Here is a 70887-nt window from a genome sequence, read left to right on the forward strand (position 1 = left end):
TTCATATTCATCAAAGGAAAAATCCACCAAGATGAACTCTCAATCCTAAATATCTATGCCCCAAATACAAGGGCACCTACATACGTAAAAGAAACCTTACTAAAGCTCAAAACACACATTGCACCTCACACAATAATAGTGGGAGATTTCAACACCCCACTCTCATCAATGGACAGATCATGGAAACAGAAATTAAACAGAGATGTAGACAGACTAAGAGAAGTCATGAGCCAAATGGACTTAACGGATATTTATAGAACATTCTATCCTAAAGCAAAAGGATATACCTTCTTCTCAGCTCCTCATGGTACTTTCTCCAAAATTGACCATATAATTGGTCAAAAAACGGGCCTCAACAGGTACAGAAAGATAGACATAATCCCATGCGTGCTATCGGACCACCACGGCCTAAAACTGGTCTTCAATAACAATAAGGGAAGAATGCCCACATATACTTGGAAATTGAACAATGCTCTACTCAATGATAACCTGGTCAAGGAAGAAATAAAGAAAGAAATTAAAAACTTTTTAGAATTTAATGAAAATGAAGGTACAACATACCCAAACTTATGGGACACAATGAAAGCTGTGCTAAGAGGAAAACTCATAGCGCTGAGTGCCTGCAGAAAGAAACAGGAAAGAGCATATGTCAGCAGCTTGACAGCACACCTAAAAGCTCTAGAACAAAAAGAAGCAAATACACCCAGGAGGAGTAGAAGGCAGGAAATAATCAAACTCAGAGCTGAAATCAACCAAGTAGAAACAAAAAGGACCATAGAAAGAATCAACAGAACCAAAAGTTGGTTCTTTGAGAAAATCAACAAGATAGATAAACCCTTAGCCAGACTAACGAGAGGACACAGAGAGTGCGTCCAAATTAACAAAATCAGAAATGAAAAGGGAGACATAACAACAGATTCAGAGGAAATTCAAAAAATCATCAGATCTTACTATAAAAGCCTATATTCAACAAAACTTGAAAATCTTCAGGAAATGGACAATTTCCTAGACAGATACCAGGTACCGAAGTTAAATCAGGAACAGATAAACCAGTTAAACAACCCCATAACTCCTAAGGAAATAGAAGCAGTCATTAAAGGTCTCCCAACCAAAAGGAGCCCAGGTCCAGACGGGTTTAGTGCAGAATTCTATCAAACCTTCATAGAAGACCTCATACCAATATTATCCAAACTATTCCACAAAATTGAAACAGATGGATCACTACCGAATACCTTCTACGAAGCCACAATTACTCTTATACCTAAACCACACAAAGACACAACAAAGAAAGAGAACTTCAGACCAATTTCCCTTATGAATATGGACGCAAAAATACTCAACAAAATTCTGGCAAACCGAATCTAAGAGCACATCAGAACAATCATCCACCATGACCAAGTAGGCTTCATCCCAGGCATGCAGGGATGGTTTAATATACGGAAAACCATCAACGTGATCCATTATATAAACAAACTGAGAGAACAAAACCACATGATCATTTCATTAGACGCTGAGAAAGCATTTGACAAAATTCAACACCCCTTCATGATAAAAGTCCTGGAAAGAATAGGAATTCAAGGCCCATACCTGAACATAGTAAAAGCCATATACAGCAAACCAGTTGCTAACATTAAACTAAATGGAGAGAAACTTGAAGCAATCCCACTAAAATCAGGGACTAGACAAGGCTGCCCACTCTCTCCCTACTTATTCAATATAGTTCTTGAAGTTCTAGCCAGAGCAATCAGACAACAAAAGGAGGTCAAGGGGATACAGATCGGAAAAGAAGAGGTCAAAATATCACTATTTGCAGATGATATGATAGTATATTTAAGTGATCCCAAAAGTTCCACCAGAGAACTACTAAAGCTGATAAACAACTTCAGCAAAGTGGCTGGGTATAAAATTAACTCAAATAAATCAGTTGCCTTCCTCTATACAAAAGAGAAACAAGCCGAGAAAGAAATTAGGGAAACGACACCCTTCATAATAGACCCAAATAATATAAAGTACCTCGGTGTGACTTTAACAAAGCAAGTAAAAGATCTGTACAATAAGAACTTCAAGACACTCAAGAAGGAAATTGAAGAAGACCTCAGAAGATGGAAAGATCTCCCATGCTCATGGATTGGCAGGATTAATATAGTAAAAATGGCCATTTTACCAAAAGCAATCTACAGATTCAATGCAATCCCCATCAGAATACCAATCCAATTCTTCAAAGAGTTAGACAGAACAATTTGCAAATTCATCTGGAATAACAAAAAACCCAGGATAGCTAAAGCTATCCTCAACGATAAAAGGACTTCAGGGGGAATCACTGTCCCTGAACTCAAGCAGTATTACAGAGCAATAGTGATAAAAACTGCATGGTATTGGTACAGAGACAGACAGATAGACCAATGGAATAGAATTGAAGACCCAGAAATGAACCCACACACCTATGGTCACTTGATTTTTGACAAAGGAGCCAAAACCATCCAATGGAAAAAAGATAGCATTTTCAGCAAATGGTGCTGGTTCAACTGGAGGTCAACATGTAGAAGAATGCAGATCGATCCATGCTTATCACCCTGTACAAAGCTTAAGTCCAAGTGGATCAAGGACCTCCACATCAAACCAGACACACTCAAACTAATAGAAGAAAAACTAGGGAAGCATCTGGAACACATGGGCACTGGAAAAAATTTCCTAAACAAAACACCAATGGCTTACGCTCTAAGATCAAGAATCGACAAATGGGATCTCATAAAACTTCAAAGCTTCTGTAAGGCAAAGGACACTGTGGTTAGGACAAAACGGCAACCAACAGATTGGGAAAAGATCTTTACCAATCCTACAACAGATAGAGGCCTTATATCCAAAATATACAAAGAACTCAAGAAGTTAGACCGCAGGGAAACAAATAACCCTATTAAAAAATGGGGTTCAGAGCTAAACAAAGAATTCACAGCTGAGGAATGCCGAATGGCTGAGAAACACCTAAAGAAATGTTCAACATCTTTAGTCATAAGGGAAATGCAAATCAAAACAACCCTGAGATTTCACCTCACACCAGTGAGAATGGCTAAGATCAAAAACTCAGGGGACAACAGATGCTGGCAAGGATGTGGAGAAAGAGGAACATTCCTCCATTGTTGGTGGGATTGCAGACTGGTACAACCATTCTGGAAATCAGTCTGGAGGATCCTCAGAAAATTGGACATTGAACTGCCTGAGGATCCAGCTATACCTCTCTTGGGCATATACCCAAAAGATGCCCCAACATATAAAAAAGACACGTGCTCCACTATGTTCATTGCAGCCTTATTTATAATAGCCAGAAGCTGGAAAGAACCCAGATGCCCTTCAACAGAGGAATGGATACAGAAAATGTGGTACATCTACACAATGGAATATTACTCAGCTATCAAAAACAACGACTTTATGAAATTCGTAGGCAAATGGTTGGAACTGGAAAAATCATCCTGAGTGAGCTAACCCAATCACAGAAAGACATACATGGTATGCACTCATTGATAAGTGGCTATTAGCCCAAATGCTTGAACTACCCTAGATGCCTAGAACAAATGAAACTCAAGACGGATGATCAAAATGTGAATGCTTCACTCCTTCTTTAAAAGGGGAACAAGAATACCCTTGGCAGGGAAGAGAGAGGCAAAGATTAAAACAGAGACTGAAGGAACACCCATTCAGAGCCTGTCCCACATGTGGCCCATACATATACAGCCACCCAATTAGACAAGATGGATGAAGCAAAGAAGTGCAGACCGACAGGAGCCGGATGTAGATCGCTCCTGAGAGACACAGCCAGAATACAGCAAATACAGAGGCGAATGCCAGCAGCAAACCACTGAACTGAGAATAGGACCCCCGTTGAAGGAATCAGAGAAAGAACTGGAAGAGCTTGAAGGGGCCGAGACCCCATTTGTACAACAATGCCAAGCAACCAGAGCTTCCAGGGACTAAGCCACTACCTAAAGACTGACCTGGACTCTGACCTCATAGGTAGCAATGAATATCCTAGTAAGAGCACCAGTGGAAGGGGAAGCCCTGGGTCCTGCTAAGACTGAACCCCCAGTGAACTAGACTGGTGGGGGGAGGGTGGCAATGGGGGGAGGGTTGGGAGGGGAACACCCATAAGGAAGGGGAGGGGGGAGGGGGATGTTTGCCCGGATACCGGGAAAGGGAATAACACTGGAAATGTATATAATAAATACTCAAGTTAATAAAAAAATAATAATAATAAAAAATAAATATTAACATTACTATCTTGTCTATGTGTCTGTATCTATATCTTGAAAAAAAATTGTTCCTGGATATCTACTTTGGCAAAGAGGCAACTCCAGGCTAGTGAAGCTAGAAAAGGAAACCATTTAGGACCAGGCCAACTCCAATTTTAGCTTTGAAAGAAAAATGAGATGCTTACCCCACAATAAAGGAACTTTACAAAGGTATCGATAAATTACATGAATCTGCAAAGTGGCATTCATCTGGACAGTTGGGAACTTGCTCTAGTCACTATCCTGAGGGGTGAATTTAAATGGAGAGGGGCAGGCCTCTGGGAAAGCTGTCTCCTCTGAAGTTCCCACCAAGCCTGTTAAGCAAGCAATTGTGAAATTCTCAGCTTTCCCCACATACATGGCTGTCGTCTGCTCATGTCTGACTTCTGCATCCGCCTGAGCCTGAAAATTGTGGTCTGGCCATAGAGGCAAAGGCGGTTTGACCCTCAGCGGTCTCCACTCACATCTTTGAGGCTGCTTCTCCCTAGATTTCACAATGTGCTCAATCCCAAAGAGGGTCCAGCATGAAGCAGCCATACATCTTCATCTCCTGTGGGTTGATGAACCCCATCTACCCCCAAATTCCTCTGAGGTGGCATCATGGAAAATTACAAGTAGGCAGCTGACTGACTCCAGGAATATAAAAATCACGAGGCAGACTGGAGAGACAGCCCAGTAGTTACCAGCACTGGCTGCTCCCAGCACTCAGGAGGCAGAAGTATCTCTGAGTCTGAGGCCAGCCTGGTCTACAGAATGAGTTCCAGAAAAGCCAGGGATAGATAAACCTTTTCTCAAAAACCAACCACCCACCCAACCAACCAACCAACCAACTAAACAAACAAACCAAAAAAAAAAAAAAAATCAAACCAACCAACCAAAAAGAAAAAACAAATCCACTGGCTGCTCCTCCAGAGAACCTAGGTTTAATTTCTATATATTTTGGTAGCTCATAACCAATTCCAGTTCTGGAAGATCCAAAATCCTCGAACCTTCATAGGAACCAGGCACGCATGTGGTAACAGACTTAATGCAAGCGAAACACCCATACACATAAAATAAACATATACCATAAATCATAAGGCATCAAGCTAATACATTGCCAAAATAGGTGTTTGTCAGGTTAGAGACCTCGTTGCCAGACCCTGCAGGTGAGCCTACATGGGCAGCAGGGGGCAACACTGGGCTTGACATTGAACATGGACAGGAGGCTTGAGCCCTTAGTGGAAGGCTGCTCTGGTTTCTAAAGCCCCTGCAAAGTCAGGCGTGTTTAACAGTCCAAGTCAGGCAGGCAACAGCCAAGCTGGGGACAGTTTCTTTGTAAGGACCATGGGATGACGTGTGGTAATGCCAGAGTCCTTCTCCACCAGCTGCAGTGACCAGCAGACATCCACTATGATGTCAACTGTCAGAATGACAGCAGCAACCTGGCTTCCTTCTCCCTGTTCCATCTCCTCTGGGCCCTGTGGTAGGTGTTTCACTTGTTGGGTTCCCTGGCAGATAGCATAGTTAAATTTGTCACATCAAACACAGTGAAATGGGCAGTTGATAGGATGAGACCACACATCACCAAACACTGTAGTACCTGGACATTTTTTGAGACTCCCCTAGGGCTGCTTTGCCTAAGTCCATCACATGTGGACAACGGGGTCCATTTCTGCTCCTGGGGCCCTGAGAGAGAGTTGTCTCAGGATGACCTTAGCAGTCACGGGGTTTTTTGTCCCTCAGTAGGTGTGTAGTCTGGAGCAGTCTCCACTTTACCCTTTGCTTTGCAGAAAGTCTAAGGATTCTCCCAGCTCAAGAGTGCCTTCAAAACCAATGAAAGTAGCCACCAAAGGGGCTGTAAGTCTAGCATGAGGTAAGAACTTAGTACATTCATTCCAACCCCAAAGTGATCTTTCTGTCTAAACTGCCCAGCTGAGGGAGGTGAGGTCCAGGAGTTACTGCTAAGGGACCAAGCCAGTACACAGAACCACCCCACTCATCCCCACACAGTAGCATGTCCCTAACCACAAGGCCAGCAGCTAAGTGGAGGACACTTGTTTTGGTCTCCATCTTACTTTTACCCCAAGATGAGTGAATGATGACACTGGCCAAGGGATAATTCTTGCTAAAGGTAAGGGATTTGTGGGCAAAATGTCAGCTGTCAGTAGGAGGTGGCACAGGGTGTCAGTCGGGGTGACGTGCAGATCAGATTCCTTGTGCTTCCAGCCACCCTTCCCGACGTCAGCCTGACACCTGGCTGCATCTGCTAACCTGTCACAGTGATGCCTCCTCTACAGACTGTCACCCCTGCCTAAACTGGGATCACTGCAGGTAAAATCCCCGTCACCACCACTCAGTCTGCACCGAAGCTTCTGGCAAAGTGTCTGGCTGGAGGCAAACAGGTGGATGTGCCTAAGCCAACACCCTCACCTCATCAAACGGGGAAATTCACTTTCATTTGTCATTACAATACAGTCTAAAGCTTCCTTCGGTGTTTTCGGCGTTTTCTTAACGTACAAGAATTTGTTACACTAGATGCAGACATTTGACAAGGATATATTTTATTTTTTCATAAAAGTTTTAACAAAAATATATTTTTTCCTTAACTTAAAAAGTTTCAGGAAGCAATCTTCCGGCTGTTAGAATTCATTACACATTTTACAAAGAGAGGAAAGTAGCCAATAGGATGGTAGAGTGTGACGCAACAGAGCCCTCACTTCAGAAGCTTAACTTTGTCCTTCAGCACCTTAAAGGTGGGGTTCCTGCTGATCTTCTTGTTGAAGATGGCCAGGAGCTCCTCCTCCGATGTGTGATGGTCACTCATCACCGCATGGTACTGAGCTATAACCTTTACAACAAGAACAGACGTCAGGTGGGGAGCACATGTACCTGTCAGGGGATGAAGTGCACGGAAAAGGCCCAGATGCGGACCAACATTACAGAATAAAAGACATCCGGATGTTGGCCACACAGTGAGCTGCTCATGAAGATAAGCAGCTGCCTCAGCGTACACAACTGCAGGTCACGCAGAGCTACAGCATCAGCACCAAAAAGGGAAGGGCTCACAAGATGGCTCAGCTGTGAAGGGCCTTGCAAACTGAACACTCAAGTTCATTCCCTAGGGCCCCGAGGGCCCACAAAATAAAAGGAAAGAACAGACTCATCAAGCTGTTCTCTGACCTCCACGTGTACACGTGTGTACAGAAATGTATACACACGCACGCACGCACGCACGCACGCACGCACGCACGCACACAGAGTAAATAAATGCAATAAACCCTTTCTGGAAAAAGCATCAGTAGCCATTTACGTCAGCAAAGGAGAACCAAGTGCCTGGAAAGAGTACCCTCCGACCATTTCCAGTACAGCCAAGTGTAGGGAACAGTCTTTCGTCAGGTCCAGGGTAGGAAAGCCACCCTGGCTTGGCAGCAGGATGGGCTGGTTCCAGCTGCACACCCCTAAGGGGCCATGTGAGCAGCTCTGGGAATGTCTGTCTCTCTCAGTGTGGCAGGTTAAACAACACATACATATAAATCACCCCTCCTCAGCTGCTCCATGCCTGATTTGGCTGCAGGATATACCTTTTTCTTTAACTTCTTGACTGATATCTCGTTGTCTGGAGCCTGTTTCAGAACAGCTTTAATGGTCCCCTTCCAGTTGAATTTACCTACAGTAAGAAGAAAGATGGATGCATAAGGCCAAGTTTCATTTGTCTTGTCATCCCAAAGGCAAAGAAAACTGTCTGCCTAGTGTTCTGCTTCCTAGGAAATGACACAACTTTCCCATGAACAAGATCCTAAGTCCTTCACTAGCTCAGTAACTCACTAGCCCAATAATGGGAGCTTCCACGCACCAAAGTCTATGTTCAAGAGGAGAGAAGGCTTTCATAAGCATCACAGTTGGGACAGCCTCAGGGAAGAAGGTGCAACAGACATACTGACTGGGCATGCAGAGATCGTGGGGCATAGAAGGTGCACCTGAGCAGCTAAGCCTGTCCCTGGTTTTCCTGCAAGGCCCAACTCTAAACTCACCAGGCTCCCCAAACCCAGGACAATGTGGGAAGGTGGTGAGAGACAGATGGGCAGTGCCACAGGACTTTCCATGGGACAGGCTCTTCATTTCATAGTCTAGATTTAGAGCAGAGAAAGCCAGTGACCTGGAAGGCCAACAGGTACACACTTGCATTCAGCAAAGGAGCTAAGAAAGGGGATGTCTAGCCAGTCACCAACACTGACAGCACAACCATTACCTCCAGGCTAGTGCCACAGCCTGTGTTAACCATGGACCATTGCTGGCTAAGGTCGAATGCCTTCCAAAGGCTGCGGCAGGGACTGTGGGTAATGAGTAAGAAGCTGTCCTGCTGTGGTGACAGCAGTCCACAAGGAGACTTGCCTTGTCACTCAGCCTGGCAGTGACAAGGAGCAGGGAACTTGGACTTCCTTCACATTTGCCTGGCAGCAGGAATACCTACTACCTTAAGGTCTGGAGGGAAAATCAGGTAAGCAGGAAGTAGGCTGTGAGCACAGGCCTGTAGTCCCAACTACCCGGATGCTAGGTAGGAGGATCAAGGCTAGTCTGGGGTATAAAATAAGGTCAAGGCTAGCCCAGACAACCTTAGTGATGTTTCTGTTCCAAGATAATAAAAAAGGTTATGGATGAAGCTCAGTAACAGACTGTTTGTTTAGCACGGGCGAGACCCAGGTCAAGCCTTAGTGGGAGCAAGTGGCCGGGTGCGGTGGTGCACATCTTTAATCCTAGAACTAAGGAGGCAGAGTGCAAAGTCAGTCTGGTCTACAGAGCCCGGGGCAGCCAGGGATACAGAGAAACCCCTGTCTTGAAAACAAAACAAAAATGTATGTATAACACACAAATATGATACATAAACAAGTCTTAAATCACAATAGTGAGAAGGAAAAAAAAAAAAAACCCAGATCCAACCAGAAAAGGGACAAAAGGCCAAGAAAAGAAACAACAATCCTTTGAACTACAAAGTTGGAGAGAGGCTTCAAGAGATCTGACTGAACCTGGACAGTCACTGAGCCTTCATCTATGGCTGTAACTCCCATCTTGGCTCCCTACTGTCGCTTGACAACAAACAGAACTCGCAGTATCACGATGCAGGGACTCTGTGTGAGAGGCGGTATTTAAGAGAAGGTCTTGGATTCTGACAGCATATACACGGAAGGTTACAGATTGGGAGGTGGCTATGGAGCTTCCTGTAAGGAGATCCTAGGAACAGACCCAGAGACAGAGGAGGGGACATTGACAACTGCCTGGACCTCAGGACATGTCTACAGGATAAGAATCGGACAAGTCAGATGGGAAAGGGAAGAAGCTTGGAAAACCTCACTGAATTCACTGCCAATTCCAAGGGCAATATACTGCTATGGTCTGGATCTGGGTGCCCCTCAAGGCTGAGACCCAGCTCGGTGGCAGAGAAGTACAGAAGAACCTCGTAAAGACAGCACTAGCAGATGTCATCTTTAAGAGGATGTGGGACCTGAGCCTCTTCTCTTTCCCTTCCTGGCCTTTTGAGTAATAGGACTCTACCACAGACCCCAAATCAACAGGGCCTAGTGACCGTGAGCCAAAACTGATTTTATAGTTTGATCATCTCAGATATTTGTCACAGTAGCGAAATGCTAGCCAGCATCTATGTATTTTTAATCAAGATCCCCCCCCCTTCCTAAGAGAGGATTGAGGCACCAACATACAGGCCTGGAATATTGGATTAACTTCAATATTCTTAGCTGGGCCTCTGATGGGCATGACCCTGCAAGGAAGTGCCTGACCCACCTCTGGCAAGGAGCATCCCTTCCCTACCCACTCGGAGCAAACACAGGCAGTGGTACCTTTTGATGGAGCCTCATGGTCCTCAGGCTCTCCCTCTTCAGGCTGCCCTGGCAACTTCATCTTTTTTTTCTTGTTATCAGACTCAACTGTCACAGAAGCAAAGAGGGTTAGATGCTAGCACTCATAAAGTCTAACTTGGCATCAGCAGCAGCTCCTCCTGCACCTCACTCTGCAGATTCTGGTACCATGCTTCCTAACTGAAGGCTGAGAGGTGAGGCCGGCTGGGTCCCCAGAGCTTCTGCTCTTCTTACTTGGTCCATAAGGGAGGCCTAACACTCCCCCCGACAGCCCCGCTGCAAACCCAATGCACAGGCCGACACACACCTTCTGAGTGCTTTTGCCGCTTCCGTTTTCCTGCTGCTGTCTTGGTCGGCCCCTCATCAGCATCCTCCGCGGGGCCCCCATTTCTGTCTGCTCCCTCTTCAGAAGCCTGTGCATCCCGGGCTCTCTTCTTCTCTGGGGCGCCGTTGGCCTCCGCGGCATCCTCCCCACCAGCCTCATGTCCGGCCTCCTGGCCCTTTTTGCGCTTCTTTGGCTTCTGGCCCTTCAGATTTTCCTGGTGGTTTTCTAACTTCAGCTCTTTCTTCTCTTTCTTCCTGCTCTTCTGTCGTTCTTCCTTCCTTTCTCTTTTATTCTTCTTTGCCTCTGTTTGCTCCTCTGTGGTGCCATTTGTTTTTGTGGATGGAACCTTAGTGGGGACCTCTGTATTTGGCTTTGCCATGTGGCTGGGTGGCTGCTGATCTTGCTCCTTATGAAGTAAAACAGGAATCATCTAAGGACCCAGTCTGGCCAGGTCTACTGTTCACACCATACTGTTTATAATACCCAGCAGACAAAATTTAGCAATACAAATACAAATTGAACAAAAAATACCCCTTCCCTCTCTCAGATCCCATTCTGGAACGTGTTTCATGGTACAAAAGGGTGAAATGAAGCCACTCTGTGACTTGGCTCACTGTCACTCTTTATCTGGATAAGGAAGAGCAGTCAGGTATGGGCTAAGTCAGGGAGCTGTGTGTCTGCAGAGTTGGGCTAGAAGGAACTTGGGGGCTACTGCTCCAGCTATAGGACAGCATGTGTGACTACTGTGTGTGGATGAGTCACCTGCCAGGACACAGCATGTGCAACCTCCATGCACAGCTGACACATGGCTAACAAATGAGACACAAAGAGAACAAGGTAGGGGCTGAGATCTCAGCACCCCCTAAAGTCATGTCCTCAATGTCCTAACTTCATCCGACCAGGGCCCACTTGCAAAACCCTCTACACCTCCCAACAGTGCCAGAGCTAATGATGAGCCTTCAACACATGGGTCTTTGGAGATGTTCAGTGCCCCAACAGTAGTGCACGAGCACTGAGTGCCAGAGCCTTCAACTCCCCTTCTACTAAGCTCACACCCAGTCTCCAACTGGTGTCCAGGCAGCTCATGGCTGCAGGAGGAAGGCACACAGCAACTCCATTCCCTGCTCCTGAGTGATGCTTGATAAACCATTCCCCAGAGGAACACCACACCCCTTTCCTCTCTGCCCACCGCCTCTGCTCTTCTTAGACCTGCTGTGTGTAGCCCCTCATCCGCTGTTGTCTCTTTCCACCACTCAGCTGCACCAGGGCAGCATGTACCCTGATGATGGCTGCATCCATGGCCCCTGCTAACTCTGACACGGAGAGAAGCTGGACATCAGAAGAAAGAACCCTGACCTTGCCACATTTGCACTTACAGGAGGATTTGCCCACCCAAGGCTAAACTGAGCCCAAGGCCCATGTGCTCTGTAGATGGTCCCTGGGCAGAGGCACAGGGCCTGCTGCTATCCACTCTTTATTTATGCCTTACTCACTGCAGCTAGGTTTTAGCTGTCAGAGCATGGCAGAAGCCGACTGATTATTTTCCTATTTTTTTAATGAGTTCATAAATTCAAAAGAACTAGAAGAAAAAAAATCAAAACCCTGCAGTTGAACTAAGCAATTTCAAATCTTTGACTATTTTTGTGAAAATACAAATAGCCTTTTAAAATTATATATAATTTCAATAGTTATTTATATATGTGTGTATATATGTATATATACACACATATATAAATATACATGTCAATTAAATGATAAACAAATGACCTAGAAGCCAAAGGTCTATACCAGGTGTGTCTTTTTAGTCACTTTCCACCTTATTTTTTGTCACATAACCTCGAGCTTTTTATTTAGGCTCTCCCAGCTGGCTAACAAGTCCTTGGGATCCACCCCCTCTGCTCCTCATTGCTGGGTTACAGACAAGCACCACCACGCCAAGCTTGTATGAGAACACTGGGAACCCAAACTCAGGCCCCTCATGCTCAGACGGCAAGGCTACTCAGAGTATCTTCCTTCCTTCTCAAATGGCTGAACCAAGTTCCCAAACAGGATATAAGTGAACAGCTGTAAACTAACACCAAGTCCCGCTCCTGTAGTCTTCTCTGGCTCTCTAACTGCTTTCACCACAGAAGATTAATAGTTCAAATGTTCTTAGAAGCAGACTCAGACTGACTAACCACAACACTCCAATATGCAGGGAGTCTGGGGTCAACACTAGGCTGAAAGACCACTCAGATATGATGCCTTCAGTCTGTTTAAATTCCTTTCATGACGTCAAGCCACTGCTGATACTTAAGGTCTGCAATAAGTAAGGAATAAATAAGTGTATAGTAGCCTGGATGTTTTAGATTGGGAAGCTGAGGCTCAGAGGCTAAATAATGTGACCATGATCAAGCACACACAAAGCACCACAGGGGCCAGAAACAGGTCAGACAGACATCGAGTCCTGGACCATCCCCTGTACTTAGCCTGACTGCTGTGCCGGTCATTTCACAAACAGGTCCCACTGTCAAGCACGTGGGGTGAATGGCTGTCTCTGCACACCGGGCGCTCCCAGCTCATTCCTGCCCATCAAGGAGAGAGCACAGAGCCTCTCTGAAAATGTCATGACCTCACACATGCACCCCGTTTCGGTATTCCCAGTCGTCTGCCATAGTGCAATGGCAACGTGGGGTGGACTCACGCTGCTGGCTGCTTCGGAGAAGATGTTCCACACCTGCTCCAGAACAGAGTCGCTGTGCACTTTCAGGCTGTTCCTCATCCAGTTCTGTGGACACAAGAGAAAGAGCCACTGTCCCTCTGCAGGTCACAGATGGTCACACCATGATTTAGAAAGTTATTTAAATACATACCTGAAACTTCGCCTTTTTTCTGGGAACATTGTCAAAAGCACTAATTTGCTGCAAAAGTTCTCGCACCTTGGGGCTGACGTTGGGTTTCTTTATTAACTCATTAATTTTCTATTTAAGACAGAAGAAAACAAACAAATGGCAAAATTATATGAAGCCAAACTCAAGTGGTTGGCATGGCAAAGGGCTCTCACGCTTTAAACTAAGATTCTGTGTGTACATCTATGCACAATGACAAACTTTCTCCTATTCAACACAGCACTGGAGTCCAGGCCAAGGAGGTTAAGCAAGAAAAGGCAGCCAAAGCCTCCCTAACAGAAGGAACAAAATCAGTACATGCATGTACAGGCAGTGTTTGAGGGAATATGGTCTTGCATGTAGACAGCACTACATGGGACAGCCAGTTAGAATGAACAACTCATTCAGCAGAGCTGCAGAATGCACAACCTGCGCACACACACACGCACACACGCACACACGCACGCACGCACGCACGCACGCCAAGAAAAATAAAAAAATAAATAAATAAAAAACATTCAGACGGGAGCATTAGGAGAATTCTATCTGTAACCCAATATAAAGAACCATAACCAAAGTGGTGAAGGGACTGTGCACTGAACAGCTCCAAGAATGAAACAGGGCATTAACCTCATGGACTGAGACGATGTTTACATGTCAGCCTGAAAGCCCTGGTGAAGTCCAGCATATGTGTGCTTTAATTCATAGAACCCTGAGGGACTCCAAACGACAAAAACAATCTTGAAAAATAATAGGTTTGGTTTTTTTAAATTTCAAAACTTACTACAAAGCTCTGGAAAAGAACAGAAAATGCAGGGATAAGACAGGATGTCAAGAATAGTCCATGGAAGAATAGACCCACTTTTCAACAAATGATGCCAGGAATAGTGGATCCTCACAGGAAAATCGGATGCTTACCGTACCGTATGTTATAAAAAACACCTCAAAATGAATCAAGGATCTACATTTAAAGATGTAAAACTATTAAAACCTTGGAGAAGGAAGAACCTTATAGTTTGGTAATGGTTTCTTACACACGACAGATAGACAATATTAAGTAAAGGTCAACAAGATGGCTCCGTGGGGAAGGGGGCGGGGTATTTGTGTGGAGGTCAGAGCACCTGCATCCTAGCTGAGCCACCTTGCCAGTATTGCAGACATATTACAGACAGAGGTTTCAGCAGCTTCTCAAGTGGTACTCAACCAGGCAGCTACTGCAAGTCCCTCATGAGGGTCATGCCAGTAGCAGGTACCTTCAGGGAGAGCCACCACCCCAACTTCACACTCGCGCTGTGCCATTCTGTGGGGGAACTACTAATCTATTCTCAGGAGAACGCAGTCTGCACAAAGGTGACATCTGTCCACCCATCTTTCCTTGTTGCAAACCAGAGTTTGCTGCTTTTGTACATAATTTCACTAGAAAAGTTCTTCAGTTTGTGGAAATGTTCCTTTTGTTCAGCTGTGACAGACTGGCATGGCTTAAGCTGTAAGAGCTCTACCACTGGTGTAACCTGTACACACTCTGAACCCTTGAATATTTTGAGAGCGATCTGTGAGAGCATGAGCCAGATATAAATGCACAATTTTATCTTTCTCAAGGTGTTCCGACACTTCTGCTGCACCCTAAGATGTGTGCCTCTGGGACTTGTCTGCACAGGTGACGCACTTATCGCTGAACCCCCAGAAGGAAGTGGGTGTGGGACGAGCAATGGGATGGGAGAGCCTCACCTGAATCCATGCCTGCTGTTTCACATCACCTTTGTGTGTTTTGGCTTCATAGCCTTTGCCTCCGTATTTCTGATCTTCACTGATGCATTTCACATGGTTTTTGTAGTCGTCACCCCTGCAGAGGGACCCAAGCCTGGTCACTAGGCTGACAGCATGCTAACAGCTCTCAAAGACTTTCCATTTGACCAACTGCACAAGCCACCTAATTCTTAACCATTTCCCCCCTACTTAAGCTCACCCTCCCCTATCCTGAGCGCTTACTTCCTCACACTGGATAACAGTGGAAGTACATGCTCAATGGCCACATTTTCTCTAAAAACATTGTTTTATTAAGGGTGCTAGGAATGAACCTAGGGCCCCATGCTCACCAGGCAAGAGCTCTGCCACCGAACCGTACGCCCTTCAACTATACGCCCCTCAAAAGTGTGTGTGCTCAGTGCCACAGAGCACACATGGAGGTCAATCTGGGGAGTCGGCTCTCGTCCACCCCGAGTCCTGGGGGTGGAACTTAGGTAGTCAAGCTAGTAGGGCAAGTGCTTTAAAACCCACCTTGCCACTTTGCAAGCCCCAAATTGTCTAACCAACAGGATATGGTCCCTTTGGTCTTCTCTTGAACAAGTTCTTAAAATTAAAGGCACTTCCTGAAGTTTTGTCAACAGACCATGAGGTTTTTCAATGACAGACACAGAATAGTTTGAATGGGTTAAATATGTTACGAGCTAGTCAGGGAATGAGTCAAAGCTTATGGCCTAGGCATGTAATAATAAATTATTAGTCTCAGTCACAAATCTGGGAGCCAGGGCTGGGAAAGGAAAAGAAGACTTAAATTATTTTATCAGTTTCCTTCTTAGTGTCTGCTTTCACTCTGCTCCAGTATTCCCCCCAAGCTTTGTGGGGTCTATACCTGGATCTTTAGTAATTATCAGAACTTACCAGAAATCTTTCCCACAGTCAATGCAAGAAAGACATTCACAGTTTCTGCAAATAGACACGTGCTTTTCCACCTGTATTTTCTTCACGGATTCACCACATGCATTGCATGTAAAAAATACCATTTTTGGTTAAATGATTAAATATTTTCTGATACAGGTTTGAACTCTTGCCCTAGAAAACAAGATAAAGATGATTATAATACGCTGAAACTCCTCCCAATAAGTGAATTCCACAATAAGAGAGCAAGCTCAAAGCTTATCAGTAATTTCTGAGAAGTAGCATACTATACCAACGGCAGAAAACCCAGCAGAGTTCTCAGCACAAGACAGCAATGTGCTCTGGTGCTAACCAACGAAGCCCTCACAACAAGCTTACTCGGGAAGGACATGGCTCAACATTTCTATGAGGCCACAGAGGCACAGAGATAAAGAACCTGCCCAGGAGAGTGTAGAAGAGGATTTAAACCTCGAAGACTGGCAACACCAATAAAGCTTTCCCCAGTGCCCCCAAGCACTCCTCCTCCTGCTAAAATGTATGAAATCAATCCAAGCGGTAGCCAGTCCCACCGTGCAGGTGTGCTCTACAGATTGTCACTGAGCACAGCAACAAACCAAGGGACAAGCAGCAGAGCTTAGCAAGAAAAAGCTAAAGAACAGTTTCAATTGAGAATAAACATGATTCCTACAAGCACAATGGAGTCGCAGGTATTAAAATGAACACATCCCCTTGGCCTCAGTGGACAAGGACCAACAAACATGTTTCATTAGGGCTTTACCTATCACAGGAGCTGCCAAACCCAGGTGTGCCAGCCTCCCCAAGCGTGCGTGCATACACACACACACACACACGCACATGCACACACCCTGTTGCATGCATGCTACTATACTCTGCTAACAGATGCCTAAAGTGTTACAAATACCATGGTAACTTTCCATGCTTACATAGCCTTTTAGTCATCAGACTCTAAGAGGCAGTCATGTTCTTATAAAATAGGGTTCATTCAACCCAAATACTAACAGCTGCTTAGCCCACAACCCTTTTTCTCAGAATGGAATGAAGGTTAAGAGTTAAGTAAGCACATAGGACTTGCTTCTCTACTTCATGTAGGAACTCAGCACTAACGGGCTGTGCTTAGTTTCCAGTGAATTCAAGCATAAATCATCATTCCCCCTCTGACACACGACAGTGAGGCCATAACAAACCAAAGCAAGATCGGGGTGGTTTTCTTCCATTGAGTCCTCGATGGAAATGTCCACCCTTGTGTACATTTAAGGCACTGTTGGACAGTGGTTCACCTTAGATACAAGCCACAGGTCCTCTACATCAATGTCCCGTGCTGCCCTCTGCAGCTTGTGAACAGAGCTGACGAGCAAGGGCAGGATGTGGGCAGTTACCGTTTGGCACCAAAGGCAGACTGGGGTAGACAGGGCCACTCTAGGCTGGACAAACGTTGCTGTCTACCCTGTTTTTTTAAAGACATGGGTCACACTTCAGGGAGCTGGGACCATGCTTAATGTTCACCACAGCCTGGCTTCTGAGACACTGATTGTCATTTTGCACAAGGCAGATGGAGGTAAATAAATGTCGGGCAGCAAGGTCAGCAGTTCTGCTGCACAGCGAGAACAAGAGCCTACTGCCACCAGTCTGGACATCCTGACACATCGATGTAAGAACAAGAGGAAAGACAACTAATTGGATACCAAGAAATGGCCTACTGTGGTAGCATAGGCAACAGCTGTTATGACTAGCTAAAGGGTCCACTGAAAAACCAGGAAGCGCTTCTGCAATAAGGACAATGGAGAAAACACCCTGCTAACTTAGAGATAGTTTGGAGCTTTTCAACCTCTGTTACTGAGGACTGCTGTTTCTGGTCAAGCTCGAGAGGAGAGGGTGGGCTTGGATAAACCTTGGGATCCACGGGTGTGTCGCTGGGAAAGATCAGAATTAAAGTCCAAGAAGGACACTGGAAACAAGATACAGCAAGTGACAGAAGTGATATGGCAAAAAAATAAATAAATAAATAAATAAAAAATAAAATTAAAAAAATGCTGGCAGCATCTATGAAAAACAGGTCCCCATGGTCATGGCACAGTGTGAACAGCAACTCAGGAGAAGGTTGGAATCAAGACTGGAGCCATGCTCAACTGGTTTTCTACCTATTTATTGGGTATGAGAAGGGAATCAGTGTGCCCACCTGCTGGCTAATGAGATAAGATTTGTAAGGAGATTATTCAGATGAAGGGAGGGAGGGAGCCCAGAGTCACCTTAGCAGCATATCCACCTGGAGAAAACACCTTCCATTCGTGAGAAGTACGCAGTGCAGACTACAAAGAACAGAAAGCCAGCTCAACTGACCACCCAGCAGGGTCCAAGTCTTAGTCCAGGCTTAGGAGAATCAGAAGTGTGAAGGCCACATGCTATGAAACAGAATCCTGGGCTAAGCGAAGACAGCAACATCCTGTTAGCTTCACATTACTGTGATAAACACTAAAACCAAGAGCAATCTGGGGAGGCCAGAGGTCAAAATCAGGAGTCGCCCCGCCCACCTTCTTCTCTTTTCTAAAGATTTATTTTATTATGTTTATAAGCACCTTGCCTCTAGGTATGTGCCCAGTACTCATACAGGTCAGAAAGCAGCGTCAGATCTTGTGATGACTATTCCTGGTTATCAACTTGACTATATCTGGAATGAATTACAATCCAGAAATGGAGGGCACACCTATGATGCAGATCTTGAAGCTGAAAGATACAGGTTTCTAACCTGGATCTTAACATGGATATATTGAGGCATAGTGGCCACGGAAAGCTCAGGCCCAGGCAAGGTAGTACACGCCTTTAAACCCAGGAGACCGAGGCAAGCAGAACTTGAGTTCAAGTCCAGACTGGGACAGAGCAAGTTCCAAATCCAGGTGTGATGGTTCACACCTTTCATCTGGGCCACACCAGCTGGAGGCTCACATAAGAACATTGGAAGAAGGAAGGCTCACTCTTTTCCGCCTGCTTGTACTTACTTGCCAGCACATATGTTGAAACCTACTTCTTCAGGATTCCGGCTTACAGAAGAACAGCTGAAACACATAGCTGTGTGGGACTGAGAAACTACTAGACTCTTGGACTTCCCATTCACAGTTAGTTGTGCACTGTTGGGTTAGATGGACTATAAACTGTAAGTCATTACAATAAGTTCCCTTAATATATAGATGTTCCATAAGTTCTGTGACTCTAGAGAACCCTAATACAGATCTCTTAGATTTTGGGTGCTGGGAATTGAACTCAGGTCTCCTGGAAGAGCAGCAAATACTTTAATCACCAAGCCATGTCTGCAGTCCCCTACCTTGTCTCTCTCTCACTGGGAGTTGGGAGGCTTGCTGATTAGACCAGGCGAGCTGACTAGTGAGCCACAGGGATCCGTCGCCACACCTTGCTCTTTAACCTGGGTTCTGAGCATGAAAATTCAGGTCCTCATGCTTGTCTGTCAAGCACTTTACAGACTGGACTATCCCTTTTTCAACTCATGCACACATGATGACTACATTTGCCCCCCAAACAGCATATCTTAAAGGCCAGACTGGTAAATGCTCCCTTTAAACTTCAAGTCCTCCCCATCTCTGAAATAGGGAGTCCACCCACTATACCTAGACACAAGCCCCTTCCAGAATTAGTAGAAATCACAGGTGCACTGAAAGAGGAAAGCCACGCACATATCTCCACCCTCTTAGGACCCGGGGTAAGACCATGAGTGGGACATATGTTTCTACTGAAGCTCAAATAATCCAAGCCATTCCCCTGCCTTGAGGAAGGCAGTTCAAGTCTCCTCACCACAGCCTCACCTGAATAACTTGCAGCTGTTAGGTACTATGAAGACATTAGACGCTTGCCACCATTTGAGCAAGCCCCATATCCCTAGGCCTCAATGGCCAGAAGCTAGGCTCACAGGCTCACAGACCCCTATCATCTCTCTTACTTCTTTCTCCTGGGAGGTAGGTGCTGCAGGAAAATACATTTGCCGAGCAACTACTTCCCGTCAAGGTCTTTACCCTTGTAGAATTCACACACACCCCAAGTTAGGTCCTCTAGTATCCCTTTTGGACAGGAGTGGAGGTACCACTGGGCTAAATAGCTTGTATCTAGATCACTATTTGGGGATTCGCAGGCACTTAGTTAGGTCTTTGGTCCTCTAAGCTCAAGGAGCCCTCAGACCCTTTCTCCGGACCTAGTTCTCGAGATTCAGAGAAAAGCCCTCTCCCCATCAGCCAGCAAGTCTAAAGCCCTGTGAGGTGAGGACTAACCATGCCATCGGGCCGGACTAAAAACCGGGATGCAACGTCTCCAGCTCAGAACTCCAGATTTTGCCCGCGAGCGAGTCCTCAAGGAAGGCGGCCATGCCGCCATCGCCCTCCCTCCAGGCCCCGGGCTCCAAGCAACTCTCACCTCTCAGCCGACCCCGCCAACGGTCCCAACCGGCCGCCAGGAGCACGTGGAGCTGCAGCCGCCCAGCGAAGCACCGCCACCGGCTCGCCCAGCTTCCCCGCGCAGAACTCAATCCCGGCTAGCACGAGTCAATGCGCATGCGCATAGAGGCCAAGCCTCAAACGGAAGTGACGGCGCCGGAAGTTGCCGACGAGCTGCCGAGGGGGCGTTGTCGGAATGGTTCCGAGGCGGTTGGAGTCCTGCAGTTGACACCAGTTTGACGAGAACGAGTGTCAAGGAGGCGGCCGGGCGAGAGCGGCCTCCGTGGGTAAGGCGTCCTGGGACACTCGACTCGCGTGGGCTCCGGGTCAGCGCGGCTAGAGTGCGCGAGGCCCACTGACAGCGCGGTGTGATGGGGCCTGGCGGAGCACAAAGCTAAGATCCGTGCACTGGAGCGGGGCCTCCTCTTTCCTGCAGTCACCCTTGCTGCTGCGGTCTGCGCGCTCTTGGTGCCTGCGTCACCCCTAGATAGGAGAGGGGCCAGACCCCTTAGTCACGCCCTGCCTCATTCAGCGCATGGCCTTACGTACCTTGGTGTCCCATCGGTAGAATGCTATTATTGCAGCGCCTACTCCTCGGGACCTTGTAGGACTAAAAGATTTGTTTCATGTCAGGTGCTGGGTGGTCTTCTGCGGTTTAGTGGGTGCTCACTAGACGTTAGCTGTTCTCAACCTGAAAGACAGCATCTGGTATCCATTAGTTGTCATTATTGCTTAAAAGGTTGAATGAACGTCAAACAGGCAATGAACAGTATTGTGAGAAACATCGACCCAGGCATGGGCATTTGTTGGTGACTGGGAGGTTTCCTTCTGCTTGTTGTGACTCCTAACGCAAGGTACAACAGATGTGGTAGTTCAGATGAGAGAGATTTACTTTCTCACACTTCTAGAGGATGGATGGTCAGGAATGGGGTGTGTTCAAATTTGTTTGCTTTAGAGAACCGTCCTGGCTTACCAGTGGTCATTCTTGTTGTATCCCCGCACAATCTTCCCTCTGTGCCACTGCAGCACTGACATTTCTGCTGCAGAGCCCAACCGAATAGGCTGTTTTGAAAAAGCACAGTTCCCTTCCTAAAGGTCTAATTGCTACAGGTAAACCAAATTGTGAGGTTCTGGAGAATGCAACGGAATGCATAAAGAACCCATTTGAGTGGCATGGCCTTGTAACGTCAGAACTAGGGAGGTGAAGATAGGTGGATTCCTGGAGTTAGTGAGCCTCACATGTAAGTAAGAGACCCTTTCTCAAACAACAACAACAGCAAACCAAGGTGACCAGATAGCTCCTGAGGAACAATGCCTGGGGTTGGCTTCCACACATGTGCACCCATGTAGACACAAAACATGCACATAGGTCTGCACGTACACTCAGAAAAAGTCATAAAGATGGGCACAGTAGTTAACAGCTCCTGAGGACCCCTCTAAAGCTTGATATAAACAGTTCCATGGCAAACCTCCCACAGGTCATCCACCGGTGTTAACTACTTGGCAGTTACCCCACCAAACAGAAGGGACTTTGCTGTGGGAGCCCCTTGGGTTCAAATTCTTCGAGGCTCCTCTTTCCTTGAGAAGCTCTCCTTCATTCACACCATCCAAGCTGTTTTGTTCCCTGCTTCTCCTTGCCTTTCTCACTCTGGTATTTGCATTGTTTGATGTCTTTCACACTGATCTTCCTACTATCATATTCTTAGTTTCAATTTTAGCTTGCCGAACTAGAAGGAAGCCTACAGTTCTCTAGTCTAATGGAGTCACTCCATTCTCAAACTACACACTGGGTACCTGTGAGGCCCCAGACACTTGCAGGTGTCAGAGCTACAGCAATCAGCCAAGGAGAGGCGAGCCATGTCTTTACCACATAAAGACTGTTGCTTTTGCCTCCTAGGCTGAGTTCCCTAATCGTCCACTCAGCTGTGAACTTGCCAGTAGACAACCCAGTGAGGAAAGACACACCCTTGTGGTCCAGCCACCCCACATTTGTACTCTGCTGCACTGAGGACTAAACCTTAACTCTATCATCTTTTGGAAATACTTCATATCCAAACTACAATGTAGTGTGGGAGGGTCTCCACAGGCTTTACAGCAAGCAGGGGAAAACAGTCACAGTGAGGTAAGAATAAAATACAATCAGCTCAATTTCATAACTAGAACTGGACCAGGCCAGGACTTCTAGAGTCTGACCCAGATCATTTTACTTTACTCATATTTAAGCACAGTGCAACTTGGGGAGGGTCTGATAATAATTACATCACTTCCAAGTGCACAGCAGTTTTAAGACATGTTTACATTGAGATTCTTTACAAAGTATATCTGGTTTCCTTAACAAGAATGGGTACTCTTGATTTAGAAATAGTGCCCAAGATTTAGGATCCAGGGAAATTGAAACGTAATAAGGTAAACATAAAGTCTGTAGGATTGGCCAGGCCCTTAAGATAACATAGAAGTCACTAGGCTGTTGTTTTTGTACATATGACATCTCCCACAAAGATGACTTTTATGGCCTAGAAGTAATGCTCAAGGTTGTAAGGAGAAAGGGTCTGGGATAAGTTAAACATCAATTCTGTAAGATATGGGGAGGGCCTGGCTCAACAGGTAGCAAAGGATCACCAGGTTGTAAACCTCATTTCCCCCAGAATTCCAGGAAAACAGCTAAGCACTTCAGTCCATTGAAGAGATAAGCTGTGTGTTTAGCTTTTCTGGCTTCTCCAGTCTTAACTGTGTAGAGGCCTCTATTGCCCTCTACGAATTATTGCACCAGATTACTGTTTAGATCCTGGGCATCCTCCCATTCCTCTTCTGCTATGTTTGGATGCCAGAGGCTGCACCTGACCCAGCTGTGTGCCCACATGTCTAGCTGTAATTGTTCCATTCAGGTGATCTGAAGCTTCCTGGACACCTGGTGTGCGGCCCTCTCAGTTATTGCCCCAGAGGATAGCCCACAGTAGTTACTCAGGTGGATGAGGAATGACCAGGTTTTTGTATCCACACAGGAGTTTCCTGTCTCTTCCCCAGTCAGAGCCAGGGTTATCAGATGGTGTGAAGCTTAGTGTGACCTGCCCTCTGTCTCCATGGTGTGCCACCTACTATTCAGCCATACTCTGGAGCCAAGGAAGTTCCTGCCCTGGAGGTCCTCCACACCTACTGGTCATAGACCCCTGCACTCTCCACTCTGTTTCCTGTATCTGTGAGGAGCACAAAGGCACACCTAAGTAGACATGGTGCAGGTCTAATGGCGTTGCTCTCTGCCTGATGATGGTAGTTATCTTAGTTTGTACCTTACCTACTACCCAAATAGGCTCTTCGTTTTCTCTAGCTTTGAATTCACTGACCCATGCATAGATGCGTATTTGTTACTTTGACCGCTGCTATAACAAAATATCTGATACTGGAAAATTAAGGAAGAGCTTCTTTTAGCTCATGGTCTAAGGGCGTAGTCCATCATGGCAGGGTTTGGTTGGTGGGAGGAGTGAGAAACAGGTGGTCCTATCACATCTGCAGCCAGGGGTCAGGATGCTGCTGCTGCTCAGCTGCTTCCTGCTTTTCACTGATTCTGGGACCCCAGCCATAGATAATGTCACCCACATTCAGTGTGGGTCTTCCCTGTTCACTTAAGCCTTTCTGCAAGCCCTCGGACACTGAGAGGGGCACAGCCCCAGGATTCACAATCCCGCCAAGTTAAAGGTCAAGATTAAGCATCACGAAGTATTTAATAAATACAGGTTTGATCTTAGCTGGCTGACGTGTTTTTCTATGCTTGTTTGTGTAAATGTATTGATTTTCATTTTTAATTTGGAATATTCATAGTGAAGGAGTTAAAATAAAAACTTCATAAAAACTACAAAAGAACAGCAGATAAGGGGACAGGACAGAACGGGCCTGAGACGTGCCCGGCCAAGCCTAAAAACAAGGTCATGGGATTGTTCCAGGAACTGGCTAGCCACTACCAAACTCCCTGCTCTACAAATAGAGATAAGACGCTCTCCTACATTGTGAACACTCCAGCCCACACGTACTGCTTGCTGATGAGACCTTGTACCCATTTCCCTTGCTGATATATAAATCAACCAATCAAGTATAACCACGGTAAATCCCCTTGCCTTCCCCTATAAAAAGCCTTAAATTTCAAGTCTTGGGGTCGACTCCTCTGTCTCCTGTGTGAGATACGAGCCGTCCCACAGCTCTGATAATAAACTGCCTCGTGTGCTTTACATCAAGAGCCAGTCTCTCGAGTTTCTTGGGGGAGTACAATCCTGCGACTAGAGTGGGGTCTCCCAAGAGGGGGTCCTACAATAGTTGGCCAGAAAAAGAAATTCAGTACAGTCTTATCACCGGCTGCAGTCTACGTTAGTACACTCACAGACTTTGGGTTTCACATAGCTAATGACGTCCATAATGGATCTCTAAGAGGAGACATTGCCATATTACAGAGATTTGAACAACTCTGAGTTAGGTGCTGCCAAAACATTTCAGCGTGTGTGTGTGTGTGTGTGTGTGTGTGTGTGTGTGTGTGTGTGTGTGTGTGTAACTGTAACGATGCACAAGATGAAAACCAAGGGCAGTTTGCATTTGGGGCCCCCTTCGTGCCAATGGTGTCCTGAGTCTCTTGTATTTTCTACTGTAGGTCTCATGGTCTAGTATGGACCCTGTTGCTATTCATAGCTGCCACCTCCTCCAGCAGCTGCGAGAGCAGCGGATCCAGGGCCTGCTTTGTGACTGCATGCTGGTGGTGAGGGGCGTGTGCTTCAAAGCACACAAGAATGTGCTGGCAGCCTTCAGCCAGTATTTCAGGTGAGTGCCTCCACTGCTGCTGTGGAGGGCCTGCTTCCTCAGGGGAGGGGGCTTCTGTCTTTATCTTTGGAGTTTAAACAAAATGACAGTTTATGGGTTTTCTTTTTTCTTTAATTAGAATCACTTTGTGTTTAGAGTAATTCTAAAGAAGAGAGACTCTTAGCTAAAGTATATTGGGATGACTGAAAAGAATTTCAGTGTTCTTTCTGTATTTCACTTCCTTTCCAGATAAAATGATTGAGGAGTTGAATCTGAGGTAGGAATTTCACCGTCATAAGACTTTAGAATGGAGGATGCTGGCTGTCACTGTCACATCTTTCATCCCAGCACATGAGAGGCCATAGCAACAGCATAGAGAGTTCAGGCCAGGCAGGGCAGAGGGATGTTCTGTCTGTGAAGAGAAAGAAATCAGCATAGGGAAAGCGTTCTGTGTGCTCTCCTCCTTCCCGCCCTCCCTGTTGACCCACTTCCCTTCCTTTCTAAGAAAGCGGGATTCAGTTTTTGCCTTTCATTTGAATGTTGTAAGAAACTCTTTGGTTTAACCTCATCTTAGTTACTCTGCTGTTATTTTGACTTACGTGATTTAATTATACACACTGAATAACACCAGGCAGAGTGCTGCAGTGTAGCTAAACCTTCATACAGTTGTCTGTTCTTCAGAAGTGCACTCTCTGGTTAGTAAGTCTTTCCTTAGTGCACATGGACCTGCTGTGGTCAGCAGAGTGTGGGAAGTGGCCTGCTCTTGCCTTAATAGCACTGCATCATGGCACTAAGCTCTTGTGTGCATTGCTCACACACTATAACAACTCAGTTCAGTGGAGTGGGTGCTGGTTTTTGTCCTTGGGCAGAACGATCCTAGACTTGGGGCTTTGCTGTCCCCGGTTTCACTGTCTTCCCAGAACAGGTTGTTCTCTTCCCAGGTGTGATAATGTGGGCTCTTCTGAGCTGGCACAAAAACCAAAGGCTGTTGGGGAAACAGGTGACTATTGGCAAAATAACTGCAGCAGATGGGTAAGAGAGTTTACTCAAGTCATCTTCTCAAGTTGTACTTGATACCAGTTCCCTCACCCGTGAATGACCCAACTGGACAAGGAGCCTGGGCCTCATGTGCCTTTTTCTTTGTGAAGTCAGGTGCATTTCTTCCTGTTGGTGTATGGACCGTTGAGTCTCTGCAAAGCTAAGCAGCCCAAAGGGCCTGGTAGTACAAGCATTGGTGAAGCAGAGGCAGGTAAATCTCTGTGAATTCTAGGCCAGCAGAGCATGGTCTGTATAGCAAGTCCCAGGCAAGCTAAGTCTACAAGTCAAAAACCAGAAACCAAACCAAAATAAAAAAAAACTTAGCAGCCAAATTACAGGGATATAGTGAGTAAATGCTTCACTTGGTTAGTGTGTCTGACTTTACTTTTAAAAGGTTTTAAGGCACTTAAGTATATAAATATTTTTGTTATAAGGTGTGAAATGGATCTTGTCAGACTAAACATGAAGCACTGAAGTATGTACCCCCCCTTTTTGCTATACTATGTCAGTGTATAATTGGTGCATGTGGTTGAGCAGTGTACATAGATCATGTTCTATAGATTTTCTGCATGAAGACCAGACTCAATGAAAACTCCAGGCAAAGCTGGGAGATAGAGACATGTGGATCTCTGCGGCTCAGTGGCCAGCCAGCCTCACCTGCTCTGCAACCCCTGGGCCAATTAGAGACTCCATTTTCTTAAACAGAGTTCTAGTGCCTGAGGAGCAGCACCCAAAGCTTTCCTCTGACCTCTACATATGTGCTCATGTGCACATACACACACACACACTCACACATACACGGTACACTTGAACACACAAACAAATCCAAAAAACTAAAATAAGATCAGTAAAAGTGAAACAGTTTTAGAAATAAAGCATTGAAAATACTCGTGACAGAAACCTTAGTTAGTGTTCATAGACACACTCTTTTGAAGATTTGTGTGTGGACTTAGCAGGACGTGAAGGCAGCTAAAGCGTTCTCTCTTTGTCAGGAGTCTTTTTCAGAACTCTTCCAGCCAGAAGAATGACATCTTTCACCTGGACGTTAAAAACGTCAGTGGCATCGGGCAGATCCTGGACTTCATGTACACGTCGCGCCTCGACCTTAACCAGGACAACATTCAGGTGATGCTGGACACAGCGCAGTGTTTGCAAGTGCAGAACGTTCTGAATCTGTGCCACACGTTTCTGAAGTCGGCCTCCGCGGCACCGCTGCCAGGCTTGCCTTGTGCTGGCGGTTTCTCCCTGCAGGGTGTGAGTCTGGACGGCACCTGCGCGGCGGCGAGTGAGCACTACCCCCCTCACTCACTGCAGGACTGCCCTATGGAAGGCCCGCGGGCTAAAGACGTGTCCAGAGGGAATCCCCGTGCTCCACCAGCAGATTTCGGTCGTCCCACAGGAGAAGGGTCAAAACCAGCTGCCGCAAGTGGCAGCTGCCCAGAGGCGCCCCGCAAACAGCCCAACTGCTATTACAAACTCAGAACACTGTACAGCAAGCAGTACTACAAGCAAACTGCCTGCCCCAGTCCGGTGCCTGCCACAGAGCAGCCGCCCACTCCCCGTGCCTCCACAGACCTCGCTGCAGCAGACTCACAGCCGCCTGTGGAGGGCCGTGCAGGGGTCCCGGAGTCTCCAGAGCACTTGGCTTCCACTGTTGTGGCTCCACCGGTCAGGAGCTCTGGCATCGACTCAGAGGCAGACACCCTTTCTCAGCCACCTGCCAAGCAGATGAGGCTGAAGAAGGCCATGCACCTGAAGAAACTAAACTTTCTTAAGTCACAGCAGTCAGCTGAGTGCACTTCACATCCTCAGTCAGATAATGTGTTAGTCAGGGGGGAGGAATCTGCTGCTAAGGAAGATGCAGGGGAAAGAGCCGGAAGCCAGACAACTGAAGACAAAGGGAGGGAAGAACTGGGTCCAGAGAGCAGCCGCGAGGTGGAGATGCCAGGAGCCCCAGCTTCCTGGGAAGACCCGTCCCAGGCCCTCCAGTCCCAGAAACAGTATGCGTGTGAATTGTGTGGGAAGCCTTTTAAACACCCAAGCAATCTGGAGCTGCACAAACGGTCTCATACAGGTACACTGCCTGGGTCCCACAGGCATAGAAGAGGGAGCAGTCCCCTGGCCAGCCTTGTCTGTAAGACACCGGACTCCTCAGTGGAGCCGGTGCTGTCTGTAACGAGTCTCCAGGATGCTAGTTGCCCTCTGTCGCACTTCTTGTGATGTATGCACAGGTTCTGTGCAGTCTCATCAAGCTGCTATATAAAGGTGGCTTCTTTATGATCCATGCCATCAGTCTGGTGCAGTCAGCTCCCGTGGTGCACTCAGGTGTCTAACTCTAAAACAGACACGCTGTGTTTAGTGGCCTCTTTAGGGTTCTTAAGCCTGTTTTCTCAGCAGAATGTTGACAGATAGTGAACTGTAACAGTTAAATTTGAGTCATTTTGAAACTTCTCTCAGAAGTAATTTTAATTTGAGAAGTTAGGATTTTGGAGGCAGGAAGGAAACTAAATAAGAATGCACTACTTGACTTTTTGTTTATTTTTGCTTTAATGGTACAGGATGCTGTACAGGTGCCCTGCCACTGAGCTATGTCCGTCCCCAGCCCTCCTCTCCACCTGATATTTTCAATGAAAACTCTTCCACCTTGGATATTGAGCTTCCAACGTTTATTATTTTAATTCATACTATTGTCTTCCCAAAAAGTTTTTAAAGGTATAATCTAATATATATCACACTGTGTAATTCCATGCCTCACTCTCCCCCTGGCTGAGATAGAATTATTAGTGAATCATGAAATGGTAACAGTTAAGGCATAACCATGAATGAAGTGTAATGGCGCACATCTTTAATCCCAGTACTTGGGAGGCAGAGCTTGGCAGATCTCTTGTGAGTCTGAGGACTGCTTGGTCTACATAGTGAATTACTGGACACCCAAAGCTACAGAGTGAACCTCTGTCTCAAAAATACCTCAGCCCATCCCAAAAGACACAGGCATGAGCAGTGGCAACAGCAGCTTCCAGATTGCCTGTTTGTAAGCTGCCAGCTCCTTCCCTCACAGGCTAATCTCTTGCCACTTTGGGCTTCCAGTTTGCTCAGGTAAAAAGTCCTTTATAGATGTCAGTATATTCACATGTAAAGGATCTTATTTTTATATAACACACACACACACACACACACACACACACACACACACACACGCACACACACACACACCACTATTAGTAGTAGTTTAAAATGAGACCAGGTAAATACAGTCCTCATTCAGTCTTGCTATGAGAACAACTTAATTTAAATCATTTTGTTTGCTTAATTTCCTACAGCCTGAGGAATACTATTAGTTTTATTTTATTTTTCTTTTAGAAACTTACCTGTTGTAGCTTTAAAGGAGCAAAATTAAATTGCTAATTCTGGAGAGCATCTGTGAGTGACAGATACAGTCATAGGGCAGAGACACTTCCTCGGACATAAGTGCTGCACTGAGATGGCAGCCGAGCGTGGCCTGGACGCCAGGGACCTGTCTCAGAATGGTGCAGATGCCACTTCCTCCCTCCTCGGTGTGCTGTGGAAGCTGCCAGTGGCCACATGGTGTGTGATGATGTCCCCCTCATAGCCGATGAGACGTGTGTTTCTCTGTCTTCAGAATGCCTTCTGTTTCATTTCTAATGTGTATGCTAATAGTCACAGCCCATGACACAAAAGCTCTGTAGAGCCTCAATATTGACAGTGGGAAGGGCTCCCAAGACCTGTTGGAGTACGGATGTTAAAACCTTGGTCTCTTGTGACCCACAACTTCTCTTTTTTAAACTCCTCTCTCTTGTGGGGGATTGAGCCCCAATAATTACAGGAAGAAGGCAGAACATAGGCATACATGGCCATGATCATCTAGGGCTGAAGACTAGCTGCAGGCTGCATTGCTGACGTCACGTGCCCTGTATGCAGGAGAACAGTGTTACTTTTAAGAGGGTCTTAATGTAGCCACTTGAACTAGGGAGAGTGGGGAAATGACAGTTCTTAGGGGTTCAACATGTGTTTATTAGGCTCATGCTGACCAAAGGTGGCACCTTAAAGTGCACCTTCCAGCAAATCCCCATCCGGCTGCAGCTTCTTGTAGCATTCTGTATCCTCCAGTCTGTCCTGTCCCAGAGTACAATAACTGATACTGCACTCAAGTGGAGAAGACAGCAGGCCACACCTCTCCGTGAGCTCCACTTCTGTGTCCGCTAAGGCAGGGAGGGAGGGAGTGCAGAGGGCTGTTCCTCAGGCTGCTTGTGCCTACCCTTTGGGCTCCAGTGCTCACGGCCCCCGTGGTGTGAGGGGATTGTCTGGTAGGAGTTAGAGGTCTAGTAGAGTCATACAACAAGAACACCCTCCTTTGGTTTTGTGATGAAAGGAAGCTGGGCAGCTTTTTTTTAAATTCACCATAGGTTTGTATTTAGAGAAGAGTTTGACTTTTAGGTGAAGGTATATAGATTTGATTTTCACCGTCTTTCTGGAGTGTGTCAGGCGAGTGATAAGTGTTGGAAGTAGAGATGCCCCTCACTGTGGGAATAAAGAGTATCACGTGCTGGGTGTGGTGACTCTCACCTGTAATCTCTGGAGCCTGAGGCAGGAAATACCGAGAGTTCCAGGTCAGCCTGGGAGAGAGGGAGATTTGGTTCTAAAATAAAACACAGAACAGTGAAATGATGTCTTGGAAAGGGAAGATGCAGGAGATAAGGATTTTAAACAAATGATTGTGCAAATTTGTACTGATGACAGCTTGTTGTGTTTTGCTTTGTTTTAGGTGAGAAACCTTTTGAATGTAACATTTGTGGGAAACACTTCTCTCAGGTGGGAATACTCTTATTTACTGTTGATAATTGGCAGCCTCAACCCCATTGCTTACCTTATTACCAATAAGACTCACTTTTGTCCTCAGAAGAAACCTGTGGTGGTAGCTACAGTTTAGAGTCGGGGGCTGGGTCAGAACACTTACTTGTAGTGCATTAGAAGGTGCCGCTATTGTGAGTGAGAGTCCTCACAGCACCTTATCTGTTCTCGACTCATACTGGGTCCTGCCGTCTTGAAGTTCCTAGTGGTCCACAGTGAGCTTCCCTGGAGCCACACTGTTTGCTGGGCTAGGTCCAAGCCAAATATTTACTCCCTTTGGGACCATAGGCAGGATATTAGGCTAGAGAAGACCAAGCTATTTTTATCCTCTACTTTGACGACAGCCTTTGAACTGACTTTTGGGCCTGTGGAGTTATCTCATATTGATTTATGCCTTGCTGTGGCAAGTACTGTGTTGGCATTTGGAGACATTTCCTCCACAGAAGGTGTCTAGCATCATAACTGGCTCTGAGTAAGTTCCCTCTAAAATAGGAATAGAGTATCCCTCTGTTCATGGTCATGTTCTGGGTGCTAGGCTTCCAGGGCGGGACTCTGCAGGGGGAACAGCCAACACGGCTCCCCTACTCGGTGCAGTAGTCCCTTAGTGGTGCTGTGTGAGTTTCTGCTCAGCCAGGAAATGGCTTTGGGCTGGTCCTGTCAGTGCAGGAGACTGTGATGAGGGGGGATTGGAAAGGAACTCCCATGGAGCATAGGAGCAGTGAGTGCCATTTGATGCATATCCTGGTTCTTCCAGGGTCCACTGAGGGTGTTGGCTCCCGCTTCCTGTGCATCCACCCGAGCTGGCTAGTTTACTCATTACTCTTACCTCTCCGTGATGCCCTGCATCTTGTTGTTGGCCCTGTCTGCCCTGGATGATGACTTTGGGACAGCCTCATCACAGTACCAACAGGAGCCCCAACTCTGGACAGGTGCTGAGGGTACGTCCCTTTGTCACCGTTCCCTAGGAGACTGTCACTGCCTTTCACTTGGGCTCCTAGAGTGCTTAAGAGTCTGGATTTGAACCTGCATCTGTCAGATGTACTGTCCTATGACCTTGGATGGGACAGCGTCTTGATCTGTTAGACAAGGTTGAAGAAGCACCTGCCCTAGAGAGTGTGCAGGGTTAAGGAGTTGAGGAGGCCAAATTCTTAGACCAGCATGTGCCCTCCATCATGGCTCTGCATCCCAGTCCTTTAACCTCCCCACCATCACCATGTCCATCCTAGCTACGCAGGACTGTAACCAGTGACATAGCTACTGCAAGTTGTCCGCTAGTCTTCACATGTGGTTTTTACATGCTCCTCCCCACCCCCAGGAAAGTATATGAGTAAAAATTAAGAAAAGTAAAGTGGCAAACTGTTGATGACCATTGATAGTAAGCAACTGCCACGCTTCTCTAGGCCTCATTCTCACTCTTACAGTTCTATCCTATGGAGCTGGTGGAAGGATTCAGTCCCTTTCACACGAGTATCTTCCTGCTCAGAGCCCTTCTGTGGCTCCACTTGGTAACCAGAATACATCAGCACACTCAGGAACTCTGCCAGCCATGACCCCCATGCCAACCCAGCACTACTGCTAGGCTGTCCCTCAGAAATTCCAAGTTCCTGCTTTGAGTGGGTCTCTGTGGTCTTTTTAAAGAGTGTTTTGATGTGCAGCCGAGCTTAGGAACCATGGTTTAGACCGACTTATAGTAAGTGCCCACCCTCTGCATGCCACCCAGGCTGAGTGTCTGGATAACTCCTTTCTTCTGGGTTGCCTTCTGCTTTTGTCAGGTTTTTATTAACGCAGAGCTGCCCATAGCTGTGGTTTCAGATGGCTCTCGCTGTCTTATTTTCATAGCAGAAGGATGGGGCTGTTTTGGGAAAGGACTGTTTTAAAAGCCTGATTCAGCAAGAGTTGCATGTTACTAAGCTACCCTAGCTCTGCCACTTGCTGGGATGGGACAGATAGAAGAAAGGCTCTTAGGAGCTTGTTCTTCAGAGGGAGAAAAGGCTGTGTGCACCGTCAAGGGCAAGGATACTTGGGGCATGCTTCACCAGAATACATGTAGGAACAGTGCATACAGAGGGAAGGGAACAATCATGGCCACCCAACCCGGGTGCCATTTGGGGCAGGCTAAAGGCAGCACTTGACTCTCCTTGGATGAACCTTGCAGACTGCTAGGACTAGGTGGAGGGAGGGGTGCTGTTTGTTGCATGGGGTTACCTAGGAGCTAGTAGCCCACCCTCCCACTTGTGCTATGCATTCTTCTAGGAATGACTGGAGTGAATGGTGATATTCACAGTGGATTGGGATGTCCTTCCTAACCTGCCAGAGTGCGCTGGAGTACTAAGTTCCTAAGGGCTTTTTCTTTGGGAAATGTTTACCAGTGGGAATCTCTGATCCTGTTTCCTAAGGACAGGCTATCTAGAAGGGTTAGCTTGTCTGCACTTACCCACAGCTTTACTAATGAGCCAGATGCTCTGTAGCACACGAGCCAGCATCATCACTCAGCTGTTTACAGCATTACGTTCTCTTAGAGAATGGTCATGTCTTGTGTTCTATGTTGCCTGTGTGGTGCACAAGGCCACCAATACATCCATGACAGTGGGGAGAGAGGAAGCCTGGTGACTCAGCTGTCTTTGGAGAAGAGCAATGCTGTTCTTTCTCCACCCCTCTCCCCAGGTGGGGGTGTTGGGGAACAGGAAGAAAAGCTTTAATCAGGTGGTACCACATTCCAAGAGGCAGAGGGCAGTCTTGGGTAAGAGGCCCTGTTTTCCAGTAGTGCTGTCTAGATGGGAGTGGCTTCCCTTGTTTCCTGCTGCATATCAAGGATGCCCTCTGGGGCAGTTCAGAAGCAGGGTCCTGGGTGCTGGGCTAATGTCAGAGCAACTGTTCACCCTGTCCTTGGTGTAAGTGCAGGAATCAGGGACACCATAATGACCATGTCTTAAAGTGCTGACATGGGGCCCAAACTTCAGTGGATCTAGTCACATCATTTCCTAACATTAACTGGGAAAGTGTGTGTGTTTGTCTTTAGTGCCTTTTTTTATTTTGCTATTATCTGAAATTCTAAAGATTTGGAACTCAACTAGATGACTAATATCTGAGATGCCTTTCTGTCTTAGAACTTGTGAGGCCCTCTCTCTTACTCAGCTGCCGTCTGCCCATAAGGGAGGCCAGGTTCCTGTATGGTTAAATACTGAGGTTTGAGTCCACAGCAGAAAGTTTATTGTAAGAGTAATTAAACTCAGATGGTACTTTAAAAAATGTATTATGTATTTATTTACTGGGGGCCTCAGTGTGTGTGGCCAGAAGACTGGGGAGTCAGTTCTCTCCTTACACCATGAATGTGAGGCCTGGGGGCTGAATGAGTGTGTCAGGTGGAGACAAGTGCTTTACCTGTTGAGCCATCGAATGGCCCCAGATGTCGTTACTTTTTCTGGTGAGATTTTTCTGTTAACTTTTCTGATTTAACTTCAAAGTGATTAGAAACAAAATTATTTTTTGCTAACATCTTGGGCAGCGTTTTATTAGCACAACTTTGAAGTCTCAGCAGATAAAACCTGAATTAGGCCCAGCATTCAGGAGATGGCAGATCTCTGTAAATTTAAGGCCAGCCTGGTCTACAGAGTAAGTTTCAGGCCAACCAGGGCAACATAGTGAGATCCAGTCTCAGGAAACAAACAGTAGCATCAAAACCAGGTGAATTAGCTCTCTCAGTTGCAGTCTCTCAACAGCTTCAGCTGACTTCTCTGTAATTCAGTACAGTTCTATAAGCCTTGAGTTAAGCACTATATGCAGCCAATGCACAGAGCTCTGTTCGTAACATTATCATCACTGCTTGGCATGGTTTCTCTAAACAAAATTGCAGATTTTTTTAAAAGATGTTGTCTGTGCATTTTGGATCCCAATAGTGTGGCTACAATCTATTAAAAATAGAAAGTATGGGTTGATGCCTAAAGTAATAGGGCCCAGTCTCCTGGGTCATCTGTATAAATTACTTAAATGCATAAAGTTTGGGTTTTTTTGTTTGTTTGTTTTTTTGTTGTTTTTGTTCAAATTATTCCATTAGTTTTATTTACTCTGTAGAGTTTGTTACCTCAGTATGTGCTACTCTGCCTGGGAAAAGATGCTGATTTCAATATATATTTCCATGTCAATCGGTAAAGACGTGTTAAGGTTTTGTTGCTGTTGCTTTCTTTTGTTGGTTGTCTTTTTTGGTTTTTTCAAGACAGTCTCCCTATGTGGTTCTGGCTGCCCTGGTACTTCTAGTGTCACTGGCTTACCTCACACTCACAGTAGTTTTCAGGCCTGTCCTACCACGTTCATCTAGTACTGCTGTCACACAGTCCATCAGAAGAGCATTAGGTTATATTTGCTTTGAGCATGTGTGAAGTGCGTGTGCATGCGTGTGCGTATGTGTGTGTATGTTGTGTGTCCTACTTATAAAGGGCTAGCCTGTGTTTCATCATCATCCATCTTTATTGAGCGACTTAAGAGATAGCAAGTGGCATATTGATTGTTTTGGTGTATGACATTGGTTTTTCTGAAAAGTGGGTATTGCTGACTAAAGCAATTAGTATTTGAAACCCACTCTCCAAGGAGCCATATCCCAGGGGGCAAAGCGGGTATCGTGTTGGCTGTTCAGGACAGTTTCTTGTAATTTGCAAAAGCAGAGAAGACCTGCACACACAAGACCAGTACTAACCAGCCCAGCTATAGCCCTGGGCAGCTGTTCTGGTGCCAAATCTATTTTTCAGATGAAAAATAGAACACTCATTGCCACTGGGTATAAAGGTCTAATTAGAATTTTAGCATGGATTTTGCTGTTGATATTTGCCGTGGTCTTGTTGCTAAAGGTTTCTATATTAAAAACAGGCTGTTTACCCGCATTCTGCCAAAATCTGTCTGATTATTGAAAGTCCCAGTTTTCTCTCAGCTGTGTTTAGCACAGTCTTGAATATAATGTGTAACTGAGGTTTCCCCTGAATCAGATTCCACAAGTGTCTTTTGTACTGGTGAGTTTTAATTCACAGATGGACTATAACTGTCTCTGCAGTTTGCTTAAGGCTGCTTGCGGAAGTAAAGAGCGAGTTTGCCTGCCAGCCGTTGCTTGTTCTCCCTTCTGGTTCTGCTGTGTACCGCAGTGTGGCCCTTGGGCATCTTTGTCACTGAGGGCTTGCTTGGCAGGAGGACACTAATAGCTTGAGCTGTTCAGGTATAGTGAGGAAAGGCTTTGCCTCTCAACCCTAGTTTGGAACATTTCCAAGTGGGGTTTGTACATGGGAAGCATTTGCAGCTGTCACCGTATTAGGTAATTTTCTGACTTCATACCATTAAGTGTATAGAAATGGATATGCAGACCCTGCTAGCTTAACAGACTAGGATGCAGACCCTGCCATGCTGCATGGTTCTCCTGAGATGCACTCTTGCACAGAGGTAAAGATGAAACGCTGGCCAGGCAGAGCCAATCTTACTGTGAGAGCATACACTTTCTGGAAACAGCTTTTTCATCTTTTGTACAAATGCATGTTTTTGAAAGAAGTCACAAGCATTGAGATAAGCCCCCTTAGTGCTAGGTTCTCCAGATGACCTTGCACGTGGATGGTCCTAATTAACAAGGTCTGCTTAAAATTAGACTTGGGAGCCCAAGTGCCTTCCCAGGGTAGCCTGCCCTTTACAAGGGAGGCATCACCAAGTAGACACCAGTGTGAGGCCACAGCTGGGCTCCTTGTACAGCAGGTGGCTGGAAGTATGGTGGGTGGGACCTGCTAAATCTGTCAGTTCTCCTTTGAGCTTCTGTAATTTTTTTTCTGACCTTACTGATGTGTCTCTTGCCCTCTTGTAGGCAGGCAACCTTCAGACTCACTTACGCCGGCACTCTGGGGAGAAGCCATACATCTGTGAAATCTGTGGAAAGAGGTTAGTGCTGGGCTGGGGGTGCCACGTGTAAGGACCGTGTATGGTCCAAGTGTCTTTGTTCAGTGTCATGTCATTGGCTGCCAGGGCTCACGCAGCCATGGCGGAACATAAGTGCATTCACTCTGCAACAGGAAGAGAATAAGAAGAGAAGTTAACAGAAAGCATGAAATCTAAGCCGGAGCCCCAGGAAGGAAAGCGGCTTTACAGGAAACAGATTAACTTATGTTGAAGTGTTCATTCTGAAAGCATCTCCAAGGAGGAGACGTCTAGTCAGGGGAAACAGTGCCTGCGGCCTGAGTAACTAGACCTCCAGAGAGAAGGCAACAGAAGGTATCTAAGCTGTGTTATCAAACCAGGCTGTTGGCTTCGGGACAGAATTGATGACACTCAGCCTTGCTGGGTGAGTTTTGACCTGAAAACCGAATGTTGGCATGGCAACAGAGAATCAGCCTCTTTAGGTGAATTGATGCCAGTGCAATGATTCTCTCATGGGGCATGGGGTAATAAGCAAGGCGCTAGTCCATCCCTCCCGTGTAAAGAGCACAGCCTCAGCCCTCTATCCCCTTGCTTGGTAACAGGCCAAGAGCTTCTTACTCTACTCCTGCCACTGTGTTAGAATTGCAGGCCTTCACCAGAAGCCTCGCATGGCATCTCCGTTGCTCCATGCCTGGTTTCCATCACTTAGTTACTCATTCACCCAGCATCTGCTACTCCCACTGTCTGCTCAGGGCTGTGAGGGAACATAAACGTCAGCCACTCAGAGTCTCTACCCTTCACAAGTCCCCCTTGCAGTCAGTGTCTGGAGTTTAGAGACAGACATGGGATTATTCAGAAGTTGGAGTTCAAACACATCCCACAGCACATGCTGTGAGCACAGCAGAGGGAGAAGCAAGCCTCAGATAGGTTTTGGGAGTATGGCCTGCTGCTACATTGAGGAAAATGGAGCACATCAAAGGCTGCCGTGCTGACCATGGCTCCCTTCTGTTGCAGCTACCTGAACAAGCTAAGCCAAGCTCTGGGCGGTAGTCATCTGGTCATGGCAGGGGCCAAGCAGCACACAGAACGGCCCCACATACTCTCACTTCCCATAGGCTCCTGAGTATAGTTTGCAGAGTTTAAAATTAGGACCTTGGGATTTCATGTAAATCTCTTCTGTGCCTCACCTGCCCTGGAACAACCCGCCAGCCATCACGGGGTGGGAGTCTGGGGCAACCAGGAAAGAGTAGACTTTCACAACATGGATGAGGAGGTACTTGCTGCCTAAGACCCTGAGACTCTCTGCACTCACTGTGTTTCCCATCAGAAACATAGGCGATAGGGTAAGAGGGTTTCCTGGTATCTGGAGATAGTCATGGAAGGTGACAGCCGTCAGGTCCCCAACTTGTCCTCGGCTGGGGCAGCTGCTCAGTGAACTCTGGTTCCATTTTCGTCCCCATCTCTGTTCCTGTCTCAGGATGGATGTGTTTAGGCTTCAGTTTGGGCTCACGGTGAGCTCGCTCATTTGCTAGGGAGGGTACAGGGGAAGCTGACTCTGTATCTCACCCTGGGATGAGCAGAGTTGGGTTTAATGCCAGGACCATGCAGAGCTCACCCTCTGCTCTTCACTGTGTCCTGGGCTGGTGTTTTCCCACAAACCCGTAACCCCAGCAGGATGTCAGCACCACAGGGCTCCACATTCACCTGAACCGTGAGCTTGCCAGTGAGGTGGCTCAGATCAAATGCACTTGGAGGCCAAGCCTAGTGACCTGAGTTGGTTCCTGGGAGCCATATGGTGGAAGGAGAGAACTAATTCCCTAAGTTGTCCTCTGACCTCCACTTGCATGCTGCATTGTACAGACACATGCACTAAATACATAAATGAATTTTCTTTTGGCTTTTTGGTCTTATGAGGTTGGAAACGGTAGAGTGTGATGAAGCAAGAAGCAAGTGTCTTAAAACCAAAATGCTGGCGTCATGTTCTACCTTCCTGCACCAGAGGGATGGAAATGTGTTTACACTAGAGCAGGCCACAGCCAGCTACTCGGAGCAGGTGGAGCAGTCAGTGTCACCTGATAGGACTTTGCACTTCCTTGCAGGTTTGCAGCCTCTGGTGACGTCCAGCGCCACATCATCATTCACTCTGGAGAGAAGCCACACTTGTGTGACACATGCGGCCGAGGTATTGCTGAGTGAGCACTTCCTTTGTTCTCAGGGTCACTGCTACAGGTCTCGTCTGCCGGCCTAACCCCTGCTGTGGTCTGTCTAGGGTTCAGCAACTTCAGTAATTTGAAAGAGCACAAAAAGACGCACACAGCTGACAAGGTGTTCACCTGTGATGAGTGTGGGAAGTCCTTCAACATGCAGAGGAAGCTGGTGAAGCACCGTGTGCGGCACACGGGAGAGCGGCCATACAGCTGCCCTGCCTGTGGTGAGTCTAATGTTGGCCAGCGGTAGACTGGCCTCATCCAGTGTGAGGTGGAGGGGGCCCACCCTGCTGCTGCTGGCTGCCATAAGCCACTGTTCTCTCACAGGGCGGGGGTTCCTTTGCTTCCATATGGGAATAATGCCACATAACAGACTCTGTATCTGTAGGCATCAGGGACTGCCTGATGCCCAGATACAAAGTGACTCCAAGCCCCACCACCCAGAGCTGGCAGCCCCAGTGGGAAGGGTAGAGTGTGGGAACATACTTTGGGAACTAAGGGCAGGCTTCTTGGAGTCATGGGTTAGAAAGCAAAGGGCCTGTCTAGGCCTCAGCGAGGACGTTGATGGTAAATGAAGGATAGGTAGCTCTCTACCTCGGGTGCCTTGCTGCACGTACGAGGACCAAGCGTCGGGCACTGGTAGCTTGTGACTACATGGAATCAAGTCATCCCCCCCCCCCCCCCCGACACTTGAAGAAGGCATGTGCCCACATACGTACCGTGTGTGCTGGCTTGACATTGCTATGCTTCTGTGATGGCTGAGAGAGCAGTCTTTATGGCAAGTCTGTTCAGAGCAGTTGTGGGGGTGCTCAGAGCACACCTGGATTAGGGTCTGCGAGACTGGGGCTGCAGTTGGCATCCAACAGCACAGAACTTGGGAATGCAGCCAGGACTTCCCTCCCATCTCTGTTCTGACAGACCTAGCCTACTGCACACTGCCCTGATAACTGTGAGATCAGGTTTCACTCCTCTTTTCATGGTGACTCCAAATGGTTAAAGCATATATGTACTGGGGACCCTACAGATGGTGGCCGCAGCTTCCCAGAAGTCCCAGATGAGCGTTAAGTTAAGGGTACAGTGAGAGGCAAAGCATCTTCTCCTGCCCAGAGGTGGTAGGGAGCAGAACGCAGCTAGGACACGGTGGTGTAGGAGCCAGGACACAGCCATAGACTACCACAAACATTACCAAGATGACAGAGATGATGTAGAGCTGCGAAGAGACCTGACTATGATGTCATGTGAGAACTCTGACCCTAGCATTGGGCTAAACAGTATGAGCTATTAGTGGGTGCTGGTTCAGGTTTTATATGGAGGTATTCAGAATTTTTTTTCTTGGAGAGCCCTATCCAGTTTGTTCAATCAATGGCATTCTTCTTTGTAGCCCCATTCCACATGCTCCTATTGCTTTACAAGGCCTACATAGCTGAGGAATGAAAGGTAGTGGTGTTTGACAGTCAGTAAGGGAGAAGTTCTCAGTATGTCCAACATGCATGGGGTATTTCCTTTAAGGGAGCTCTCTAACCATTAGGCCTTTGCAGTTACCTACTGAGTTCCATTCCTCACAGGGAAGCAGGCTGAAGGACAGACAAATGTATGCATGTCTTTGGTACAAGTGTACTGCCCAGACATGAGGAAAGTGGTGTGACTAGGTCCTAGGCTGGCCATGTGGCACTGCTGTAGTAGCCGGCCACTACCAACACACCACCGTTCTAGACAGAAACCAGAGCAGAGCGATTGGTTTGGGCTTTCGGTTTCCTTCAGAGGTCTAGCCCTAGACTCACTTTCACTAGCTGGGCCCTCTCTCCTAAAGGTTCCACATCCTCTCTAAATACCACCCTCAGTAGAGGACTGAGGACTTCACAGGTTCATGTGACAGCCGCATGTCACAGGACTGCCATTGTTGGAGGGCAGTGTTTAGCCTGATATGGGAGCAGCTGCTGGCTGCCCAGGCAGACTCGTGCTGAGTCTCAAACTGCCAGGAGATGGAAAGGTATTTCATTCAAAGGGAGGGTGCCATCACCCACCAGCTTCCCTTATATCAGATGTTCAGAAGGAGGGGAGCCTTCCACTTCTAAAGTACCCCTTCTCTGCAGGGAAGTGCTTTGGGGGCTCAGGAGACCTGCGTAGGCACGTCCGCACTCACACTGGGGAAAAGCCGTACAGCTGTGAGATCTGCAGCAAGTGTTTTACACGCTCCGCCGTGCTGCGGCGGCACAAGAGGATGCACGGCAGAGCTGAGGCCAGGAGCCCAGTCGTGCTGGATGAGCTGAGCCAGGCCATTGAGACCTCTGACCTTGACAGGTCTCAGAGCTCGGACTCCTTCTCCCAGGACGTGTCTGTCACACTGATGCCTGTGTCTGTCAAGCTCCCTGCGCACCCCGTGGAAAGTTCTGTGGCTGGATTTGATGGTCACTGTACTGGCTCCTACTGTAAGTTACGCTCCATGCTTCACCCTCCTAGCATGAGTGACCAGGACAAACTGAGCCTGGAACCCACTAAGGTGGCCAAGCCACCAGAGTTGCACAGCCAGCCGCAGGCCTACACTTACTCAGATGTGGACAGCTCAGCAGGTGTGCAGCAGCCACAGGCTGATGGCACGGCTGTGTCCCGCTCCTCCCTGGCCACTCTGGACAACCACTGCACTGAGCCACTGGGCAGCCGGGCACCTTCGGTGACTTACAGGAGCTCTGAGGGACAGTTTTTCTCTAGTATGACTCTCTGGGGGCTGGCAATGAAGACGCTGCAGAATGAGCATGAGCTGGAGCAGTGACATCTCATAGCACTGAATGGCTACGTGATTCCCTCCCACTGACTGCTGGGAGCTCTAGCACCATGAATTCAGGCTTTGGGAGAAAGCCCTGCTCGCCCCCTGCAGTCCCAGGGAGGCAGACTGCATAGGGTATAAGAACAGCCGGCGCACGTTAGTGTGACAGCGTACCTCATGTCAGCTACTGTACATTTTGGTCCTGCTAAATGGCATATGTATATACAAAAATATAGATATTTTTACATTTTTATATGATAGAAATGTTTAGTATATTTTAAAATATTTATACAGATTCTATTTGTATATCGAACTTATAATTTAATTTGAATAAACAAGCTAGTTTTTCCATATAATGTTTTGTATTTTGTAATTTTTTTCCAGTACTTTACTCTTTTTTTTTTTTTTTTAAATTCAGGGTCTCACTACGTAGCCTTGAACTGTTTGTCTAAGTAGATCAGGCTGACCTTGAACCTTGGCCAGGCTAAGTCCTCCAGTCCGAGTACCACAGCTCCCTGACCGGGTCATACATCTCATTGATGGACAAACCATTCTGTTCTCTGTGTACCTGACTGGTAACAAGTGGCCCTTTGGTTTCTAGATAATGCTTCCGTTGAGCCCTCACCCCTCTCACAGCCACCCTGTGCTGTCCTTGTCAGTCTCCGCCAGCTCCTGGGGTTATAGCCCTCCTTTCATCCTTCCTGTGGTCTTGCCATGGTTCTGAGAACACAGAAGCGAATAGGAACATTCGTCTAACTCCCACTCGCGTGTCTACAGTTCAAGTGCAGCCCGCTCCCCCTGTCATTGCTGCAGAGGGCAGTAAGCCACTGTGCAGGCCTTTGGTCTCCGTGCAGGGAATGCAGGCCAGGATGTAATGCCTGGCGGACACTCAGCACTCATGTGGCCGTGGGTGCTTTGGAAGGTTTGCTCATTGGAATATGGCCCCCTAGATTGAGCCTCTGATTTTCCTTTGAGTCCCAGTCATTCAGACCTTAGTCCCAGTACTTCACTGAGATGTTTTTCCTCAGGTCACCAGTGACCTCTCCATTGCAATTCACAAATAGATTCTCAGTCTCCAACTCAGGCAACTCTCAGGTGGACCTGAGAGAATCGGCCATCTTTCTAGATCTACTCCTTTCTCCAGCGACGGCCCAGTCTCAGAACTCATCTTCACTGACTCCGCTCCACAGCTGAACATTAAATGCCCAGAGTCCAGGCCCTGGACCCCCGCTCTTCTTCCTGTCCACTCCTTAGATCCCAGGACTACTGACTGCAGGTCTGTGAATCCTGGACCTCTCAGAGCTCTGGAGTCATATGACCCCACATCAGTTCAGTTCTGCACCGGGATGGTCACAGCCGCCTTTCACTCTAGCTCCAGGGCGGTCTAACTCCCTCTTCTGGCCTCTGCCGGCACATCACTCACTGGTACAGATGATGTGAGACCCTCTGCCATGCCCTCATGCTCTCATCAACTCCAGCACCCCAGCAAGGTAGCACTGGTCCCATAGTGGGTTAGCTCTTTCCAGATACCTTCCTCAGATGCAAACTCACTTCGACACATCTCTCTAAGTGGTACACAGTGACCTTACTGTGTCATAAATTGATAAATTGTCACTGACATTGTTCCATGTCAAAAACATCTGTAGAAGGACATCTGTGCCAGGAGTCCACATACAACTCTTTGCCATCACTGCAAAATAACAAGTTTATTTTAAAAATCACTAGTTGTATGCTTTTATGATGTGTAAATGAGGCTTAAAAAAATAAACGACAAAAAGTGAACCAAAAAAAATGCTGTTGGCACTAGCATTCTGCATGCGTGCGTAAATGCCTTGTCTGGGATCCTTTCAGCTTGATGGGGTCGGTGATGGAGCGCAGGCTAGCTGTGCTCTTCTGCCTTGGCTGCTGCTTTCTGCAAGTTTCCAATTAGCCAGCAGATGGCAGCATCACCATTCACAACCTCAGAAACATGGCCTCATCCGGTAGCAAATGCCAATGGCTGCTTTGCGCTGTGGCACTGTGGCATCCTTGGAGTTTCTCTCCAGAGAACCAAGCACATCTGCACCTTAGCCTCCTCAAGCCCTCCTGCAAGCCTGTGGGGGAGAGAACAGTTCTGCCCCGACCCCGAAAGGGAAATCATTTTCATGGTTATTTTTCAAGGGACTTGCCTACAACTCCAAGTCTAGTATCCACACTGAGATTCTCCTCATGGATGACTCAGACTGGGGAATATGCCTAGCAGTGCCAGGCACTTCAGATGCCTTGTGCTTACTTAGCCAGTGGATGCACATGGGCACATCCACAAGCCAGCAGCAGTCTGACCTTGTGCAAAGTCCCAGGGGCCCTGGTTAGTTATGACTCTGGCTATCCAGAGTATGGGCCTAGCGTTATAGCTACCCAGAGTCCTGGGTTCAGTCTCTAGCATGGAGGAAAACAAGTGGCTCTGTGAACCTTGAGCTGTGTGAGCCATGCCAGACAGAAAAAGCCAGACAGTGGATGCACTACATGACTATATGCTTCTGTGTGAGTCATCTGGACTAGACAGATCAGAAATACAGAAAGCAGATAGCCGGCAGCCAGGTACAGGGAAGGAGAATGGAAAAGTGAATGCTTAGTGGGCCCTGGGCTCTTTTTAGTGCGGTTAAAACATTCTGGAATTAGCTAGTGTTTATTTAGGCCTGAGTTGTGCTGATGCCCTAATTTATACCCCTCCCCCTACAAACTGGAGACAAGGTCCTTACCCAGGAAAGTAGGTTTGAACAGATCAGACGGGTAGGACTGACGTGATTGGCGTTCTAGTAAGAGATACCCATAGTATCCATCCCCCACCTCTCCCTTCCTTGCTTCTCACTCCTGATACCCTGGGTTTGGATTGTGCAGTGCAGGTCTTACAGAGAACTGACTTAGTTGAGGTCAGATACTGTTTCTCCAGCCTGGGGCTGTTGACTGTTGCCACCACCTTGAATTTGCCTCGCTTTCCTCCCCTGCAAGATGCCAGTGGAGTGACTGCTCACCTCACGGGGTTTGCTGCTATGCTAGAAGTAATGACCAGAGTAGAGCCTGCAGGGCAAGTAGAAGGCTAAGGTGCTCCTTGCCATTGCTCTTTTGTGGGGATGGCGCGAGAATGGCACTCTCACCTCTTTGCTCACTCATGTCCTCCAAAGCCCTGCAATGGCGCCCAGCCCGTAACAGGTATGGATTAGTCATTGGAAACGGAGAGTGGATGGTGTTTATGGTAAACAACATTCCCTCCATGACAGTTGTTCAAATGGCCAGGGGCATCGTAACATGGAAACCAAGCAAACATTAGTTATTAACATGGGTTGGACACACACACACACACACACACACACACACACACACACACACATTGCCATTTCTACACTGAAGCCCTAACCCCCAGCACATCAGGATGTGACCTTGTTTGGAAAATGGGTCACTGTAGGTGTCATTAGTAAAAATGAGGCCATGCTGGAGGAAGGGCCATACTCCAGTGACTGGTGTCTTTGGAGGACATTTGGACATAGGGACATGCACACAGCAAGAACTTCATCAGAGGATGTGCACCATGCCTCCATAAGCCTGACAGCCCAACTGGCCATCACAGCCCTCAGAAGGAACCAGCCAGCCATGGCCTTGGCCAGGTCTCCAGCCTCCAGCCCTGGGCTGGCAATCAATCGGGCTTTTCTGTTGTTTAAACCACCAAATCCGTGCCTCTTGGTTGCAGCAAACTAATTAAGTTCCTGGTGTTCCAAAGATTCAAACGCCAAGTGTTGAAGTCTCACACTATTCACACCACACACAGGTGCGCAGGTTAATTGTTTAATTCTTTTGGAATCAGGGAAGAGGAGAAAAAGTAAACACAGCATCTGGCCCAGTTTTAGGCTCAGGAGAGAGTCTTTAGGAATCACTTGCTCTCCCAGGACCTCCTCCCTGCTCTTGGCTGTTGCCCTAACATGGACTTGGAGGTCCGAGGATACACAGGTTCATCCATGACAGGGGAAGGAATCAGGGACCTGGAATATGCCTGAACCTCAGAGGCTACTGCCCTATGTCTTCAACTAGGGACCTCTTGTCTGCAATGGAGACCCTGTTCAGGGGCTCTCAGGCACTCACTGCCTGACAACAATACAGGGCTGCCCCTCAACCCCACTATTACCACCTGTAGTCCCTAGAGCTAGCATATTGGCCAACCCTTTGCCTATGGTGACCCTGAATGCATATGCACTATGTTCAACCTACTGTCACGTGGGCACCCAGGGCCTTAGCCTAAGTCAGGCAGGGAGGACAGAGTATCCTCTGTGGGCCTGACTTCTCTGCATCTTGAGTGATTCCTGGTTTGTCCCCATGGGGAGACGCCACTGGAGCCTCCCTGTCCAGTCCCCTGGAAGTCAGAGAGTGTAGCAGTTCATCTTGATTGTCAACCTGATGGGATTTAGAATCACCATGGAAACAGGCCTCCAGGCACAGGGGATTATCTAATAAGGGCTAATTGAAGTAGAAAAGGCCCATCAGAAATACAAACAATTCCATGGCTGGGGCCCCAGAGTGCAGGAGATGGGAGTCAGCTGAGCACCAGCAGTCATCTCTGTGCTTCCTGACCAGATGCAATGTCACCAGCCACCGTCCCCTCCTGGTGCCGGACCTCCTCTGCCATCATGGATAACAAGCCCTGAGACCAGCAGCCAGAGCAAAGCTGCTTCCTTCTTTAGGTAGCTTTTGCTGGGCATGTTGTCAAAGCAACAAGACAGGAGGTGAGGAAGGACAGGAGCATATGTGAGCCACGGCACCCTCAGGGGTTCAGCCCATCCTTTCCTGCCCCAAGTCCTGTTTTCCTGCCCCATGTGCTAGATCTACACCTACCCGAGCCTGACCTGCGAGGTACAAAAGCACAAAACGAAGGAAGTTTTGAAAAAGCATCCTGACTTCTGCAAGAGGCACCTCCCAAGTCAAAAGAGGCCTGGGGCCTGTTACTCCCTGTTTGTACACCAGTGCTGGTCTGACGTCACCTGCACCCGTCTGAGGCAGGTGGATGCTTTGAGTGGCCCTTAGAAAGACTGTGACCTCAACACCACAGAGAAATACAACCGATAGCTTACAAAGGAGCGTCCTTAACATGTGTCAGTGTTGATGCTTCCACGAGCCTGACCCAGCCAGCGACCCAGGCAGGAGCCTCCTCTATGCTGGGACCTTGACACTGACCTTGTGCCTTGAGCCTGCCTCAGCTCCTCTCCTGTAAGAGGGCCACAATGCCATTCCCCACCTGGCTGATTTAGGTAATTAATGCAAACCAGCCGTTGCCTCTCCTCTTTATTTCCTGCCATGTACATGACAGGAAAGGGACAGACAGGGGACATTTCAAGACGTGTACTGTGCATCTTCAGAGTAGTCTGTGGCTTCATGCCTGTTAACACATGTGAATAAAGTTGCGTCTAGATACAAACTGACAGTGAGCTGTATGCAGGAATTGCCTGGCTTATGAGAGCCGAGTATGACATTAGCAAGTACCACTACCCCTACATCTAATAAGAACCTGCTGGGAGCTGGGCGCCAGGGTGCACAACTTCAACTGTAGCCTGACACTGTTCCAGGCCGGTTTCTACTGCTGTGATAAATACTATGACCAAAAACATCTTGGGGAGGAAAGGGTTTATTTGGCTTTCACCACCTGATCACAGTCTCACTGTGGGAAGTCAGAGTGGAAACTCAAGCAGGAACCCAGAGGAAAGCAGGAGCTGATGCAGAGGCCATGGAGGAGTACTGCTTACTGCCTTGCTCCCCATGGCTTGTTCAGTGTGCCTTCTTATACAACTCAGGACCACCAGCCCAGGGTGACGCCTACAGTGGCGTCACATCAATCATGAGTCAAGAAAATGCCCCCAAAGCCTTGCCTACTGGCCAATCTGATGGAGGCAATGCCACAATGGATGTTCACTCTTCCCAGATGACTCTAGCTTGTATCAAGTTGACAACAAACAAACAAAACAAAACAAAAACCTAAACGGCACAAAGGCTGAGGCAGGCCAGCCTGGGCCACACAGTGAGACCTTGTGAAGAAAGAAGGAAGGGGGAGGGGTAAGGGGAGGGGGAGGGGAAGAGGAAAGGAAGGAAGGAGGGAGAAGAAAGCTACAGAGGAGCAGAAATGATTCAAAAGAGTCTTGGATGCATGGTGGAGAGAAGCCCATTGGAGCTGGGATGGGGAGAGGGAATAAGAAAGGGAGGGGGAACTCCTCCTGTTGATGACCATAAAGTAACCCACTGGAAGCCAGAAGAAGGGGGTTGACAGTAGAGTGCCTTCCCATCAGCCTCACTCCAGGTGTTGTCCTTGCACACACACCCCTCTTCTCCTCCTGGGACTTCCAGGAGGCATATCTTCTGGAGGAAATCCCTCTGCCTCCACACACAGTATCAAGCTCTTCCCAGGCTGACTCCTGTCAGATTCCTTGACTCATTGCCATAGTAAGAAGAGTGGGTAACCTACAACACTACAGACCCCGCCAATGGAGCTGTCGTAGAGGTGCCACCAGGCCCTTGGTGGTCAGGAGCTAAGCTTCCTTGTGCATGCCAGGCATGGACTCTGTATTCTCCTCCTCTCCTCCCTGATCAACGAGCAGAACAAAAACCTTCATCACACATTCTTCTTGCTACACATGAAAAACATGGTTTCACCTGTTAGGAAAGTAATTCTTAGCTGACCTCTGAAGTGAAGTTTTGCCTATATTTTGACTATTTTTTCTCCCGATTTCTATTTAATTTATACCTGAGTTTGGTGGCTTTCTCAAGCAGAGAGTGTCTACTTGGCTGACTGAACAAAGCCCACAGGCTGGGTACAGAGACAGCAAGTGTGTATCGTCTCACAACATTGAAGACCAATGGCCCAGATGAAGGAGGGGCTCTTCCTGGGGCTTCTCTCCTTAGCTTGCAGAAGGCGTTGGTCCCTGTGTCCCATAAGCTCTTCCTCTGTCTCTGTGTCTCCATCTCCTCTTGTCAGAGGCTGCTGCTAAGATTGATCCAGACCCACCTGTGTGACCTTGCTTTAATCATGTCGTCAGGAGCTCAGTCTCCACACACAGCTGCACCCCAAGGTTCTGGAAATGACCTCATTTCGGTGAGGGACACAAACTGGTCCCCAAGAAGCATGAAGTGTCAGAGTCTGTGGTGTGGAGAGACCTGGTGTACCGTAGCCAGGTAGAGGTGTCAGAAGCCTGCGGGTTGGCCTGAGCACAGTGCTCAGCATGTATAAGCAGTGTGTGCTAGGGACCACATGCTTGGATCTGCCCATAATTTCAAACTCCCGTATTAAAAAGCTGATGGCAGGCAAGGTCAATAGCAGAAGAAAGGGTCATTTTATTTTGTCCTTGTGATTCTCAGTGCAGCAGATTTTCTTACCAAGGCACCCTATTGTAGACTCTGACTAGCATTAGAGAGGTGAGTACTCCCGTGGTTTCTTTCTTGCAGGTATCCCACGGGCTTAACTGCGGTGTCTTAATGTATTGCATGGAAACCTGATCAACCACTGAGCCGAAGACATGATGAGGCCCTTGTTGCCAGGTAAACAGCAGCCTCGAGCCTAGGGTGCACACTTGTTGTGATTCTCGGCTCCAGCCTTGCACACCCAGGGCCTCCATGAGACCCTCTAAGACCCTTAACAGCTCCAATGAAGACCACTGAGCTAGGGAAGAAGAGAAAGCTAGAAATGACTTGTTAATCATGTCTGCTACATGGACTCCAGGGCTTCGCCCACAGAAGTTTCTCTCTCTCTCTCTCTCTCTCTCTCTCTCTCTCTCTCTCTCTCTCTCTCTCTCTCTGTGTGTGTGTGTGTGTGTGTGTGTGTGTGTGTGTGTGTGTGTGTGTGTGGTCAACCTCAGATGTCTTCTTCAACTGCTTTTCACACTATTTGAGTCAGGGTCTCTCAGTGAACCTAGAGTTCATCAATCCAGCCAGACTAGCTGGCCTGCAAGCTTCCATGATCCTTCTGTGTCAGCCTCTTCAATACAAGGATTACACATGTACATAGCTATACCTAGCCTTTATCTTGAGAGCTGGGGATCTGAACTCTGATCTTCAGGCTTATGCAGCAACACAACTGAGACATCTCCCTGGCTCCTGTAGGGTTATTTATAAAGATTACCTCGCTCTAAGAAGACTGGGCATTCAAATGCATTTACATATACAAACCTATGTATTTGTAAAATAGCCACTGGGCCGAGACAAAGAGGCACGAGACATAGTTCCCACATGGAAATATGCAGTGGGGGAGGGGCCAGCATATATGACTTAGAAAGACTGGAGTTCTAATGCCAGAAGTGAGGAGAAAGACCTGGAACAGATCTTTCCTTAGATCCTTGGAGGAAACGCAGCCCTGCTGACGCCCAGATCTAACTTCTAGCCTCTAGCACTATGGGACAACCAATTGCAGTTGTGCAGTCTCCTTGGTTTGTGGAGTGTTGTTACTGTATCCCTAGCAAACTAATACACAGATGCTCCTGCCGTTCACACACAGGAGCTCTGTCTTCAGCTGGGAGATTCCTGGTGGCCAAAGCAACTAGGGAGTCTGTTACTAGGCTCCACACTTCAGGCAGGCCAAGCCAGCCATTTCCACAGAACTGACAGGTTCATGCGTTTAGCCCAGTGATGGAGATCCAGGTGGTGCTTTAAAATAACGTCCCCTGGCACTTATCTCTGTTTTAAACTTTCATCACTAATGTTTTTCCCCATAAAAATCATCACCTTGGAAACCAATAGGCAAGAGAGATCTGCCCCTCCAGCCCTGTGGTTTTAAACTCTTACAACCTCTTCCAGAAGCTGGTGTCCACTTTCATGGTAGAGAAATCACTAATAGGGGAATGCATGGGCTGTGGGTTCCAGCCAAGCCACAGGCCAGGCCGCTCTGTTTCCCAGGCATGTGCTATGGGAACTATCCCCAGAGCTGGCCACAGACCAGGGAGAAGCCATTCTTGGCTATGGGTTGACCTTCCCCCTTGGCTAAGAGGAACCCCCCCAACACACACACACACACACACACACACACACACACACACACACACACACCAGTGTTCTTTTTCCTCCATCTTGTAATGGGAGTCCTGGGAGAGTGCTTGCCCTCTCTAATCCTGGCTGGCTTCCTCTGAGAAAGCTTGCTGGGCTTATGTGACTGGTGTTGCAGGCAGATCTGTTTCAGTTGCAGTGTTTCCTCACTGAGCTGTGGTGGGTTTCAGGAACTTCCTGAAACCCCCCCCCACAACATACACACACACACACACTCTATCTAGTAGCCCTTTCCAGCCTGACTGACTGCACCGGAAAAGGGCCTGGACATCTCCATACTAAATTGCCTCAACAGTCATCTTGAGGGTATGTGCTAGAATGCCTAACCTGTGGTAGGCCTCCAGATTTTGGTTCTCATACCACCTTGTGGGTTTTCTCAGGCAAAAAGCAGAACTATTTATCACCTTTTTGTGTGCATGCATACATGTCTACATATATGTGTGTGCATGTTTGTCTGTGTGCACAGGTCCTGATGCACACGTGTGTGTGTTCGTGTGGAGGCCTGAGGACAACCTTTTTTGGCAGTGTGATGGTTTGAATGAGAATGGACTCCATAGGCTCATATGTTTGAATAATTGGTCCACCTAGTTGGTGGACCTGTTTGGAAGGGATTAGGAGGTGTGGCTTCATTGGAGGAGGTATGCCACTGGGGTGGACTTTGAGGCTTCAAAAGCCAATGCAACTCCCAGTGAGCTCTCTGCTTCCCATTTGTGAGCTGTCAGCTGCTCCAGCACCATGCCTGCCTCTTACCATGCTCCTCACTATGATGGTAATGGACCCAAACCCTCTGGAACTGTAAACCTCAAATAAACCCTTCGTTTTATAAGTTTACTTGGCCATGGTGCTTTCTCACAGCAATAAAAACCTAAGACAGACAGGGTCTCTCACTGGCTTGGAACTTGCCAGGTAGGCCAGGCTGGTTGACCAGGAGTCTCAGGATTCACCTCTCTCTGCCTCCTTAGTACTGGATGACAACTTCATATCGCCATGTTCAGCTGCTGCTTCCTTCCTTCCTTCCTTTCTTCCTTCTTTTTCTTTCTTCTTCCTCCTCTTCTTCCTCTTCTTCCTCTTCCTCCTTCTCCTCCTAATGTGGGTTCTTGGAATTGAACTCAGATTCTTGTGCTTGAGGTTGAACTCAGAAAGTTGTACAAACAAACATGTTACCAGCTGAGCTATTTCCAGTTGGCAAATCTTTAAGCTTCTATGTCTCTGTGTCTCTTGTCTGTCTCTGTCTCTGTCTCTCTTTCTCTCTCTGTCGCAGGTGTCAGTGTGAATATCACTTGTTTCCTTGATCATTTAGAACATTCAGAACAGCAATTCTGAGAAGATGCACAGTGGTTACGCATGTGTCCTCTGGTTCTCTTCTTTGCCACTTTCATCAGATGGTTGGGAACAGGCTGTCTGTCCTCTCCCACAGGAGGATGCAGTCACATCTTACCCCATGGAAGGGGTAAGAAGGACTAAGGTGCTATGATCACTCAGGTTTACCCAGGGTCTGTTCAAAAACACCAGCTGGACACTCCAGCCTTTGAATGCCTCATTGGATGTGTCCTTTTGTCAGTGACCTGGGTTCTCTGGCCTCTCTTACCTCACTGCTGCACTATCTTATGAATTCAGCTGGATGCCCACTTCCTGGAGTGCTGGAGTTGAAGGCATGGCCTTCATGGTAAGTAGATATGAATGAGTAGATATGAATATGTAGAGCTACCAGACCTGGGACATTTCAGACAAAGAAGTGTGTGTACATGTGCCTATATGCATATACAACTGGAAGAGGACCTCAGGTACTGTCCCTTATCGGCCACTGAGGTGGTGTGAAAAGGAATGGCCCCCATAGACTCATGTGTTTGAATGCTTAGCCCATAGACTAAGCATTGTTAGGAGGTGTGGTCTTGCTAGAGTAGGTGTGTCCTTGTTGGAGGAAGAGTCTCGCCGTGGGGGTGGGCTTTGAGGTCTCTTATGCTCAAGCTATATCCAGTGTGGCACACAACCCCCTTCTGCTGCCTGAAGGTCTCAGCTCCTTCTCCAGTGCCACGTCTGCCTGCCTGCATGATTCCTGCATGAAGCTACTGGACTAAACTCCAAAACTGTAAGCCAGCCCTAACTAAATGCCTTTCTTTATAAGAGTTGCCTTGGTCACAGTGTCTCTTCACAGCAATAAAACCTTAACTAAGACACCTATAATTTCATTTTTTTTTTTTTGGTTCTTTTTTTTCGGAGCTGGGGACCGAACCCAGGGCCTTGTGCTTCCTAGGTAAGCGCTCTACCACTGAGCTAAATCCCCAGCCCCTTATAATTTCATTTTTGAGGAAGCGTCTTCTACTGAAGTGGAAGCTTGTGGTTTGGGCTAGACAGGCAGCCCTGCCAGTTCACTCCTAGGACCTGCCCGTCTCTACCTTTCAATGCTGGGGTTACAGTTGCACATGGCCATGTCTGACTTCTATGTGGTTGCTAGGGGTTTGAACTCAGGAGTCTTATAGCAATTCTGGTCTAACCTGCTGTTAAGTGTTGGCTTCCCTACCTGAGTTCACCTCCGAGCCCAGAGAGGAACCTGGATGGGTTCTTTCTGCCTCTTCCATTTCTGCCTCCTGTCCGATGCCTTGTCTGTGTGCCTGACCCATCATGTACAGGTGGGGTGGGCTCTGCTGTAAAGGGGAAAGAATGGTCCTCCATAGCTGCCAGGGCTCACATTTGCTCTTGCCTGTCAATGCCCCCGGCCACAGCCTACCCCATTCTCCATCCTTCCATGGGCTCTTGGCAGCCCACCCTTGTCTGTCCCCACTATGCAAGTTGTGGGAGTCTCCCTCACATCCCCTCCAACAGGCTTCTCGGACATCCAGCAGCCTCTGTGAGCTCAAGGAGTCATCAGGTTCACACCGGGGACATCAAAGTGATGTTGATGACAATGTCCTTAACAATAAGGAGAAGGAAAGGTTTGAATAGAGAGGACAAAAAAGCCATTTCCCCTCAATGCTCAAAGTTTAGAGACTTCTTAGCAAAACATGATTAGCAAGAGAAAAGCAATTTGTTAGCTATGCGTAGGCTTCACAAAATCACAAGGCAGAGAAAGAGCAGCTAACTAGAGGCTTGGCCTGGGTGACTGGCTTCTTAGCAAAGAAATACGCTTTAAAGAATGGAGGGGGCAAAGAGAAGCTGCAGCTCCAGAGGCAAAGCCTTCCAGAAGGACACACCCAGGAACCAACTAGACTTCTAGACAGCCTCTTTGTAAACTGCAAGGAGGAAGGTGGACATCCATCCGGTCTGGAGGAGGGGGAGGGGGAGGGAGGCCTGAAGACCTCTCTTCTTGATCATCTTTCATTGCCTTTGATCAAAATGATCTATGTCAAGTGGATACATCTTTGGAGACATGTTCTGTTTCTATCAAAGGTGTCACAGGGATGGAAACAGAGTTGAGGACAGTGACACTGCCAACCAGCACACCAGTCTCAGGAGATCCAGTATCACCTAGGAAGAGAGTCTCAAGCAGGGCTGCCCTTGATCAGATTGGCCCGTGGGCGTGTCTTCAGGAGTTGCCTTGATTGTACTCATTGATGTGAGAAGACTCAGCTCACTGTGGGCGACACCATTCCCTAGGGTTCCTGAACTGTGTAAGTGTAGAGAGCAAAGAGACATATGAGCACCAACAAACATGCAGACCTTCCTTCTTCTGCTCTTGACTGGCTACAGCTTCAAGTTGCTTCAAGTTCCTGCCTGACTTTGCATAGGGGTACATTGTCATCTGGAATTATAAACAAATAAGCCCCTTCTTCCTTTGAGTTTCTTTTGTCCAGGCATTTTATCCCAGCAACAGACAACTAGAACAATCAGTATTGGGTGACCAATATGTGCCACTCTGAAGTCCTCTGGGGCATTTGGTACTATCCTTAACTTACAGAAGGGAAAACCGAGGCACTGAGAGGTGACAAAACTGACCCATCTTGTCAGAACAGAGCAGCAGAGCTCAGGTTAAGCTTGTGCACCCTGACACCCTCAAATGCACGAGCTGGGGTATCCCAGGGCCTTTACCCCAGTAGCCAATTCTCCCTGTCAGAGCAACAAGCCTGGATTAGTGCCTGTGTCTGTCAGACCAAATCACTACCAATAGGCGGCTTAGAACAACAATTCTTTTTCTTAGTTCCATAAGGCCAGAAGTCAGAAATCAGGTGTCAGTGTGGCTATGCTCCTGCTAATGGCCCTAGTGAGGTCTCTTCCCCATCTGCTGCCTTGTGGAGCTCCTGGCAATCACTGCGTTACAGCTGCATGGGCGCCCTACTCTCCACATACACCATATGCTCAGCACTGAAGAAGCAGACGGGTAGAGCTGGAGGCCCTATGGTGCCTGTCACTGTGTCTCAAGTATCGTAGGCTGTGATCTCCACAAAGCAGAGACTTGTGCTTTTGGTTGGTTCATTGTCTTTCCTCCAGGGAGCACCAACAGGGGACAACCTGTTGGTGTCAGGGGCCCCCAATCGGAAGCCATGCCTTTAGGAGGTGGAGGGCAGGCTGTGGACACAGCCCACTGGCAGACTGGTTGAACGGACTGCAGCTGTTCCAAGCCCTGATCATCCTGCTTATTTCAGCTGATACAGCCGATTAGGGCTGGCAGACGGCTCAGCTGGTGAAGTGCGTGTTGTGTAATTGCAAGGGCCTGAGTTCCATCTGCAGAAATCTACATACAAGCCAGTCATGGTAACATATGTTTATAGTTCTAGTGCTGGGGAGGCAGAGACAGGAGGACATCTGGGATCATTAGCTATCTTCAGGCCCCAAGGAGAGATTTTTGTCCCCGAAAAATTAGGTAGATGGAACCTCTGAAGAATGATACTTGAGGTTGACGTGTTCATGGGTATGTATCATCACCCATGAACGTGTACACATTGACACAAACAAACAAATAAACAAACTAAAAACCATTTCCTGCCTTCAAATGAGTGGAGGTTACTATTTTTAAGATTTATTTTTTATTGTTTTTAATTACGTGTGTAGGGTTATGTGCGGGTGTCTTTGGAAGCCAGACAGTGGGGTCTCCTGATGCTGGACTTATAGGCACTTGTGAGTCATCTGATATGGGTGCCGGGAATTGAACTGGGGTCCACTATGAGAGAAGTAGGCATTCTTACTAGCCGAGTCATCTCTCTAGCTCAGACAGTTACTATTTTCAGTAAAGCGGTCACGTCAGTGCTGGAAGTGCTCTGACAGGTCACGCCATTGAGCCATCTAAGCAGTCAAGAGTCTGAGGCAGGAGGATCACAAGTTCCAGGAAAACCTGAGCCACACAGTTGAACTCTGACTCAAAACCCAAAATATAAACAGATAGCCATTCTTTTCCATTGCTGTGGTCTCCTTGGGGGAAGTAATTTGATCACATTTCCCAAGTGCGTCCAAAAGGCTGCTCCTATTTGGTTCTGTGATTCACTTATAAAATCTCTCCAAAGGAAATAATCAGAGACATGGCCAAGGTTTCCACATAATGATGTTATTGCAGCATCTAAAAAATAGCGGTTAAAAACAAATTAGAGATAGCTTAGATGACTAACCATAAGTGATCGCTTAGATAAACAATGGCATATTGGCCGGGCAGGAACATGTTCAAAGGGTTCCTAATAGCTTGGAGGAATGCTTATGCTGTGAAAAACGATACAGAATGGAATGCCCAGCAGGACCACAAATGTGCACAAAATCATGCAAAGAAGAAAGAACTTGAGCTGTTCATTAGAGTGAACCTCATCAAAGGATGTGTCATCCCCTAGGATGACAGAATGACTCTCTGGGACAGATGTGGGCACCGTCCAAATGTAAGTTGTGCCGTCTCTTTGGCACTGGTGTCTCCTGGAGCTACTTAAAAGCCTTGGAATTTCCTGAGCAATGGGCATCATCGGTTCTTCACACACAGCCCAAAGTCAGTCTGCATTTGGCTAATGCGCTGGTTCAAGGTAGAGCCTTATAGACTCAGGATGGAGGGGGTGTCCAGGAAGGCTGAGGCATTTGTAGCTGAGCCCACCACGCTCTGGGAAGGTTCTGTTCTAGTTTGCTTTCTGTGGGTGTGATAAGGTACTCGGACCCAATACAGCTTAGGGGAGGGAAGGGCTTATTTCACCTTAAACACTCCCATGCCACAGTCCATCATGAAGGAAGTCAGGGCAGGAACTTGAAAGAACTTGAAGCAGAAACCTTGGAGGAACACTGCTTGCTGGCTCACTGCTGTAGAGTCAGCTTGATTGTTGTCAAGCCTGAAAACCTGAGTTTGGTTTCCAGTACCCACATGGTAGAAGGAGAAAACTGAATCCTTCAAGTTGTACTCAGGCTTTACACACACACACACACACACACACACACACACACACACACACACACACACTCACACACACACACACTCACACACACACGCACACACACAAACACACAAACACGCGCGCGCACAAAGACACACACACGAATGCACACACACACTCACACACATACACACACACAACCACACAAACATGCACGCGCACACAAACACACACACACACACGCACTGGCATTTACATGCACTCATCCATGCACTCGCACACAGACGCACACACACGCACGCACGAATGCACACACACGAATGCACACACACGAATGCACACACACGAATGCACACACACGCACACACACATGCACGCACGCACGCACTGGCATTTACATGCACTCATCCATGCGCATGCACACAAAATAAAAATTTTTAATATAAAAAATGTGTTTCACCATGCAGTGGTGGTGCACACCTTTAATGCAAGTATTAAGGAGGCAGAAGCAGGTGGAACTCTATGAGTTTGAGGCCAGCCTGATGTACACAGAAAGTTCTAAGACAGCTACGGCTACACAGAGAAACCCTGTCTTGAATTTTCCCCCACCCCTAAACAACAGCAACAACAAAACAACAACAACAAAAACAAACAAGAAAAAGAAAAACCAGGTAGAGCCACTCTGCCCACCCCCCAAAAAAGGTTTCAGGGTCCAGTGGCTCCTGAGCTGAAACTGACCTAAAGGCTTCCTCTCCAAGGAGTAGATAGATTTCGTGGTACCAGAAAATGTTATCCAAGCTTCCAAAGGAGGAAATCAACCAACATTCTCACCCAGCAATGAAGCCTGTGAACCACACCAAGGACCACCATGGTACAGTAACCCTAAGGGTTCAGGAGTGGTTCACATATCTTGGAGGTAAACAACAGTTCTCTTGAACGTGAGACCTGCTTAACCAAAGGAAAACCATACCTAGAACCAAAACCTAACCAGTTATCCAGGACTAGTGAAGCCATGGATCTTGGAGTGAAAGACCCCCGGAGTGGGGAGACCCTCACTCAAGTCTCGGGATGACGCGACCCCCCAAGAACTCACACAAGACCGTCCTTGCTGTAATCACATGAGGTTTATCGATAACAACCAGTGCACTGGGGTCAAGACTTGTATCCCACGCAGGGGCAGTGGAGTTCGACCCCGAGAGGCCGGGAGAAGAGGTATTTAAAGGGAGAAACCACAACCCGAGGGGGCAGGGATGGCATCATAGAATAACAGTGAAAAATCACAAGGAAGAACTCTGTCCCCCAAGATTGTTTCCTAGGAGAAGCTGTCTCCTACTTCTCAGATTGTTTAACTTCATGGTCCGCTAGTTCCTAGGAGAAGTTGTTTCCTGCTTCTCAAGATTGTTCTCTAAGATTTATGGTCAGCTAGTTTCTGGGAGAAAGCTGTTGAGCTGGCCAATGTAATTATCCATTCTATAGCCCTAGGAGAGGCTTCTTGGAACATACAATTCTGGGGCCTAACCTGTTTGTTTTTGTTTTGTTTTGTTTTTTTCTGCTCTAAACTTTGTGTCTAGGGGGGCAACTTTAAAACTTCTATCTTTCAGGAGGAGAACCTACAACTCCCACTTTACTAAACCAGCACAATCTCTGAGTGCATTATAATATTTTTCTTTATACCCAAGCTAAGCGTGGTCCTCACCTCTCACCAAGGAAACTTCTCTTTGCAACAGACTGAGACCTCTACAGAAAACCTATAGTCTATAAAAATGTGAAGTTGTAGAGCCCAGTCCAAATGGGTGTGTCTGTGATATAACTCACACGCCTAAGGCTTATGGGTCCTTGCTAAAGAGGGGGCAGAAAGAGTGTGAGGGTCAAAAGGACAAGGAATTTGCTTTGAGACTGTATACCTGATATCGTCAGAAGCTACACCCATACAGTCTCCCCAAAATGATTATCTGACACTACATTAGACAAACGCCACTACATAAGACATGGGAGAAAGCCTACGAGGACTCAACCCTACACAGAGAACTACAAGCAACTAGGGAATGCTAGTAGGATTGGTTATCTAATACCAACTAGTCACCCACGAAAACATGCATACAAGTAACATTCTACAGCCTGAGTATGCATTATGAATTAGGAATATGTATATTCATAAATAATTAGTGAAAAAAGATATCATGAATCTGATAGAGAATGGGGAATATGGGAGGATTTGGAGTGAGGAAAGGGAAGAGTGAAATAATGTAATTATATTAAAATCTCAAAAATAAAAGCCAGTCTAAAATTTGAAGTTGCATATTGCCAAAATTCACAGGTGATACAGGTGCAAGGACACTTTGCTATTCCTAAAGGGAGGAACAGGCAAGGGCAAGAACGACTAACGCAAAGCCAGACTAAGCCTTGGGGCAACTCTCGACCTCAAAGATCTTGTCTAGCAGCCCAGCACATTGCAACAACTTCAACCCTGGGTACTCACCTGAGCCTGACGTTTGCTGGCCATGGGTCACATGTTGGTACAGGCAGTCTTCCTGGTCAGCAATGACAGGATGCTGGTCTCAAAGCTGGACTCTGCTTTGCAGCTCTTCTTTCACAGTCTCATTTATTGTCTCCCTGGCAGCGAACCCCTGGGGGTTCCGCCCTCAAGCATCATTTTCCCGGCCTCCTCAACTCACCTTTGGCATTGCATGAAAGCTGCCATCATCCCACAGCTCTGGCCTCCTGCACATCTTCAGAAGCAGGCTTTGTGTGTGCTGTGGAGGTTGTCGCAGAAGCTGTGCTGGTCTGTTCCAACCATGGCCACAGTGGCCATGAAGCCTATTTCCAAATCTGGAGTCCTGAGGTGGTCCTGAACAGGGTCTTTGAAGGACACATTCATCTTTCATCATGGGAAAAAAATGCTCTCATTCCACAAAAAGAGAAGCAACCTCTGAAAATCCCAGTGTCCTCAGGTCCTTTTCCAATTGTCCTGTTAGCATGTCTGGTCACCTCTTTAACAGGTCACACAGCCTCCTGCCTCAACCACCCTTTCGATCCCCTTTTTCCCTGGCCAGAATTCTTCAAGTCTTTACAGTCATCGTATCTATGTTATATATTCTTTATATCTATAAATGCTCCCCAGTCCCAGTGTAACTCTGACCCACAGCAGCCACTGATAGTCATGCAACGGGCTGAATGCTCCACACTGTGAGATTTCCCCAGGTGAAGTAGCCATGGACGAAATGCAGGCTAGCTCTTTGCCATGATGTTGTGAAGACGGGCTCTAAACCAGTTTCCAAGAATCCTCATTTCTTAAACCCTCCTCGGGTGCCCTTTACTGTCCAGATTCCTACCAGCATCTGGGTGCCTTAGTGTCCCAGTGCCTTCTTGGTTTCCTTGTCTGAGCCTTCACTAGGATTACTCCTGATGCTCTGTTTACAAAACTATAGGCTTCTTTTAGCTTCCAAAGTCTGCCTTTTCTCTTTGCCTTAATAATTTTTAGGCCACCTCCATATTTTCAAGTATGGTAACGAGTCCATCTCGTGGTACCAGTTTTCTGCATGTGTCTGTTTGAAATACCTGAGACAGGCCGACTTTAAAGGGAAGAGGTTTACTCAGCACATAGGTCTGCAGGTTCAAGGACATGGTGTTGGTATCAATCATCTCAGCTTGGTTTAGGAACCCTTGGCTACACATGAAGTGGAGACACGTATGAGGAAGCATCCGCATCAGGAGGCAGAGAACCAGAGAGCACAGAATAGACCAAACTAGCTCTACCATCAGCCGGGGACACCACTGATTAGTAAACACAAGTCCCCATACTCAGCTTTGATAACCAATGGCTTTGTCTCAAAGATCCTATACAGACCCTGGCTTGGCTCCTTAGATGCATGGTCTGCCTAGCGCAAGGTCACAGATCATAATCCCTGTTTATTCCCAATAGACTCAACTTTGTGTGGTGGCGAATCTCATTTCGCTTGTTATTCAGGTATCCTTTGTAACTATGTTAGACCAGTAAACACGGGAAAATGAACCCCCCTGACAGGTTATCTGATAGAGTCTATGGAGTCTATGACTCTTTGCAGCCAGGTTGCCAGTATGCAACCTGACTCTCTGGTCTCACATTTCCCCCAGCCACAAACCATACTCCCCACTCTCTGCATCTGCCGGTGTTCTCCCTCTGCCTCAGATGCTCTTCCTTTGCATTTTATAATAGCAAACTCCTTGGAGCCCTTTAAAACCCAGCTGGTCTACTACCTTCTCAGTGAACCTATAGCTGTTGGCAATGGTTCCTTGCTGTCTTCTAACTTTTTCAGCCTCCCACCCCAATTCTCATTTCTTACTTAGAAACAGCTCGCTTTCTTCAGATTCCAGGACCCATTTAGAGTGTGTAGAGAGCATCATTTCTTCACTGTGAACTTCCAGAGCCCAGGGAGGAGGCGGCCTGTGACAGGCCTATCCAAGCACCCGCTGAGTGACCATCACAGGTCATGGCCCAAGAAATTTCTCTCTCGTAGCACAGTGACTGTCAGGGGTAGGAATCAGGATTCCCCCCATGCAACCCTCAAGGAAGTGGGTTTTAGGTTTAGAGGCCCAGCCATCCCAGCAAGAATCAGGGGTGACACTGTCTACATCCAAACACCAGTGCTTTTTCTGCTATGCCTGCTCTTGTCTGCTGCATCTATGTGACGTTACTGTAATCTTTGTGGTCAAAGCAGTAGAAATCAGCCCTCTCACCTTGTTAGAGGCCGGAAGGCAGAAAACAAGGTGTTCATGAGGACCTTGTGTCTCCAGCATCGCCATTTCCACCTCCATTGCATGAGGCCTTCTCTATTTGTGGGTCTCTTATGCAATTCTTTAAGGACGCTGTATGGACCTGGGGTCCCTGTGTACAATCTGGATGTTCTGACCTCAAGACCCTTGGATTGGTGAGCTGACTTGGTGGGTGAAGGAGTTTGCTGCAGAACCTGATGGTCTGAGTTTTATTCCTGGATCCAAAATGATGGAAGGAGAGAACTAGCTCACTCAAGTTACTCTCTGGCCTCCACATCGGCTACACTGTGATGTGTACAAAGTGGTGTGCTCTCTAGCATGGGCACACTCATAGCACGCACACACACACACACACACACACACACACACACACGGGTATAGATTTCAAATAAGGTTACCTTCATGGTCTCAGTGGTCACCATGTGGGCATCTCATTTTGAAGTCACCTTTCAGCTTGTTCCAGACGCCTGGACTCTGTTTGATTTCACTTTCCAGTGTGTTTTCTTTTAATCCAATTCGCTTGATCAATATTGACTTTACACTTGCTTTGTTCCAGGCCTGATAAGGTCCCAGAGGTGATGGGCCTGGTTTCTGCCTCAAAGAATTTAGTTTTAGTGAGGTGACACGTGGAATACCTCTTCCTGTGGGCCTTTGTACCTTCTACGAAAGGTTGTCACAGTGTAGCTGGTGGCTGCAGAAGAGGCTGCTGTTAGGAATGGGCAGCACAGCACCATGACCAGCCCACCGCAAGGAATGCTAGGAGATGTGCAAGGAGAGGCAGGGGAACTGCTGGGAGCTCACCTCTGTGAAGTGACTGCTTGGTGACACCTTCCTCTAGTCCATGACACTGGGCCAAGGCTGGGCTCTATCTTTAGATGGTAGGAAAGTGGCTGTCCAGACAAAGGAGTTAAGAGTGGGCTTGAATGAGGCTGTACATAGCTTTCTTGGAAGCCCTATTCAAAGTTATAGCCATCCATCGCAGAACCCTTCAGCATCAGAAAAGGCTCAGCCACACAGATGAGGCCAGGGCATTAGAACCTCTTCCCACCTTTCCAGGAGATCTCAGCCTTCCGAGATAATCTCAAAGTTCATATCAGTCACCCCATGCCGCTGTCTGCGTAGTTCACGACCTCAGCTTTACTTTCATAACTTCGCACTCGGCCCTCCTCTGGGTGTCACTCGGTATTACACCCACAACGCTCATCTTTGTCTCAGCACTGCGTCAGGACACCCGGCTCTTAGGGCTGCACATGACCCCAGCATGCACAAAGACCACTTTATTCACTCACTGTTGAGGGGCTCAAGACAACCGTCACCTTTCAGTATAACACGCATGCTCCAGGTTGAATCCAAGATGTCCCCAGAGGCTTGGTGCCAGCTGATGGCTTTAGGGAAATGACTGTGACTGAGAGCTCTGATCTCATCAGTCCACTGACGAATCCATTGACGAATCCCTAACATGGTGACATTACTGGGAAGGGGATGAAAACAGCAGGAGGATGTAGCTGTCGGAAGTGGAGCCTTAGGCTACATTTGCCCAGGGCCCTTCCTGGATTCCCCTTTCTGTCTGACCTGAGGGGAACAGCCTCCTTCTCCTCTATAGACTCCCACACCCATGAGGCTCTGCTTTCCCCAGAATCAACAGTGGACTCAGAGTCAACAGAGCCGAGGACTATGGGCTGACCCATCTGAGACCGCCAGCCACACTTACTCTCCCCACCCCCACGCTGTTTATGTGGTATGCTTTGCTAGAGCAGTGTCAAGTCCTCTTCACGCAGAGGAGTGCCCACGTCCACTCAAGTCCTGTTCTTAGTTATTTTGGGCACATGCCTCAGAGGTAGTGCTTCTGAGTTTGATTGTATTTAACTATTCAAAAGCTTCTAAGAAGTTAGCATGGTGACTGTCCCATTTCATCAGGTCCACAGAGTCTTATGGGAGAAGTGGGTTGGTGGTGTTCAGCCAGAGTTCTCGAGATTGTGTGACAAAAAGGGCTTATTGACTCAAGACAGATACTGCTTAGCAAAATGACTGGGGGCACATTCTTAATCCCCCAATGCTGATGTCGCTAGCACCTGGGAAAACGGGTTCAGGCTTAGAGGGAATGACAGTTCGATCATGTCATAGGGACTACAGGCCTTCCCTACATTGGAGGCAGAACGTGAGATTGGGAAAGTTGCAGACAGGAGGATGGTCACCGGGGAGGACCAGACTCATGAACTGGAGGTATATGAGTACCATCCACTAGCACCAGCACTTGCCTCAGTCCAGCTGTGTGCAGCTGGCCGTTCCCTGGTCATTTGCAGAGGAAGGCCTTCAGTAATGGCTAATCTTGTATGTCTGCTTGACAGGCTCTGGAATCAACTAGAGGCTCACCTCTGACCATGTCTGTGAGAACTGTCCAGACTGGGTGGGGAGACCTACCCTGCACGTGGGTGGCACTGTTCCACAGGCTGTGGTCTGACAAAGTAAGAAGCAAGCGAGAGAGCATCCGTGTTCATCTCTCTGCTTCCTGACTGTGGATGCCATGTGACCAGGTGCCCCGAACTCCAGCTGCTGTGCCTTCCTGCCATGCTGAATCAAAGCAAACCTCTCCCCCCAAACTCCCAACACACACACTTTCCAAGCCCCTGGTGCTGGTAGAGCTGGCTTAGCCAAGCAGACCCAGCAGTCGAGGCCATCTTGCTAGAAGGCAACAAGGTGACTTCTGTCACTTCTGTAATTTGCCTGGTCACCGAGCAGCCTACCTTTTGAATCCTTGCAAGGTGCCCTTAGAGGCATTTAAGGTACTCATCATTTGCAGCCCAGAGATCGCTGTCCTGAGGCAGCCCAGAAATAGCCCTGTTGAAAATTAGGCTGGCTGCAACTGAAACATGGTTAGGGGTTCCCGAGACATAACAGGGAGCGAGCGTGCTTGCCTAAGCCCACAAGGGAGTCCCCTGTGTCTGTGCCAATGCCAGTCCTGGATGTAGGAGAGTATTCTGGGGGTCCTCTGGCGTGTGTCTACTGATGTCCTTTCTGGCTGTGCTGCTCTATAGCAAGTGTAGCGCTGAGCCAGGGGCGTGGGGCTGCCCACTGCTTTTTATTTTTTGTCTGTTTTGCTTTGTTTTGTTTTCTTGTCTGTTGTTTAGATCTGTCTTATTTGATGTGTATGAGTGTTTTGCCTGCATGTATGTCTGTGAACCACATGTGTGCCTGATGCCAGAAGAGCTGGGAAAACAGTCAGAAGAGGACATCGGCTCCCTTGGAACTGCAGTTGCAACTGTGGTTGCAAGTGCCATGTGGATGCTGGGTCCTCAAACCTGGGTCCTTTACATGAGCAGCAAGTGATCTTAACTGCTGAGCGTCCTCTCCACCCCCAAGGGACTGTTTAAATCCCTCCACTTATTGGGGAGGTGGGGCCATGGCTCATCTTTGCCATTCTGTAACCCTTGTCACAGAGACAGTGCTGGGGTCTGAGCCAGGAGCAGTAGGCAATGGCCTCTCTCCATACAGTGACTATAGCATCTTGTGGGGCCACTAAAAGCTGCCCCTGGAGGGCACTCACAACCGCTGGGCATCAGGAAAAGAGGGGCTCAGGGCTGCCTAGTTCCCTTTGCTGTGCTGTGCTTCAGGAGCATGGGGCTGACTGTGCCTTTCTAGGTGTCAGAGAGCCACGAGCTGCTCCTGTGTTAGACAGTGCAAAGCCATGAGGTTGCGTGTTATCCAGTAAATGTGCTAGCAGGTCACTGTGCCCAGGCAACACTGTGCCCCACAACTTTCATCATTGACACCCTTGTCACACCCACACAGAGGGATGTGCACGTCTCTCCACCTGCCTGCAGGGGAAGAAGAGTGTCCATTTCTGCCCAAAGTTGCTTTGTCTCACAGCTCACACAAGCAGGCTGAGCCCCTTACACGTGACTCGAGTCCAAATGCCAATTTTACAACTTGAAGATCTTAATTTATTGTGTGCAATGCAGGCTCGCTGCAGGATGCTGCAGATATAGGGAGGACCTGCTGGGGCGGCACTGGATTCACAGCAGGAAAAGGGAAGGCCTTGGCTTACAGAGCCTGGAGCCCACTTCTGGAGCTAGGACTGATCCACACCCTTTCGCTTTGCCTGGTGCTGAAGCCTGAACCTTGGCCCTCTAGACAGTTGGAACCTTCTCCACCATCTTTCACATCCCTGTCCCCTCTCCTTCCAGCATGACAGAACAAAGGTGTATTGTTCAAATTCATTGTCATCACTTCCTTCTGTGAGACCATGGCCTCTCTGAACCCATTTCTTCTCCCCTAAAATGGGACCAATACTGCTTTCCACAAAGGGAAGTCCTCTGTAGATTGGCAGTACTAACAGCCTTGCCTTGCAGGAGGAAATGAGGATATAAACAGGCACCATGGACAGCGCCAGGCCCTCGGCACTGCAGGTTGCCGGCTGCCTGAGTTCCCCATCTCCTTACCCATCTCATTGCTGGAACAAAGTATCTGACAGGACTATTAGTGGCCTGTGAAGGTTGGTCAAGGAGCAGGCTTCTCATTCCTGCATGAGGAGCTCCAGGCTCCAGCAACAGGGGTGCTGAGCAAGGCTTTGGCTCGAAAGCCTGAGACATTCCCCTACTTTTCGGAGAAAGATTGGCTGGCCCCTCTCAAAGAAGAGTGTCAGCACTCCTAAGTCAGACCATGGGAGGCAGAGCTGGGTCTGCTTCCTTATGGTCCTCACGCTATGCACCCAGCCTGGCTCCTAAGATCGGCCCTCCACATGGCTGAATGAGAGGGCGAGTGAGTGTGTGTGTGTGTGTGTGTGTGCATGCGTGAGTGTGTGTGTGTGTGTGTGTGTGTGTGTGTGTGTGTGTGTGTGTGTGTGTGAGAGAGAGAGAGAGAGAGAGAGAGAGAGAGAGAGAGAGAGAGAGGGAGAGGGAGGGAGAAGGGGGAGGCAGGTGGGTGGATGAATGAGGGCTGCAGTCAGGGGCAGCTGACAGACCTGGAGGTGTCCATGTACTGGGGCAGAATAGAAAGACAGAACTACAGCAACACAGAGAGGGCAAGGAGACCCTCACCCCGGAGCACCATGAAGTTGCCAGCTGAGAGGCAAGAACTCCAGCACGTGGGGTCACTACCCCTTTCATATACAGATATTTTAAGTGAAAGTGACAGTGGTTCAATAATACATTTTAAATATGGCAAGATGGCATGGGCAAGTCGAAGCTCTATGCATAATTTCTTGGAGGATTTTGCGTCTACCCACAAGTCTCTCAGGTTCACAGCCAATATTTTTTCTCTCCATAAGTGTGATGTATTTAACACACTTACTTTTACATACACATATATGATGCATGTATAGGATGTGTGTGTGTACGTGTGCACTAGAGCACGCATAGAAAAGTCAGAGAACAACCTCTTTTGTTGGCCTTTACATTGCATTTTATTTGAGACATGGTCCCTTTGCTGTTTGCTGCTATGCACCCTAGAGTAGCATCCTGTGAGAATCCAAGGATTCTCCTGTCTCCTCCCTCCACTTAAAGTAGCAAAAGGCTTAAAGCTTGTGTGTGTGTGTGTGTGTGTGTGTGCCTGTGTGTTTATGCTTGTAGGCATGAGTGATACAGCATTCATGTGGAGGTCACAGGACAGCCTGAAGTTGTTTTTTCCCACCGTATGTATCCCTGGGGTTGACCTCAGGTCCTTAGCCTGACCAGCAGATGTTGAGCCTCTCCCCGTGGAGCTTTTATTATTGACCAGTGCAGGCTTGAAAAACACTCCAATATCATGGGACAATGGAAGAATGAATGTTGGGAGACACGGCCCGTCTGCCACCTGGAACCTGGCTTACTCTTGTGACAGGCAAAACCACCTTGTGTTGTCAACGGTGTGGACCACAGCCCAAGCTGTCGGCTGCTGCTTCGTGTTTGGTCCCAGCAGCTCAGCAACTTCATCTGGCTAGAGAATCTGGCCATGTAGCTGGTCCTGTAGAAGGATGTGAGCACCACAGGGGATGAGAGCCTGCCTGGCTGTTAGGAGATGCTATGGCTGGGATGCCCTTAGGGGACTCCATGGCTGGGATGCTGGGGCCAATAGTGTACCTGAGCCTCCAGCCTTCCCCCACCTGTCCTGTCTCCCAGTCTTGTCTTCATGTGTTCAGTGCACTTTGTAAACAGCTTAGTCAACAAAGGGGCTTAATAGTGTGGGGCTTGCCTAGCAGGGCAGCCAGCACTGGTTGGGGAAAATTGTCCTGAGTCCAGCTTTGGGATGAGATGGCAACCTTATTATTGTGCTTAGGTGGAAATCAGGCTCTGCAGGTGTGAAACAGGGGCAGTGATCCCCAAATTATAGGGTGTAGTGGGGGTTCACAGTGTAGTCCGGGGGTTTGTGGAACACCAGGAAAATGCTGGTTCTCTCCCCTTGCTGATATCAGCTATGACAAAGCACTCAGTGCCTCAGGGGTAGCACTTCAGCAGGGAGATGCTGCCTGGCTTCTTCAGGGCTGCTGCAGCTGGAAGCTTCTGGCCTGTGGCAGGCGGAGTGCCTGGGTAAAAGGTGACCTAATTATTAACAAGCGCCACAGAGACGAAAGCCAAGGCATGATCCACCCCCGAGCGGACTCTGAAAGAGCAGATACTGACGCAGTAAAATTAATCTCCTAGAAAAACACAATTAGCAGTGTCACCTCTACCTCTCATCTGCGTCCACGCAGGGTGAAGCCGGGAACACAACGAGCCCAGTCTTCCGTGCTGCTCCAGGTTTCAAGGAAACAGATGGGTCTTTGGCTGGGAAAACATTTTCCATTCATGTTCAAGGCTCATTGTTGGAGGTTTAAAACCTGCCATTGGAGGCCAGAGGATGCAGGGAACAAAGCAAGCAGCACCTTTCCGTCCCCTTTATGCCCTCTGTGTCTCAAGTTGCTTCAATCTGATGGGTGCTGGTGTGTAGTCATACCCCATCCACACACCCACAGGAGACCCCAGAATGTGCAGTGAATGAGTCCTCTGTCCACCATCCCAGAGCTCTCAGAGACACTGGGTGTGGAAGACAGAGCCAAACAGACCCTTTCAGAGGTGCACATTTCCTCCTGAGCCTGATGGCACACAGATAGGAACAGAGCTTCCTTCCCTCCAGGATCAGGTAAAGCAGACTCTGTAGGGAGAGCTGGCCATACAGGCCCAGGGGCCAGAAGTTCAACACTGTTCGTGTCTCCCTTGGCAATCAGAGCTCCACTCATTTGCCCCTTAGCCACTGTCTCACGAAGCTTATTTAAGGGTCTGAGGAGATAGCTTAGAGGGTAAGGGTGCTGGTCAAGGTAGCCTGAGGACTTGAGTTCAATCCCTGGAACTCACAAGGTGGAAGAAGAGAACTGTCTCCCACAGGTGTCCCTCTGATTTCCACATGCCCTCAATTGGGCAAATAGCTAATGAAAATTAGCATGTAACCTATAAAAACATTAAAGGGTGACCACCCCTTGGACTACAGTCCCTCTGCAGTAGTTTCTTGGAAATGTCCCAAGCGTCAACATGAACCATGGCACACAACCTCAGAGTTCAATGCTGGTTAAGCTGTCCACAGGTCCACACTCCCTCCAAGGCTCTGGGCAGGACCTGCTGCCACCTTTGCAGCCCTCAGCACTCTGGCTTGGGGCCATGTCAGTCATCTCTGCCTCATTTTATGCTCCACATGGATATTTCCTCTTCCCATAAGAGGTCCCAAACCCAGGGTGACCTCATCTTCTACCTGCTAAGAACCTAATTGCAAAGGTGGTCGTAGTCTAGGGTTGCAGGCAACACTAATATGGGGAGGACAGCATCCCACCCACTGCAGCTCCTTAGCGCCTAGTAAATGCCTCTTTAAGTTTGTGTGTTTGTATTCTATCCCACAGCATAGAGGCAGCAACACCGGCAAAGGGCGGTGGTATGTGTTGTGTGGTGAGGATTGTCCTGCGGGCAAGCCCTGCGGGCATGGAGGGCACAAGTGACAAGAGAAGCCAACTCAAGGAAAGACAGCACAGCCCAGGGACAGCACAGCCCAGGACAGCACAGCCCAGGGACAGTCCACACTGGAGAAGGAGCTCAATGCATGGATAGCTACGCAGCTTCGGCGTCAGAGCTGTGCGCTCACAAAGCTGTCTTCGTTCTTCTAGAAATGTTACAGTCCTTCCAAAGTCCCGCCTCAGAATTGAATGATGTGTCCTGCATGTTAGAAGGGCTCCGGTCCAGAAGGAAGCAGGCTGACTTAAATGGATCAAAATTCAATTGCCAGGGAATCTGCATGCAAAGATTTCCACCTGACCTCTGCGGTGGGTCAGAGAAACAAGAGGAAATCGCACAACAGAGAGCCATTGAAAGCTATGGCTGATAAAAAGAACAAGGAAGGCAAGCAATGGTCAGATGTCCAAGGGCAGCTCAGGCCTTGCAGGCCAGAACTGGCCGGGGAGGGGGGGAAGTATTTAATTTCCCCACAGATGCTGAACAGAGGCCCACTGGGCCCCGGAAGGCTGACTGCAGTGCAAGCTACCTCTTGGTTCCCATCTCCAGCACACTGCTTCGTTCCAGGGAGCTCGTGTAGTCCGTGAAAGCTCCCGGGGACCCTGGCTCCCCAGAGCAAGCAATGAATTGTGTTTAATCCATTTGTGGGCCCTTAAAAAATTCAATAATTAATTAAAGCGGACAGTGCTGTTGTTACTCGAAGTCTGCCTCTCTGTGGCATTGACTTTGGCATTGGTGCTTTGATAGTCATTTGCTGGCTAAATAATTTAATACGAGCTGTTTCTCTGAGCTGGAGGCCTCGCTGGTGCTGGCTGATCCTGGATTGCTGGGAGAGAAAAAGCATAAAGAGCCAAATGAGATTATACGATCTGGTCATTTATCTCCAGGTT

The 70887-nt window shown here is 47.8% G+C and overlaps 2 protein-coding genes across 9 annotated transcripts; one reads left to right on the forward strand and one right to left on the reverse strand.

The window, feature by feature from the left end:
* Positions 1-6805: 6805 nt before the first annotated feature.
* On the reverse strand, positions 6806-20564 carry Lyar (Ly1 antibody reactive). 4 transcript variants are annotated; one of them, NM_001437128.1, is made up of 10 exons: positions 20420-20564; positions 15989-16159; positions 15056-15170; positions 13313-13420; positions 13144-13227; positions 10443-10866; positions 10118-10204; positions 8297-8392; positions 7847-7932; positions 6806-7113 (listed from the first exon to the last, which is right to left on the reverse strand). In NM_001437128.1, exons 2-10 carry the CDS (start codon positions 16108-16110, stop codon positions 6979-6981), a joined length of 1257 nt encoding a protein of 418 aa, NP_001424057.1. In that variant the 5' UTR covers positions 16111-16159; positions 20420-20564; the 3' UTR covers positions 6806-6978. The 4 variants fall into 4 exon arrangements, with proteins under 4 accessions (NP_001424057.1, NP_001424058.1, NP_001424056.1 ...); NM_001437129.1 differs by having other exon boundaries at positions 20278-20443; NM_001437127.1 differs by lacking the exon at positions 8297-8392.
* A 54-nt stretch (positions 20565-20618) lies between these two features.
* Zbtb49 (zinc finger and BTB domain containing 49) lies at positions 20619-42332 on the forward strand. Of its 5 annotated transcripts, NR_174704.1 has the most exons (9): positions 20619-20726; positions 25073-25239; positions 27249-28330; positions 29617-29841; positions 31040-31086; positions 36956-37029; positions 39105-39187; positions 39275-39436; positions 41306-42332. NR_174704.1 is itself a non-coding variant. In NM_001394682.2 (8 exons), exons 2-8 carry the CDS (start codon positions 25088-25090, stop codon positions 41980-41982), a joined length of 2277 nt encoding a protein of 758 aa, NP_001381611.1. In that variant the 5' UTR covers positions 20619-20726; positions 25073-25087; the 3' UTR covers positions 41983-42332. The 5 variants fall into 5 exon arrangements, 3 of the variants coding, with proteins under 3 accessions (NP_001381611.1, NP_001388316.1, NP_001388315.1); NM_001394682.2 differs by lacking the exon at positions 29617-29841; NR_174703.1 differs by lacking the exons at positions 27249-28330; positions 29617-29841.
* The last annotated feature ends 28555 nt before the right edge of the window (positions 42333-70887 follow it).

This window comes from Rattus norvegicus, chromosome 14 (genome assembly GCF_021556685.1).
Source record: "Rattus norvegicus strain SHRSP/BbbUtx chromosome 14, alternate assembly SHRSP_T2T, whole genome shotgun sequence".
Classification (NCBI taxonomy): Eukaryota; Metazoa; Chordata; class Mammalia; order Rodentia; family Muridae; genus Rattus; species Rattus norvegicus.

Excerpts from the sequence above, each read along its gene's own strand:
- Lyar (NM_001437128.1), bottom strand. The coding sequence starts at position 16,110 with ATGGTATTTTTTACATGCAATGCATGTGGTGAATCCGTGAAGAAAATA. Across the intron at positions 13,228-13,312 it reads GAAAAAAGGCGAAGTTTCAG|AACTGGATGAGGAACAGCCT; the intron begins GTATGTATTTAA and ends TTGTGTCCACAG. Across the intron at positions 10,205-10,442 it reads GCGGCAAAAGCACTCAGAAG|TTGAGTCTGATAACAAGAAA; the intron begins GTGTGTGTCGGC and ends CTTCTGTGACAG.
- Zbtb49 (NM_001394682.2), top strand. The coding sequence starts at position 25,088 with ATGGACCCTGTTGCTATTCATAGCTGCCACCTCCTCCAGCAGCTGCGA. Across the intron at positions 25,240-27,248 it reads GCCTTCAGCCAGTATTTCAG|GAGTCTTTTTCAGAACTCTT; the intron begins GTGAGTGCCTCC and ends TCTCTTTGTCAG. Across the intron at positions 39,437-41,305 it reads ATACAGCTGCCCTGCCTGTG|GGAAGTGCTTTGGGGGCTCA; the intron begins GTGAGTCTAATG and ends CCTTCTCTGCAG.